This window comes from Acanthopagrus latus, chromosome 23, assembly GCF_904848185.1.
Source record: "Acanthopagrus latus isolate v.2019 chromosome 23, fAcaLat1.1, whole genome shotgun sequence".
NCBI classification, from domain to species: domain Eukaryota; kingdom Metazoa; phylum Chordata; class Actinopteri; order Spariformes; family Sparidae; genus Acanthopagrus; species Acanthopagrus latus.
The window spans coordinates 5,298,342-5,364,607 of NC_051061.1; the positions used below are offsets into that span (position 1 = coordinate 5,298,342).

General features: G+C 42.8%; 6 protein-coding genes, 1 long non-coding RNA gene and 1 other non-coding gene across 23 annotated transcripts; 6 read left to right on the forward strand and 2 right to left on the reverse strand.

Moving 5' to 3' along the window:
- Nucleotides 1–2,318: 2,318 nt before the first annotated feature.
- smarca4a (SWI/SNF related, matrix associated, actin dependent regulator of chromatin, subfamily a, member 4a) lies at nt 2,319–17,469 on the forward strand. Of its 8 annotated transcripts, XM_037088567.1 has the most exons (34): nt 2,319–2,472; nt 5,052–5,315; nt 5,613–5,745; nt 6,465–6,923; nt 7,115–7,213; nt 7,311–7,566; nt 8,338–8,464; nt 8,620–8,793; nt 8,978–9,151; nt 9,257–9,424; nt 9,514–9,564; nt 9,662–9,792; nt 9,900–9,978; nt 10,059–10,165; nt 10,347–10,494; nt 10,648–10,811; nt 10,963–11,029; nt 11,154–11,264; nt 11,355–11,597; nt 11,727–11,840; nt 12,083–12,190; nt 12,315–12,401; nt 12,547–12,593; nt 12,719–12,885; nt 13,082–13,245; nt 13,422–13,688; nt 14,471–14,548; nt 14,647–14,865; nt 14,975–15,237; nt 15,440–15,548; nt 15,675–15,776; nt 15,893–16,025; nt 16,124–16,263; nt 16,776–17,469. In XM_037088567.1, exons 2-34 carry the CDS (start codon nt 5,094–5,096, stop codon nt 16,806–16,808), a joined length of 4,944 nt encoding a protein of 1,647 aa, XP_036944462.1. In that variant the 5' UTR covers nt 2,319–2,472; nt 5,052–5,093; the 3' UTR covers nt 16,809–17,469. The 8 variants fall into 8 exon arrangements, with proteins under 8 accessions (XP_036944462.1, XP_036944463.1, XP_036944465.1 ...); XM_037088568.1 differs by lacking the exon at nt 2,319–2,472 and having other exon boundaries at nt 5,094–5,315; nt 15,443–15,548; XM_037088570.1 differs by lacking the exon at nt 2,319–2,472 and having other exon boundaries at nt 5,094–5,315; nt 13,422–13,649.
- A 6,255-nt stretch (nt 17,470–23,724) lies between these two features.
- On the forward strand, nt 23,725–36,041 carry ldlra (low density lipoprotein receptor a). The gene is made up of 18 exons (XM_037089884.1): nt 23,725–23,955; nt 27,623–27,748; nt 27,873–27,995; nt 28,168–28,548; nt 28,648–28,770; nt 28,875–28,997; nt 29,141–29,260; nt 29,509–29,634; nt 30,355–30,526; nt 30,612–30,839; nt 30,973–31,091; nt 31,191–31,330; nt 31,496–31,637; nt 31,868–32,005; nt 32,119–32,412; nt 32,779–32,856; nt 33,001–33,164; nt 33,328–36,041. Exons 1-18 carry the CDS (start codon nt 23,904–23,906, stop codon nt 33,382–33,384), a joined length of 2,706 nt encoding a protein of 901 aa, XP_036945779.1. The 5' UTR covers nt 23,725–23,903; the 3' UTR covers nt 33,385–36,041.
- A 3,900-nt stretch (nt 36,042–39,941) lies between these two features.
- kri1 (KRI1 homolog) lies at nt 39,942–46,616 on the forward strand. Its single transcript, XM_037089490.1, has 18 exons — nt 39,942–40,147; nt 40,281–40,357; nt 40,462–40,561; nt 40,657–40,759; nt 41,852–41,906; nt 41,991–42,040; nt 42,112–42,226; nt 42,322–42,399; nt 42,500–42,609; nt 42,709–42,937; nt 43,047–43,217; nt 43,774–43,849; nt 44,054–44,175; nt 44,292–44,454; nt 44,537–44,667; nt 45,428–45,492; nt 45,575–45,670; nt 45,767–46,616. The coding sequence occupies exons 1-18, from the start codon at nt 40,063–40,065 to the stop codon at nt 46,269–46,271; spliced, it is 2,331 nt and encodes a 776-aa protein (XP_036945385.1). The 5' UTR covers nt 39,942–40,062; the 3' UTR covers nt 46,272–46,616.
- LOC119014383 lies at nt 41,945–43,775 on the reverse strand. Its single transcript, XR_005072955.1, has 5 exons — nt 43,432–43,775; nt 43,045–43,234; nt 42,718–42,879; nt 42,506–42,583; nt 41,945–42,197 (listed from the first exon to the last, which is right to left on the reverse strand). It is a non-coding gene; the product is annotated as an uncharacterized LOC119014383 (long non-coding RNA).
- LOC119014846 lies at nt 45,193–45,293 on the forward strand. Its single transcript, XR_005073085.1, has one exon. It is a non-coding gene; the product is annotated as a Z30 small nucleolar RNA (small nucleolar RNA).
- A 1,500-nt stretch (nt 46,617–48,116) lies between the features above and the next one.
- Nucleotides 48,117–52,453, forward strand: LOC119014382 (homeodomain-interacting protein kinase 1-like). Of its 9 annotated transcripts, none has more exons than XR_005072949.1 (11): nt 48,117–48,264; nt 48,881–49,063; nt 49,309–49,500; nt 49,590–49,771; nt 49,928–50,051; nt 50,338–50,445; nt 50,597–50,674; nt 50,769–50,917; nt 51,039–51,843; nt 51,956–51,978; nt 52,064–52,453. XR_005072949.1 is itself a non-coding variant. In XM_037089493.1 (9 exons), exons 2-9 carry the CDS (start codon nt 48,887–48,889, stop codon nt 51,049–51,051), a joined length of 1,023 nt encoding a protein of 340 aa, XP_036945388.1. In that variant the 5' UTR covers nt 48,147–48,264; nt 48,885–48,886; the 3' UTR covers nt 51,052–51,356. The 9 variants fall into 9 exon arrangements, 2 of the variants coding, with proteins under 2 accessions (XP_036945388.1, XP_036945387.1); XR_005072950.1 differs by having other exon boundaries at nt 52,067–52,453; XR_005072948.1 differs by lacking the exon at nt 51,956–51,978.
- Nucleotides 52,454–54,373: 1,920 nt separating this feature from the next.
- On the forward strand, nt 54,374–58,811 carry spc24 (SPC24 component of NDC80 kinetochore complex). Its single transcript, XM_037087592.1, has 6 exons — nt 54,374–54,526; nt 55,400–55,582; nt 55,848–55,992; nt 56,131–56,235; nt 58,419–58,495; nt 58,579–58,811. The coding sequence occupies exons 2-6, from the start codon at nt 55,417–55,419 to the stop codon at nt 58,683–58,685; spliced, it is 600 nt and encodes a 199-aa protein (XP_036943487.1). The 5' UTR covers nt 54,374–54,526; nt 55,400–55,416; the 3' UTR covers nt 58,686–58,811.
- Nucleotides 58,812–61,412: 2,601 nt separating this feature from the next.
- s1pr5a (sphingosine-1-phosphate receptor 5a) lies at nt 61,413–65,053 on the reverse strand. The gene is made up of 2 exons (XM_037089902.1): nt 64,838–65,053; nt 61,413–64,119 (listed from the first exon to the last, which is right to left on the reverse strand). The coding sequence occupies exon 2, from the start codon at nt 63,842–63,844 to the stop codon at nt 62,639–62,641; it is 1,206 nt and encodes a 401-aa protein (XP_036945797.1). The 5' UTR covers nt 63,845–64,119; nt 64,838–65,053; the 3' UTR covers nt 61,413–62,638.
- Nucleotides 65,054–66,266: the final 1,213 nt, after the last annotated feature.

Genomic DNA, 66,266 nt, shown 5'->3' on the forward strand with positions numbered 1-66,266 from the left:
GCAAACTGTGCTGCAAATACAGGAATGCCACAACATTTCAGATTTTTGGCCTATTCAACATAACAATTGTGCAGTATGGATTGCTCAGTGTTGGTATCCCTAAACAGTCACATAAAGGGGGATACAGAATAACTACAGACTGAGGCAAACAGCAGGAAGTAACCTCTCGTTCCTCACCTTGAATGCTGCAACAAATGTCTCAGTGCAAGCACAAGCAGAAAGGTAACACCCAGGTGTCCTCACTCTCTCTCAGCATACACCGACCTGACCAAACTTTGCCCTCTGGTGGTTTGATTTCTACCACCGCACTGAGCAGAGCTCCTCAGCGGCGACTCTGTGCACAGATTAAAGACACTGACGCTGCCCTGACCTCACCTGCCCTTAAACTGAGCAGTCACATGTCTATCCGACAGGCAGGATATAATAACTGGCAAAAAGACAAAAATGCATAAGGAATTTAAAGGTGCACTACGTAGTTTTGGGGGGAGGAATTCTAACCAGAAGGGAAAGATCTGATTGAGAAATTTTTTAAATGCCTAAAATGAATAAACTCTCTTGGTTTCATGACAGAACAAACTGACCTTAAAGGACAACACAGTTCTATATCGTGTTACTTTGTTTGTATCTGGCGGACCCTGCCACCTTTCTAGATTCAAACAGTGTTCTGGGGACCTTTTTTCCTCTGAGAAAAGCTTGTTCATTCAGTTTTGGAATAAATGAATATTTCTGAGCCTTACTGACACTCAAAATTGAAAAGATTCTGAGTTTACATTTCTTCTCCAAAACTACATAGTGCCCCTTTAAAACTGGGCCTCATGATATATCTGATGTGTATGACTGAGGAGAATTCTGAGGAGCTATTATTTATAAATATTGAATAGTATACATTTATCTGTTACTATTTAAATTTTCTGGACTAACTGTGTATAACCCACTCAAGTTCACCAGAAGCAAAATAAAAGGATGTCTCTTTGCTTTATAATAAGGTTTATTCAGAGTAAAACAGGCATTTTGAATAAGTCATCCTGGGTTTTGGAAACATTATGGGCAATTTCCACTAAATATTTGCCTTCCTCAGATAAACAGACAATGCATTGCAGAGACGCAGTAAAGGAGCGATGGATTTGTATGATGAGGAGAAGGGGTCTACTGACATCTGTAATGATGCGTGATGAATCCTCAGAAGGTAAAAGACGGGTTTAGAGTGATGATTTGAACACAGCGATAACAGCTGGAGAATGGGAGGAAGGTTGCATTAAAGCTCAGGTTCAGATCAAAACGAGATTTAAATTATCACTGTACAAGTGGATTATACGCACCTGTGTTACCCCGTATCTACTCAACCCCAATGTCCCAGACTACTGTGTGAAATGTAGCGTGGAGAAAGGCACACTGTTCCGCTCTCTGCTGGAGCGCCTGAGAAACATCTCCTGGAAAGATGTGCTTGATATACAATCACAAATCTTATCTGAGAAGCTACCAGTATGTCCACAGATGTGCATATCAGAGAGATTGGAAATGAATAAAACCAAGAAGAAAACAGATAACATACTGTCTTCACCAAGCTAAACACACACTTGCTCTCTCTCTGTTTTTTTTTTAACCCTAACCCTCACTGAATATTAGTCAGCGTTCAGAGACCAATCTGATCGCCTTTCAAAGAAAAATGTGAGATATTTCTAGAAATATTGGGAACATTCCTTATATATTATGGAAAATTATCATCTGGGTCATGTGTTGAGTAATTTAACAAATCTTTAGCTATTACACATTATTGGATCATAATACTGTATGTACTGTATAATGTCAATGTTTGTTTGTGTCTTTTGATTGTCCTTTTAGTCACGATCTCTGTTGCATAAACCAAAATTCCAATACATATATGTGTCAACAAACAAACAAACTAAGTAAGTAATTAACTAGCAGTGTCATCATCTACAGAGTGGACCAGATCACTCAATAATGGAAACAACTGTCAGCTGCAGCTGTGGTATTTAATAATTGGTGTCTTTCAAGCACAGGCACAGGCCGGCATAATTAAACAGCCCACCTAAATCTGCCCTATAGTCTCCTCCTCTCTCTGCTAACACGGCAGGGGCTGGGTGAGTCCGGATTCTTGAACATGTCGGAGTGTCTGAGCGTTTTCACTTTGGAATAAAAGCGCAGTTCCGTCATATTTCCTCGCTTTCTCCTCCACAATACTCGCTCTCCTCCCATCCCCCACGCCGGCTTCTCGCTCTTTCATCCCCCACTGTAGCTCGGCCTTCCACTGGGCATGCGGGGTAGTGCGTGAGGCGGCGGTTGGGGGGCGCTGCTGAGCCGCACAGGCCGGTCCCTGCGATACAATCTGCCGAGAGAGGGGGGTGAGGGAAAAAAACCAACTGGGCAGGTCGGTCTTTGTTTCTGGTAAGGAGGAAAACCAAGAGACGCTGCAACCGGTGGGGACTAAAAACATCACCTTTCGCCACTTGTGTAAGTCCACTATAATTTTGCTATGGGGTCGAGGGGTTTTTGCGTGTGTTTTTCGCCGCCGTGAGCGGATGCGTGTGTTTTAACGAGGTGTTTTTTGCTGGGGAAAAAGACGAGACCGACATTACAGTGGCGCTGCTGTGGCGCGACAGTGTGCAATGAATGAAAATTGTTTTTGGAAATGTGCTTAGAGCGGAGCACCGAGCCAAGGGTACGGGAGGCGCGTTGGATCAATCAGCCCCGGCGATGAGGGATGCTCGGACCGCTCACATGTCGCCGCATCTGGACGAACAGCTCGAAAAAACAACACATTTTTCGTAGCTAATTGGCCTGGGGAGAGCGTGGCCGGCTAGGCTAACCCGCTAGCATGCTAGGCATCGTCAGCAGCCAGCTTATGTTGTTGTACTTTTACTTAGCGGGCTAGTGTTCTTTGTGGCTTTACCTTCAGTTTTGGTATCATTTCACGGCCCACCCGGTGGACAAAGTAAACTCGTGGTACATTGTGTAAAACAGGCGGTTATTAAGGCGTTTTACATTTTTCTCACCGACGTAACGTTAAATCCGGCTAGGCCCGGCTAGCGTTAGCACAGCTTCTAATGTTAGCCGAACGGTTATTTTCCGGTAAATGTAAACATTATATCAACTTCACTGATACAAAGTTGTTTGTTACTTTAAACATTCGTCCTCTCGGTCACTTTGAGTAGACATCCGTGTGTCTTGGGCGGGCTCGGATCTTATTAAACAGAGCCTTGTTCAGTCTAAATGTTTTTTAATCATAGTTCTGAAGTTTAAATGACCTCTTAGCGACCCACTGTGAGTGTGTATAAAAAATACTTCAGATCTAGTTTCATGTCTCAGTTGTCGCTCACGGGTCAGACGTGTTGTACCAGTGTTGTGATGTATCTTGCCACATTCACCAGCTGACCATCTGTCAAGGGTTCGTGATCGGACCTCTGTGAAAGGACCCCTCGTCCAACAACATCAACAACATCAGAACTTAATTTCCTGTGTTCTGTTGTGGTTTCGATGTTGTGGTTGTTGTGTTTCACACAACAGGCTAGAAGCTGTTGTGTGTGGTTTACACGTCGCAGTGCATCAGACATATCACAGAACACAATAGCAGCATCGCTTTAGCCAACAAAAAGAGATCTAACATGCCCAGTGATCCACAGAGGTTAATAATAGCTGCTTTCTGACTACACCAGCTGTCTTAACTGTTGACTACCGGCTTTGTGTGTGATTGTGATTGACGCTGTAACTTCAGGTTTTATCCATTATTTTCATTCCACTCATTTCCCAAACCAGTTGCACAGAAACAACTTATTAGATTTTGGTAACCCAAAGTATTTATACACATCCCATAACCAAAAAAAGGTTTAGGACAAAGGAACAAAACAAATCATTCTTTACAATAACAGAACATAAATGGAGATGGGCAACATTTTTTATCTCCTATTTTACTTGCAGAGATCACATATGAATACAACAAAACACATGCATGCTACACAAAAAGTTCATATTATCGAATTATTTATTCTCTGTTGATTTGTCCAGAGAATTCAACAGTTTTATCGCATATGCGTAAATACACATCCACTCAAATGTAGTATCTACATTCTTCCACATACATGCTTTTTAAAATGACGTTTCCTTCTATGATCCTCGTCATTTGACCTTAAACTACCACTCTCAGGTAATTGTCTATTTCTGTCTTCATACATGGCTAAATCAACTAAACATTTAATTTTCTCGACATGTAACTTGAATAACAGTCTGTGTCTGTGATCTCCCAAATCCAGACATTTTTCTGTTTCCTTTATGCACACAAAGGTTTCGTGTTGGTCATGTAGACGTTGGCCCATATCTCTTTGCAATAACCAAAATATGTAAGAATAAGTGAACAGTACAGAATATTAAGTGAAACACAATCCAAAATGTCCCTTTGCTTTTTTTTCCCAAGTTGCAATACTTAACCTTTTCAAGCCACTGTACTTTGATCATCCTTGAACCATGAATTCAGCTTTATTCCAACTGAAAGATGATTTTCACTAAGCCACTTCCTCCTTAAATTTGACATTTACACAGATTCTTCCATTTGTAATTATCTTTAAGTCATGCCCAAAAAGTATTTGTATTACCACTAAACTGCACAATTGTAGTCTGTTATTTAAATAACTTCTTAAGCAATTGTAAACAACTCCCCTAATCCCACAAGCCTGTAATCTGAACAGTAACTAACTGTGGTTTATAGGGTCAAATGTAATTCTTCCATCGTTAAATAATCCTATTGTGCGTTACTTTTTGTCCATGGCTGCTGTGATTTCCTCTTTTATTTCAATTAATGCAAAAATGTTTATGCATTTGTTTTAAATCCTTTATTGTCACTTGTGTTTTAAAAAGGCATAGCACAGATGTTTTATGTGTTATAATACTGTGCATTGGGCATGCTGTTCTTCTGTGGTTTGCTGATTCTTCAGACCTCAGAAGATCACAACAACATTTTGCTTGAGGAAATTAAACACTACAGTATACTTGCCTGGTCACACATGAATTCTAATACCTGTTGTCATTTCTTTCTGCAGGGGTACTTGCTGCTGCCACACATTCCCAGTTTCCCCTGAGAGATGTCCACCCCTGACCCCCCAATGGGAGGGACTCCTCGGCCCGGACCCTCCCCGGGCCCAGGGCCTTCTCCAGGAGGCATGATGGGTCCGAGCCCGGGTCCCTCTCCTGGCTCAGCCCACAGCATGATGGGGCCCAGCCCAGGACCTCCTGGATCTGGACACCCTCACCCTCCACAGGGACCCTCAGGATATCCTCAGGACAACATGCACCAGATGCACAAAGTATGAAATCGTTTTGTATTTATGTGTTTACCCTGCTTTCATTAATATTTTTTTTTTGTTCGGTTCAAAATACACAAGGAAAATTCAATAATTTTTCTGTTGATCTGGCATTTTATGATTCTGCAGCTTTGCCTTGTGTTATGACAATTTTAATCTAAATATGACTTTTCATAAGTCTAAGTATAGTTGTTAAACCAAGCTGTATAAAGTATTTAGCTATGGGGCTATTTTAAAATAAAAATTCAACCTCACATCAAAATTTGTCACATAAATGACATTTAACTGTCCTCTAACCAGCCCATGGAAGCCATGCACGAGAAGGGAATGCCAGATGATCCCCGCTATAGCCAGATGAAGGGCATGGGCATGAGACCAGGGGGGCATGCTGGGATGGGACCCCCTCCAAGCCCAATGGACCAACATTCCCAAGGTAACACATCACACTGCAATATGTTTTATGTAGCCTAAGTGGTGAGTTCTAGAGAGTGAATACATTTTGATGTTAATATCCTCTTGATGTGCTTGCGGACTGAAGGTTGCCAACTTGAATCTTCAGCTAATTTTACTTCTGTGTGATGTCGGCACGCAGTGGGTGAAGAAATGTTAGAAACTGAGGATGTTGTTTTTATCCCTGAACATCTCCACAAAGGAAGAACAGATAGCCCAGTTACACAGAGATAAAGTACAGCGTGTGTGAACCCATCCAGCCGGTTTCTCTTCTTGTGTTGCTGCTGGTTAGGCAGCCTGAGCTGACAGCAGTAGGCGGTGAGGGGCGGAGTATAGGGGCTTCCCCTTTCAGACAGCAACAAAAGCAGCTGCAGCAAAACCACACAGTCAGTATGCAGCAGCGGGTAGGAAGAGTGAGACACAGACAGGAGCACTAAAATGACACGACAGCGGTGTGTTTGATATGGTGAGGGTTCCTTGTTAAAGTGAAGTAAAGGGTGTTTTGTGGAGTTGTCATTTTTCAGGACAGTGTAGCCTTAAATAAAGACAATAAAAAACATACATACATTTTGAACTTGTCTTATAACCAGTATATTTATTGTTGTTATGGCCAACTATGCCTCTCTTGTTAAAATTTTTTGAAGCATCCAACTTGACTCAGGATCAGTATGTCCTCTCATGCTTCTGATCCGTGTTCTCCAGGTTACCCCTCTCCATTGGGAGGCTCAGAGCACGCTCCTAGCCCCGTCCCAGCTAATGGCCCTCCCTCTGGCCCTATGATGCCCGGAGGTCCCTCTGGCCCTGTGGCTGGCCCGATGGAGGGCAGTGGGGACCCTAACCAGGCAATGGGTCAACCTAACCGTGGTGGCCCCCAGGGTCCAGGTGGGCCCCCGGGTGCGGCAGGTGGACCAGGTGGTGCAGGCGGACCAACTCCTTTCAACCAGAACCAGCTACACCAACTCAGGGCTCAGATTATGGCCTACAAGATGCTGGCCCGCAGTCAGCCTCTACCAGAGCACCTGCAGATGGCTGTGCAGGGGAAGAGACCCATGCCAGGCATGCAGCCACAGCCCATGCCCAACATGCCACCTACTACAGGACCTGGAGGAGGGCCTGGGGCTGTTCCAGGACCAGCTCAGGCCAACTACAACAGACCACATGGTGAGGATGCCTATGAAGTGTGCTTTTTGTGAGTTTACCTCTTAAGAAAAGGATTTTCAAACCTGAAGGTAACATAAGCTTTAAACAAAGAAACATTTAACGCTCAGCAGAGACACCTGGTGGCTGAACATGAATGTTAGCTTAAGCTGTCTCAAAGCTTTCTAATTATTTGAAAAATGTGATTGTTTCAGGTATGGTAGGTCCCAATATGGCACCCCCTGGACCTGCAGGAGTTCCCCCTGGTATGCAAGGCCAGCCCACCAACGGACCCCCTAAATCATGGCCTGAAGGTGAACTTCTTAAGGCTCTTCTCAGACAGCTCTGTGTTTCTTTCTGTGCACTGTGTGTGTGTGTGTATACTGACCTCTTGTCATTCCTCTCCACTAGGACCAATGGTGAATGCTGCTGCCCCATCCAACCCTCCTCAGAAGCTCATTCCACCTCAACCCACTGGCAGACCCTCTCCTGCTCCTCCCTCTGTGCCCCCCGCTGCCTCCCCAGTAATGCCCCCTCAGACACAGTCCCCAGGACAGCCGGCCTTGCCCCCTTCCATGATGCTTCACCAGAAGCAGAACCGCATAACCCCTATCCAAAAACCTCGCGGGCTGGACCCAGTGGAGATCCTCCAGGAGAGAGAGTACAGGTGAGACGGGATGGGGAGAGACATGCTGGAGTACTGTTGAAATATTTTTCTGTTTGGAAAACTATGAAGCACCGCGCTCTGTTCTCTTATTTGGATGTATCTAAGACTGCTCCCCCGGATATTGTTAATAATATGTTAGTATTTATATTTTGTAATTGAACAATCACACATACTACAGTCTTCATGGCCTTTTAAGAGAGTGAGTTCAAATGATCTATTTTGTACCTCTAACATTATGGAAGGGCACAAACATTTTTTCAATGAATTGTACAGGGGCTATTAAAATGAACTAATTTGGGAAACCCCTGTATGAAAAGCATACTGTTTTCGGATTGTTAAAAATAGGTAAAGCTAATACTTGATTTTTACTATGTAGTACATTTTTCAAGCACTTGCTTCAAAGAAATGTATTGGAGACTGCAGGTGCCATAATAAATGGATGGAACCTGATTAGGTACTTCAACAAGATAAATACACTAACGCAGTATATGAATTGAAGAGAAGTGGACCAAAGACAGAACCAGATATAATTTCTGTTTAACGGTCCAAGAAAAATCTGTCCAATTCTTATCAATGGCATATATTTGCTAAATAAAACTTGAGCCAGTGTGGTGTTCGGTCAGAGAAATCAAATTTAGTTTATAAATAAGAATGCTATGAATCAGTTTGATGACTAAGTTATTTTACCACCTTTACCACTATTTTAAATTTTAGATTATCAGCCTTGAAGCGGAATCACTAATGATGCTTTTTTAAATGTGTATTTTTCAGGCTACAAGCTCGTATTGCTCATCGTATCCAGGAGCTGGAGAATCTTCCTGGTTCTCTGGCTGGTGACCTGCGCACCAAAGCCACCATTGAGCTCAAGGCCCTGAGGCTGCTGAACTTCCAGAGACAGGTAACAATGAAGTTCTCTACAATTATCTGCAAAGATAACTATGGCATATGATGAACTTCTCTATATTTATTCAGTCTCCAACGCTACTGGCCTGTCATTGTTACCCCCAACAAATAGATACAGTATTAAATATGTCTTCTTTTTGGGTCCTACAGCTGCGTCAGGAGGTGGTGGTTTGCATGCGTCGTGACACTGCTTTGGAAACTGCCCTCAACGCTAAGGCCTACAAACGAAGCAAACGTCAGTCACTGCGTGAGGCCCGCATCACTGAGAAGCTTGAGAAACAACAGAAGATCGAACAGGAGCGTAAACGTCGTCAGAAACACCAGGTACACCGTGTGAAAAGACTTCTGTGGGTGGATGGGAAAAAAGTCAAGAAAGCATGAAAAAAGTAGTTATATTTCTAATAACTGAAGGTTAAAGAGAAGTCGGTAACAAAAGATGTTGATTTCTATTCATATCATCTCTAGAATTTAATAACAGTGGTGGCTTTATGTATCCTTCTCTTGACAGGAATACCTCAACAGCATCCTGCAGCACGCCAAGGACTTTAAGGAGTACCACCGCTCCATCACAGCGAAGATCCAGAAGGCCACCAAAGCCGTCGCCACGTATCATGCCAACACCGAGCGCGAGCAGAAGAAAGAGAATGAGCGCATTGAAAAGGAGAGAATGCGGAGGCTGATGGTGAGACTCAAATCCAGTCTGTCTATAAGTCTGTATTTGCCATTATGTAGACAGCTTCAGAAAGTCCAACACAAGCATCTAACATCTCTGTGAACGTCTTCCCAGGCTGAAGATGAAGAAGGATATCGTAAACTCATTGACCAAAAGAAAGACAAGCGCCTGGCCTACCTGCTGCAGCAGACAGATGAGTACGTGGCCAACCTCACCGAGCTGGTGCGAGCCCACAAAGCTGTACAAGCTCTCAAAGAGAAGAAAAAGAAGAAGAAAAAGAAGGTAAATGTTTAGAAAAGGCACTTCTGATAGGCGTCTTTGTTTTAAATTTAGTTTTGACGTGTACTTTTATATTGCCTGTGTATTTTCAGAAGCCTGAGACTGTGGAGGGTGGTTCTGCTGCTCTGGGACCTGATGGAGAGGTGAGTTTAAAAGAGGATCACACCTACTTGACTTGATGTCGTCATGTGTAGTTTTCTTTGAAGTATTAATGTTTTTCTCATTTCTTCAAATCTGCAGCCTTTAGATGAGACCAGTCAAATGAGTGACCTGCCGGTGAAGGTCATTCATACAGACAGTGGAAAGATCCTGACTGGGATGGAGGCACCTAAAGCTGGACAGCTGGAGGCATGGCTGGAAATGAACCCAGGGTCAGTGTCACGTTTTTCTTACAACTAAAGCAAAGGAGGTATTAACGCTGATAAATTTGAGCCGATGTTCTAGAATACCTTGTCTAAAACATAATGGTCCATTGCAGATATGAAGTAGCGCCACGTTCAGACAGTGAAGACAGTGGCTCAGACGAGGAGGAGGAGGAAGAGGAGGTACAGATCACAGTGAGCACTTCATCACACCAGAATGGTCCGTTGGAAATTCTTGCAAATGGTTTTCTTACCTCTCTTTTTTTGTTTGTCAGGAGGAGGAAGAGGAGCAGCCTCAGCCCTCATCAGCTCCGACTGAGAAGAAGATCCCTGACCCTGACAGTGAAGAAGTATCTGAAGTGGACGTCCGGCACATCATCGAGTAAGATTTTGTTGGCAATAAATTGGCTTCTGATAACTCTTAAAATGACAGCTCAGGTCATGATGAAGTAACACAAAAATACCTACGTCAGATAATTTATATTGTCCCCTGTATTTTTGCATTGAAGTTGTTTTCTTTTGCTTTTTAAAAAAAAAAAAGTTGTCCTCCCTTCTTCCACCAGACACGCCAAGCAGGATGTTGACGATGAGTACGGTAACGCAAGTTTCAACAGAGGCCTGCAGTCATACTATGCCGTGGCTCACGCCGTCACTGAGAAAGTTGACAAACAATCCACACTGCTGGTGAATGGGCAGCTCAAGCAATACCAGGTACACAACCCAAAGCATGCTAGAAAGAGTAGCTAGTAGATAACATAATTGCTGAGGGAGACATTTCAAACATGTGCTTTGATCTGTAGTGGAATCTAACCAGATGATTTAATGAGTTGAGTAAGCTGAAACTAACCGTCTGTTTCTGCTCAGATCAAAGGTTTGGAGTGGCTGGTGTCGCTTTACAACAACAACTTGAATGGCATCCTGGCTGACGAGATGGGTCTGGGGAAAACGATTCAGACCATCGCCCTCATCACTTACCTCATGGAGTACAAGCGCCTCAACGGGCCCTTCCTCATCATTGTACCACTCTCGTAAGCCCCAACACATCTTTCTTAGCTTGTTATGGGTTTGCCTGTATAAATGCAAACCTTAGGAAAATAAGTGCTTTAATAGAAAACTGTACAAGTTGTGTTTTTGTGTTCATATGTTGAGAAACCTTTCTGTTGTGGCTTCTCTTAACAGAACTCTATCAAACTGGGTCTATGAGTTTGATAAGTGGGCGCCATCTGTTGTGAAAGTCTCCTACAAGGTCAGTGGCATCTCCTTGGTCATTCTCTTTTTGTCATGAAGAAAAATGAATAACGAAATGAAATGGATTTGGCCAATCTCTGCACTTGAGTTAAAACATTCAAAGCATTTCTGTTCTCTCTCAGGGGTCTCCAGCTGCTCGCCGTGCATTTGTTCCCATCTTGCGCAGCGGCAAGTTCAACGTGCTGCTCACCACATACGAGTACATCATTAAAGATAAGCAAGTGCTGGCAAAGGTAAGGACGCATCCCCAGCAGTTTTAAGTTGCATACACAATTCCTTCACGCACCAGTTTGTCTTACTTACTTCTGTATTTCCTCGCCAAGCTTCGTTGGAAGTACATGATTGTGGACGAGGGCCATCGAATGAAGAACCACCACTGTAAGCTGACCCAAGTCTTGAACACGCACTACTTGGCTCCAAGGCGTGTGCTGCTTACAGGCACTCCGCTGCAGAACAAGCTGCCGGAGCTCTGGGCCCTCCTCAACTTCCTGCTGCCCACCATCTTCAAGAGCTGCAGCACATTTGAACAGTGGTTTAATGCCCCTTTCGCCATGACTGGGGAGAAGGTGGGTTATGCGTTATGAATTAGAAATAAACACAGCAGAACATATTTTCACATAGACATGAGTTGTATATGAAATGTTTTAAACTCTAACAAAATCCGTCTCATCCTTCCTACTCTCTTTTCCCTCAAGGTTGACCTGAATGAAGAAGAGACCATTCTGATCATTCGCCGTTTACACAAAGTGCTCAGGCCTTTCTTGCTGCGCCGACTCAAGAAAGAAGTCGAGGCCCAGCTGCCTGAGAAGGTCAGCATTGTCATTTTTATTCTATTTTATGTCCCTTCCCATTTTTCTTTTAGCCACTGATTTAACTGATTATTTGTACTATGAGCCGACTTTTTCAGCCTCTGCTGTCTTAGTTTTCAAGCATTCTAAATTTCTACACGTGGCGACAACTGACTCCTTAACACAAATATGTGAATATTGATTTCCTTAAAATAATACTTTTAATATAATTAGGTGGATTTTCCCTTATTGTTGCATTTTAGGTGGAGTACGTGATCAAGTGCGACATGTCAGCCCTACAGAGGGTTTTGTACAGACACATGCAGGCGAAGGGAGTCTTGCTCACAGATGGGTCAGAAAAAGACAAGAAGGTATGAAGATGGAAGATAATCTTTTAAATCTGATCAATTTTGTTGCCTTTTCATTATAGTGCAATCAATTTTATTTCAAAGCTCCAAAGTATTGGGAGCTAACAGTTGTATTGTCCCATTCTAGGGTAAAGGCGGCACGAAGACCCTGATGAACACTATTATGCAACTGAGAAAGATTTGCAACCACCCCTACATGTTCCAACACATTGAGGTAACAAACAGAAGCGCTATCCAATCATGATGTCACTAAATAATTTTCTCCTTGTAGAACACATTACAGAGTAATAAATGTTTACTAATGGAGATGGATGTCATAGTCAAATGAACGGGACATTTTTTCTTTGTTTGTTTTACAGGAGTCTTTCTCTGAGCATCTTGGTTATTCTGGTGGAATCGTGAGCGGGTACGTGAAGCTTGAAGTTGTGTGTGCTTGTACTGCACATATGTGTCTTGCGTATGTGTGTGTGGATATATGATGCACCCTGACTCACTCTTTCTCATATTGCTCCTTCTGCCCTGCCTGTCTAGTCCTGACCTGTACCGCTCCTCTGGGAAGTTTGAGCTGCTGGATCGTATCCTGCCCAAGCTGAGGGCCACCAACCACAAAGTGCTGCTCTTCTGTCAAATGACAACACTCATGACCATCATGGAGGACTACTTTGCCTACCGGAGCTTCAAGTACCTGCGTCTGGATGGTGAGACACCTCTGACCAAGACCAAGGCAGATTTCAAGCCAACTTTATGAGAATGATCCCATAGCTACCTTGCAAATGAATGCATGAAACAGCCATACTCAGAAATACCTTAATGATCTTAATAGGTTTTTTTTTAATGTCATATGGAACATTTAAGATTGACTTTGTAACACTCTAATCATCCCCTTCCACATAGGCACTACCAAGGCAGAGGACCGTGGCATGCTGCTGAAGACATTCAATGACCCGGCCTCTGAGTACTTTGTGTTCCTGCTCAGCACCAGGGCAGGAGGCCTGGGTCTCAACCTGCAGTCTGCTGACACTGTCATCATCTTTGACAGTGACTGGAACCCACATCAGGTACTCAAAATATGTTGGCATCCACACAGGTCTCAACTAATGTCACTTTTTTTCATAGATTTCATGTCGTAAGACACCAGAACCATATCAATATTGTGTAAAAGTAATAAAGCAACCATAGTTTCAATATTCACAATCACGCCAGCTAAACCAATCAACCAATCATTCGTTCTCAGGATCTGCAGGCTCAGGACAGAGCCCATCGTATCGGTCAGCAGAACGAGGTGCGCGTGCTCCGCCTCTGCACTGTCAACAGTGTGGAGGAGAAGATCCTGGCAGCAGCCAAGTACAAACTGAACGTGGACCAGAAGGTCATCCAGGCTGGCATGTTCGACCAGAAGTCTTCAGGCTGTGAGCGTCGAGCCTTCTTGCAGGCCATTCTGGAGCACGAGGAACAGGACGAGGTCGGGGCTCGAGGAGGCTGCCGCACTAGGGGGGCGTGGGTGGGTGTGATGCGAAACTGTTACTACATTGCCCACCCACCCACATCCACCTGTGTGATGCCTTACCTCTTCATTATCTGCTGTATTTTTCTCCTCTTCTCTCTTTTCCATACTCACCTTTTTCTTAGGATCTGTGAGCTTTCAGTTATCCAGAACCTTCTTTTCTCATTTATGTATTTCTACTTCTGTACAGACTACTGATGGTTAATATGATGCTTATAGACTTATATAGATATTTCGTTTTTATTCCTTTTCTTCTATTTTGTAAAACAGTTGAACTTTTTAAATTTTCAGTGGTTAAATGCATTTTCATTTGTATATGCTAAGCTTGAGTCATGAACTGCAGGCCAAACAGTGATGTTACCAGTGCCTACATGGTTTGAATTGTAATATGCATTGAATCAGGGTTCCCACAGATCCTTGAAATCCCTGAAAATGGGATTTGCAGGGGAAAACATCAAAATATATGAAAGAATGATAATAATAATAATAATGAGACAGATGGACATCTTCATTGAAAGCTGTTGAACTTGTTTGTTTTCTATAAATATTAAATTGTTGACTGTAAAATTGAAAACCATGATCCGTCTCAAACTGCTTTTAATTTTCTTTGAATAGGACCTTGACTGTGACGTTTAAAAAGGTGTGGGAACCCTGTTGAGATGTGTTTCGCCTGTTTCACCCTATACTGTAATGACAGTCATTAGTTCAGAGGCTTGGCTCTGAGGTGCCACATGAATCTGTCATTAGTTGTCACTGACACTAATCTCATCTGTCTTCAGGAGGAGGATGAGGTGCCCGATGACGAGACTGTCAATCAAATGATTGCCAGAAGTGAAGAAGAGTTTGAACAGTTCATGGTTAGTCCCAGTCCCATATCAACACTAGATGTTCTGTTAATTTGTAATGTGATTCCTTTAACCCCTTTCTGTTTTCTTTGTTGTTTTGTTTACTCCAGCGCATGGATTTAGACAGACGCCGCGAGGAGGCCCGCAACCCCAAGAGGAAACCTCGTCTGATGGAGGAGGATGATATGCCAAGCTGGATTCTGAAAGACGACGCTGAGGTTGAGAGGCTAACTTGTGAAGAGGAGGAGGAGAAGATGTTTGGCAGAGGATCCCGCCAACGCAAGGAAGTGGACTACAGTGACTCCCTCACTGAGAAACAATGGCTGAAGGTGAGGCATTTAGATGTCAGAAAATGAGGCATTAGGAGGCGAAAGGTAATCAGTATGTACTTCAGTCTTTGACTTGAGTTCACTAAAACATCATTTCTCCTCACCACAGGCCATAGAAGAGGGAAATCTAGAGGACATTGAAGAGGAAGTGCGTCACAAGAAGACCACCAGGAAGCGCAAGAGAGATCGCGACCACGATGGCGGCCCGGCTACACCCAGCTCCAGCAGCGGCCGAGGGCGGGAGAAGGACGAGGAGGTGAAGAAGGCGAAGAAACGCGGTCGCCCACCTGCTGAGAAGCTCTCTCCCAACCCTATGTCCCTCACCAAGAAGATGAAGAAGATCGTTGATGCCGTCATCAAATATAAGGACGGGTGAGAACTTGTTACATAAAACCTTTAAATGAGTGCATTTTTCTTCCACGTGGGATGAAAGAACACAGATTTACTTTCTGTCTTAGAGATTATACTATTAATAATTCACAGTTCCATGATAACTAGACAGGCTGTAAATATTAGAATGACTCCTCCTCTGCATTTGTATTCAAATTCGACACTTTATGTTTCCTCGTCTTAGCAGTAATGGCCGACAGCTCAGTGAAGTCTTCATTCAGCTTCCTTCTCGCAAGGAGCTGCCCGAGTACTATGAGCTCATTCGCAAACCAGTGGACTTCAGAAAGATCAAGGTAAGGATACAAAATAACACCTCCCTGCTCTTCATGTTGAGATAACAGGAAAAATAAAGTTATGTGTGTCTGATTTAGCCTTTGTCTGACAGCTGCCTTCTTTTATTCTCTCCTTCCTTCCATCAGGAGAGGATCCGCAGCCATAAGTACCGCAGCCTGAACGACCTGGAGAAGGATGTGATGCTGCTGTGTCAAAACGCCCAGACTTTCAACCTGGAGGGCTCTCTGGTGAGTTCAGCCAGAGGCACACGGGTTCTTAATCGAATGAGTTAATAGTGGAATGAACTTCACATTCCTTGTATTTATATGAAGTCACAAAGTATAACTGGTCACTTACTTTTTAGATCTATGAGGACTCCATAGTGCTGCAGTCCGTCTTCACCAGTGTGAGACAGAAGATCGAGAAGGAGGACGAGAGTGAAGGGGAGGAAAGCGAGGAAGAGGAGGAGGAGCCAGATGAAGGCTCAGAGTCTGAATGTGAGTGTAAGAAACATCAGCATTTTACTCTGAACACTAAAGATATTACATAATCTGATGACAGAGGTGTTATAAACACTGTCTTTGATTCCTCTCAGCTCGTTCGGTGAAGGTGAAGATCAAGCTGAGCCGGAAAGAAAAGGGCGACCGAGGAGGGAAAGGACAGCGACGAAGGGGCCGCGGAGCCCGGGCTAAACCTGTGGTTAGTGACGATGACAGCGAGGAGGAACAGGAAGAGGTGAGACAACAACAGACATCCCTCTGACGATTAAGATGTTGAGTTGGTCCACAACTGATGACATGTTTAAGACAAAACCAAACCCAGAGGAGTGTAATAAAGTCGACTCTTTAAAATGTATTCTGGTTGAGTTGTATGTGTCTGCTTGTTGAGCTGCTCTGCTGTAGGAATACTTAATATTCTCCAGAAGTCAACATGCATCAAAGATATTTAAAGTTGGTTTGTGGCCACAGAGAAGAAGTAGAGTGACATCTAGAGTGACTGCTGCACCTGCGTAGTCACGTAGTATCAAAAGCCGAACAACTAGTCTGGATGGGTTTTCTTTTATAATTTCATAGGAAGACAACACTATTGCAATGTCCAATAAATGTTCCGCAAGAGTTTTGATAGGAGGGGAAAAGTCACACAGGGGAAAAGTCACACAACAACTTTCTGTTGTGAAATGATGGGTTTATCTGTATTTCTGTACTGTTCTTCTGTTAGTAAATCTTTGTTTCCTTGGTTTGTTCCAGGAGCGCTCGGCCAGTGGCAGCGAGGAGGACTGAAGTGAACCACTTGTGATTGGACCAACAGCCCACTGAGCCCCTCGACTGGACTTTATATATTTTACTTAGATACAGCAGGGAGACTGTCAGTGGACAAGGCCTAGTTTTACCTAGATGAGCTGATTTTTAGTGAGACAATTGTACTCTCATTAAAGTATACCATTAATTAAAAACCAATTAAAAAAAAAAACTAAAATATGAAAGATATGAACCTTCCACTTCCATATTTAAACCATCTTTCCGAGTATGAATAGTAGTGTGTCTCTTTGCCTTTTTTGTTCTCTCCTGTAAATGGAAAATCGACAGAGCCTGAATTATAGACTGATCGTGGGCCATAAAGACAGCTAACTGTTTTTTTAAGTGGTATTAATTTTGTCGTCTTTTACTTTGAGACAAAGCGCACGGGAACCAGGCATCAACTGTGTTCCCTGAAGTCCCTTTTTGAATGCATGTCGTGCGTGTCTGTGGAAATGCACCTGGATGTGTCTTCACTATTATCTCTGTGTTTAATTTAAGACTACAAGCGGGATCACGGTACATCCCACCCTGCAGCCCCTCCCTCTCAGGTTGTGTATGTAAAGGGGGAGGGAGGGATAGGACCATTTTCTCGTGTCGGTGTCACTGGATTCCAAAAACTACAATAAAGGCATCTCATAATTAATCTGCAGCCTCCACTCCTCTTTGTCCCAACAAGGTGATTAACTGCACTACTCCCATCTGTACACTAGATGGCCTACTGAGAACAGCTGACTGCATGCTCCAGACTTGTTTATATCTGCCACCCTTCTCCCACTAGTCATGGTGATCTTTAATCTACAACACAGTTTAGCATCAAGTCTGAGTCATTTTTCACTTTATTCTTGGGCTCCCCTGTATTTCTTTTTGCACAGAACATTTTATAGTGCTTCCAGCCTTTCTTTTTACATCCACTTACCAGCTAGATGAACTTAGCAGCCCTTCACCAACACAACAAGTCATCATCCAGATGTGTTTGCTTGGATGTATTATAAACCGGATGTGAATCTGCTCCGGTTTAATTTGAATGAAGGTGGTGATTGTTGGCTTTTTCATTCACTTGAGCTGTAAATGTTTTGGGAAAATGAGGACTGTCTTTGAACTGCCTGTCACAAAAGCTAATTGTCTCAGCCATTTATCCACCTCTGCTTTGAAACAGTCATTACTTTTAGCTATCTATGTCAACCCTATATATAATTTATTGCTCTCTATTTTGACTATTTTCCCATTACTTTTAGCTAGTGCTGGCTACATATTTCAACCATGTGAATATTTATCAAATGCTTTCAGCTATTTCACATTTCTAACAATTTCAAAGTCAATGGACTACAGGATGGTGTAGAGATGATGTATTTTGGTACACTAACCCAGAAGTTGGCATCGCTGTCGCTCCCTCAACAAAAAAACAATGGGATTTTTTTTTTTTTAATTCGACTTTGAAATGTTGCTGAAAATAAGTTCAGACACAAGTTTATGATGCATACAAGTTATGAAGCGTAAAATTAAATCACTAGAAGTAAAAAGCTAATGTTATGTCATAAACAGGCTACAGTGCGGTTGTGTGACTTGAACGTCACCACCACAATGCCTCTACACAGTTACTATACACAGTTTCTGTAAACTGATACATCCATCCATCCATCCATCATCTGTACTATCTATGTACGCCGCTTAATCCTCTGCAGGGTCGCGGGGACTGATACATCTACAAGTTGAAAAGAGTCAGAATGAGCAGACGTGTCTCCGTGTCTGTCATGATGACCTTCAATGTCTGTGACAATTTCTGTAGTCTCATTTAGCCACTTCTTAGCAACCGCTGTTTCTATGTCATAGAACAAAACATAGTTACTATCTGAAGCTTGCGGTAACCACAGACCTTATTTCAGGCATTCAAAAGACTCATAGACCTTGAGACGAGGGAACCGGAAGTGCAAATATAAGCGGATTAAAATCAAAAATCTATTTGTCCAAATTCACTGGGCTGCTTTATAGTCTCTCTGTGTATTCTTTGGCAACAAGAGCATCCCTTCTTCTTCACCTCTAATCCTCTCATCTCAGTTTTTCCAGCGCTTCCCTCAGCCCTCCGGTGTAACTCCTTGACCCTGCACCACGTACACATCCTCTTTAACCAACACGTGATTTTTGCTAGTATCTCCGGGCACATGCCCCGACACCTGAACAAACATGCAGGAGTTATGTGGGCTGCGAATCTCCTGTGTGGACGATTTCTCATGACTTGGCTGCGTTTTAGGGGAACAGACACCCCAGCGTGATCCTCCCAGCGGACTCGTTTTCCCCTGCAAACGTGTGTTTGTACAGTTGTGTGTCATTATTCGACGATTCTTTTGCTGTTTGCCCTAATAATATTTGTATTACTTACCTAAAAGACTAAACAGGAGCATTGAGTACTCTAGCTGAATCTGAATAAATCCGACTTTTCCTTCTCCATGCGATTGAAACTAACAAGGGCACGAGGCCTATCTGCAACTAACACCTCCACTGTCTTTTATTAGTTCATCCCCTTTTAACACAGTGTCAGTCTTATCTTCCTTTCCGGGGGCCGAGTCTAACTTTTTCCAAGAAATAGGTCATTTGCAGAGCAGCCACTCCTCTTGTATGAGCCACAGTGACAGCAGGGCAATCCAGAGATGCATCCCGAGTGCTGGCTGGAGGCGTTGGCAAGCGATTGACGGATGGATGCAGATGTGCAAAACTGAGTCTGGAGTATTTGATGCAGATTTCCAACCAGCCACCCTCTACAAACAGAGCTCACCCGAGCTCACTCCCGACCGGCCGCTCTGGAGCAGAGGCCAGAAAACATGTTAGACGGCATCTGGAGGAACCTGATTTGAACTTTAAGGGGCGGCGGAGAGACTGAAAATCCGTTGCAGCCGACACAATGTTTGTTTTGTCAGGAGAGGCAGCGAAAATGAAAATGAAAAGGGCTGCCGGGGAGGGGAGAGGATACTGGAAGAACCAGAAAGTGTTTACAGAGAATGATGGAGGAGGTGGAGCATAGTGAGAAAAAGGGAGAGAGAGAGTGAGTGAGTGAGTAGAAGGGTGTGTGAGAGAAACTTTAACATTATCTGCACTCTTCTTTTTATTAATGCTCTCTCTGTCAAGTTAAACACCAGGAATGTCTACCTCCCCTGCAGTGCGATCTACTGTATCTCTTCAATCAGCGACTCACAAAGGGGGTGAAAGGCCTGTGTGTGTGTGTGTGTGTGTGTGTGTGTGTGTGTGTGTGTGTGTGTGTGTGTGTGTGTGTGTGTGTGTGTGTGTGTGTGTGTGTGTGTGTGTGTGTGTGTGTGTGTGTGTGTGTGTGTTCTGGGATAGGGGCTTACAGAATTGAGGTGAACACATCTCGCTGGGAAATCAGAGGTTGAACCGCGGCACAGTTTAGAAAAAACTTTTCATGTCTCCCAGTCGGTCACCCAAAGGACCCAGTTCTAGCAGAGGCCTGAAAATTCCATGTCACTTCTTATTAAATGCACCCCGATTGTGCAGCGGAGTGGGGTTCAGAGGTGGGAGGGTTCACGCTCTGGAAAAACGCTGACGCTGGACAGAAAGTGTGTCGTGTACTGTGCAAGGCTCCAGCACTGCAGAGTTTTCTCAAATCTTTTTGTTTTTTTAAGGGACATGTACTGTACTTGCATATTTCCCACTTAACAACGTTTGGAGGGAAATAGCAGTGGTAGAACACTTGCTCATGCAGAAGTAAAAGCAGCAATAACACACCATAAAATTGAATCGAAACATTTACTGAAGTAAAACTCCAGAGGTACTGGCAAAAACTCAAAAAGGTTGAGTGCCAAAAGTAAAAGTACTCATCGTGTAGAACGGTCCCTGTTCTGGAATTATTGGATTGTTTTTGTTGACAGTAAGCAGGAGCTCCCCAGTGACTAACTGAGGATGTTTGAGGGTCAGGGGCGGTAAAATAAAAAGGGGCACCAGTGCGCAGGAAGCGGAGCTACATTTATACCCTCTGAAAATGTACAGCAGCGTAAAATGAATAAATGTGCAGTACTCAGTTGCTCTTCACCACTGAAAAAGTCATGACCTCACACAACAGAGTCCTCTTGTCACATTCAGATGTGGAAGAGTTGTTGGCACTTTCCACTGACATTTAGTTAATTAAGCACACGCTTTAATCCAATGCGACCTTGCCCGAGGACGCTTGGACATGCAGACCAGGGGAATAGAACCAGCGACGTTCCGATAACAAGACACTGAACTCCTCACGTGGATTCATTTACTAATTATTCAAGTGGAAATTTTGAGCAACATTTGTGTAGCAGAACGCTGTTTCTCTTCTTTCCTTTGAGGAAAATTTCCAAATTTAGATTTTTAAAATAAAAACACCTTCTCTCCTCTCTCATCAGTCACCTCAGGACCCCTCAGTTTTATCTTGAGGCCCTTTGGAAGGACCTGAAGCCTACATTTGAGACCACTGGCCTGAACTAAAGTACTAAGGGGAAAAAAAAAAAGAAATTCTCAGCAGCCTCGAGCTGCTACAACAGTAAAATATATTAACAGTCTGATAATCTAAGGTAACTGTCAGCCAGGAGCCATTTTCCTGCAGTAGGAGTTATTATACATTTGATAAGTGTTTTACTTTAAAAGGATTATGACTTTTGCTTGTAACGATGTTCTTCTACATGTATACATCATCATTTGTACTGGATCTCTACACTATATCTGTATCACACACACACACACACACACACACACACACACACCATCTTGCTGCTCTCTCGTGGACACCACCCTCACTGTATATATTCTAACGCTGGCAGCCGTGTGACAGTCTTGGCCTTGAGCCTTGAATTCCATATGCTGTCTCTGTGAAGTTCATTTTTTTTATCTCTGGGGTGAACAGAGAGGTAACCAGACTCTGTACTTACCGCCTGGGTGACATGTCATTTTCACTCTCACGTGCTCTCACAGTCTCATTATATGACCGCGTTTCTTCCGCGTCTCTGACATTTCAGTTGCTTTTGTGTACATTTATCAGCGTTGGAGTCACACCGAAGGTCGCGCACGATAACCGGTCAATAAAGACGATACAGCGGGGTTTGTGTTATCGTAAAACCCTACGTAACGTATACTCTCTCCGCTGTAAAGGGGTCAATGTATTCACATAACACTGTGACCAGCTCGACGCGCTTCTTGTTTTTAAACCAGTTTCAATGTTTCCAGCACGTCTTCCATGAAGTAAGTTTAAGGGAAACATCTGGATCATCTGACTGTTTTCAGCTGCAGATGTGCTATGAACTATATGCTGCTCCCTCTGTTTGGTTCAAGGCTGTTTACGAGTGTTTTATCTCCTCAGATGTGCTTTATCTCTGCGCCTCCTCTGATCTAAATCTCATTGTAAACTATATCATGGACCAGGCAACGTTTGAGACTTTGAACCTGAAATAACCTGCTGTTGTTTTTTTGTGTTTTTACGAGAGGCGACCAACCTCAATTCAGGAAGTAGTGATTTTAAAATAAAAGCTGTGCTAATGATTTTATGGATTCTTTTTAGTACAGTCTGTCAGCCTGTTCATCTGTGAGGTACTCTGGTCAGTTAACTTTAGTTTTGGTTGATTAAAGAAATCAGATGAAAAGTCAAAGTTTGATGTATCTGTGTGGAAGGTGACACACGTGCAGAGAATAAGTCAGTCGCCTCCTGACCCAGCAGAAACACTGCTGTTGTTCTAACAGCAGCACCATATGAAGCGGACCACTGCTTGTTTTGTTGCATTTAAATATTGAACGTCTGCTAAAGCTGGCCAACTGCCCATCCTACAGACCATCACAGGCCACGTCAGTGGACACATCCTGGACTTCAAACAGGTTGACCAAGGACATCTTACCTTGGGGGGGGCTGGTTTTATAAGAGTTAGTAGTAATTATAGGAACCTTGGTATGTTATGGGGGGAAAGGATCTGAGTACTTTGAAAAAAAAAAAAGTCACATGATTTCTACAAAAAACTTTGAGGGAAAATTTGACCACATTTACTGATCATTGTCAGAAAAAGTCATGATAGTTTGACAGAAAAGTGGTACAATATCTGGAAAAATGTTGCAATATTTCAAAGTTGAAATGTTTTGAGAAAAAAGTCTCTAGTTCCAGGGGTAACAGTTGGAAAGTTTTTGTTGTAATAAAATGCAAATAGTCACAAAAAAAATTCTACAAACAAGTCACACAATACCTAGGAAAAAACTGTTTTCATGAAAAAGTTAAAATACGGAAAGTCAGAATGCTTTGTGTAAAAACAGCTGGAATGTTTTGGAAGGAAAAGTTGAATATTTCTTCTGAAACTTGGTACAGTTTCTAGAAAAAAGTCATAAAGTCTATTGAGACAGGTTGTGATATTTTGAAAAATATATTAATTGGATTTCTAGGGAGAAGTCATAATATTACTCTGTTTTATGAGGAAGAGTTCACTTATTTGCAAAAGACTTCTTGAATTTGTTTCTTATGACAGGTGTGCAGCTCGACCAAACCCTAAAATATCCTTTATATTTTTGTCTTCATACCCAAACTTTCAGATTGGCCCCTGGCCCTCACCCCCAGCTGGGCCCTCAGGTGGCTCGGGCTCCTGGCTCCGCCCCTGGCACGCATGCATTGCAGTGTGGCTGGAATTAACCTGCGGGGACTGAGACCTCACCAGCGCATTTCTCGGGAGTGGGCGTCCCTCCTCCTCCTCCTCCTCCCTCTCGCTGAAAGGGTTAACTCGTAGTAAAAATCCATCTCTGCGAAGCTCCGCCTCCCAATTGTTGAGGCTGTTTGCCTCAGAAATCACACCACTCCAGGTCCCGCCTCTCCACCCCCCCACCCCCACCCCTCCTGAGGGGCCCCTCTCGGTCCCACCCACCTCCCTGGACCACATTGAAATGGGTCTGATGTTGTTGTCAAACATTACAGTGTGCAGAGCATCCCTCCCCGCATCATCCAGCCAGAACACGTCTCGACCGGAGCCTCTGGAAGCCTCCCTCACACTTGTTTAATAATAAGAAGAGGAAGAAGAAGAAGAAGAGGAAGAAGAAGAAGAAGTGACACAGGCTCCTGGTGCGTCCTGCTGAGACACCATGGGACCGTCGCGTTACGCGCTGTTTCTCCTCTGCTACCTCGCTCAGACCAGTAAGTTCCTTCATTTTTACCTCCCGTCAGTGATGTTTTAATTAGCTCTACCTGGCACCTGCGTCAGTCAGATGTATATATTTATATGTAAAAACAACAACAACAACAAAACAAATGCTGTGCTTCATCTTGCTGCTGTGTGATAGAAATCCATACTTTAATAACATCGTGAATCATAGTTTGGATGTGTGGGGTTTTAAATTGCCCACTCCTCTCTCTGACAGCACCGGATGCAAGGTGATGGAGGGAGGGGGGGAGGGCGCAATTATTCCCAGAATGTAGGTCAGACCTCTCTCTCCCCCAACCTCCCCACAGCGAGAGCGTTCCCCCCTCCACTCAGCCCCACACTGACCCCTGTGATTAAACGTTTTTTTTTTTTTTAAGCTCCTCCGTCCATCAGTAGGCATGTGTGCGCCGTTTCACCTTTGTTTCCCCCGTCGCCGGTGTTTGAATGAAGCCGCATGTTTAGTGAGTTTTCACTCACTGGCAGTGAGTTCACACTGCTGGCAGCTGATTGGCTGCACCGAGCGCTTGGCGCAGCCAATCAGCTGCCAGCAGTGTGAATACAGTCTGTGCAGAGATGTCAAGCGGGGTTTTCTGAAAAGCCGGTTTGCCATTCATAATGTCGGGATTGGCGCCACTCGCATTTAAAAAAAAAAAGAAAGAAAGAAAGAAAGAAAGAAGAATCACAGTAGGAGAAATGTATCTCTCTGGATTCATCATCACTGTAGTCCTCTCACATGATGCAATATCCAACAGTCTTTCTCCCCCCCTCACCTGAAACGCCCTTTATTGTGAAAATGAGTGGGCGCCCTCCAACACAAACACACTCATTGTGTTGCATTCCTTCAGTTTTGGTCGCCTGATGTGAAAGTCACCGTCAGACCTGTTCCCAGTGCGTTTGGTTCTGGGAAAGAGGTGTGTGTGTGTGTGTGTGTGTGTGTGTGTGTGTGTGTGTGTGTGTGTGTGTGTGTGTGTGTGTGCCGAAACGTGTTGGAACTGGTCGTCGCCTGTCCACAGTTCACCAACGCTCGAAGATGTATCGAAACATCCCAGTCGCCCCATGGTGTGAAATAGTCGCCTGTCACCCTGGGGTGTTGCAATAAGTGCCAGTGATTCACCCTGAGGCTGAGTTCCCACAGCCATAAATCAGAGAAAGGGGTGCAATATGTTAAGAAATTCATATCCGATACATACAGGAGGCAGAATGCAACCACTACATGCTGCTAACTGCAACTGCTGCTAGCTAGTTAGCTCAGTTGGCTGTGCAGCTAGGGACGTGTTGGCCTTTGCCTTTGCTAAAATATATATACAAAACACGCAATGAACAAAGTTAAAGATGAATTTGATTGTCAGCATTATATTCAGACTTTCTGCAGATACCAGGAAAATGTTCTTATCACAAATTCTTTAGGTTGTGATAATTGCGTAGTAAAACGCTGATATCGTGACAGCCCTGCTCTTGGCCCATGTTTGGGTGGACAAACTTTACTAGCGCCAACTTTAGAAGACATTCACGTTGTCAGAGTGAATTATTTGATTGGTGTTTTTATTTAAAACAAGGGACACCTGATAGACGTTGTTCTGAACTATATAAAAGACCAGCAAGCAGCGTCCTCCTGTCACTCCCCCTCTGCTCACCTCATGGCCAATCAATTAAACACACCAGACATCACAGAATGGGCAGAAAACATCAGCACTTTTTTGTTATTTCCCCAGTGCTGATTTGCACACGGTCAATAACGCTGCCATTCGGTCCAGTTTGTCTGTCAAGGTCTGAACTTTAAGCCCATTAAGTCAATATATGGACGAGGTGAGCTTGGTTTTTGGGTAACGTGTCAGAGGTTTCGGGGAATGAAAACTCCCACTTTGTTGTTATCACTGTTTGCTTGAGGCTGCGTCCCTCCTGCTCTCCCACACAATAGTGGACATGTTTGAAATCCACTGTACTGCACTGAGGAGGACATGAAACAGATGACCGTCTTTATGGCCGAGGCAATAATCCACCTTTTACTTGGAGTCATAAGGAAATAGTTAGCTTAACTGTCAGTAGTAGATTTACCTCACAGCCGTAACACTGGAGCTGAAGTCGTTTGGAGTCATATCAAACACCAGGACAGTGGCAAGAAAACATTTCCTTGACCTGCTGAAGCTTGAAGTAATAAAACCTCTCCTTGTTCAACCGCTGCCAAAACATCAAGTGTGACCGACGGCACCAGATGTTTGACTTTACCAAGAAACTGTTATGATTTACGACATGCATAATTTACGGTTTGTATTTCTCCCAGCTGCTCTGTCCTCTTGGACACAAACTTATAAAAAAGGGTTTCAGATAAATATTTAATTAGTTTTTTTTTTGGTGAAAAGCTAATCTTGCATTTGTTATATGCAAAGTGCTGAGCTGCCGGTGGTCTGTGCTGCTAGTGGTAAATACCTCCCTCTGCCCCCCTTTCAGAAACAGGTGGCCATCCAGGGTTTTGGAGCCCCCGGGGCCAGAGGGAGGAATGGCCTCTAGTACCTTTTAATGAAGTGCCGTCTCTCTGTTGTACAGTCTAATTGGTGCTTCCAGTTCAGTGGCTTCATTGGGTCCATTAAAGATGGGGGCTGGGAGGGTGAATGTTTCTTCAGCAATTTATTATCTGCCACTGGGAATCATAAACACAGGAAATGAGATTGCTATTATGGTTATGAACCTGGTATATCAGCAGCTTCCTGATAAAAGCAGCCTGGGTTGCTTACATACGTACAAACGTATCCCTGTTTGACTCGTGGTCTAACCATCTATCTAACCTGTTCAAACAAGTGCCAACAGGCACGTGTGTGTTTGTTCATGTGTGTGTCTTGCCAGAGTCATTTCCTCCCACCCTCTTTCTCCTCTTGCAGCAGATTTATCACTATCTTTACTATCGCTGAAGACATAGCCCCTCCCATACTGTAATAAAACCCAACCAGGGAGGCACATGTGAACTAAAACTGTCTCTTAGTTATCTGTGATTTCTGTAATGAGGCAATAATATTTCAGCTCTGAAACAGAGGTATTTCAGGTCATGACTAAAATATCTAAACAACTTTTAGATGACTGCAGTTAAACCGTGTACAGACACTCATGGTCCCCAGATGATGATCTTCTTGAATTTGGTGATTCCCTGACTTTTCCCATTTGTGCATCCTACATACTCTGGTGATCTTTAGTGCCAATGTTAAGGTTCTGTTTGTGCGTTTGAGTAGGAAGTGATAATAACTAATCAGATGGATTTCCATTAAATGTAATACAGGTATTCATGCTGCTAACAGGATGAACTGTTGTAACTTAAGTGAGCACAGAACTTCTGTTGACTTCATCATCAGGTCCAAAACTAAATTTGTCCAATACTTGACTAAATATCCTTCATCATAGTGAACATTATAACTGCTGAACACAAGCATGTTAGCATCTTCACTGTTAGCGTGTGGTCATGCACTGCTATGCTCATATTTCCACTAGCATGGCTGTAGACTCCTGTTTGTTTTAGCATTCTGCAGATTATTATACTCTGTGAGTCCACTGATTTTCATTAGTATCCATGTCTATGTTTATGGGGAACCTTCCTGTATTGGCTCTTGATAGATGATAACTAAAACAATAAACCCTTGAGCTGAACTGTGTGTTTATATCCGTCTGTCACAGATGCATTGACAACATGTGGGACCAAGCAGTTCCAGTGTGGAAATGGGAAATGCATCACAACCAGATGGGTATGTGATGGCACGGATGACTGTGGAGATGGCACAGACGAACTTCCTGGAACCTGCAGTGAGTATTGCGTCACTTAACGAGACAGTTGACTTGTTACTGCTCTGAATACATGCCAATCCCACAATCCCCTCCGTCTGATGATGGTCTCATTTACTGTTTTTTTTGTGTGTTTTACTTGCAGTGGCCAAAACGTGTAAACCGACAGAGTTCAGCTGTGCAGACCGCCTTAACCAATGTGTACCGAGCACTTGGCGCTGCGATGGAAAAGCTGACTGTGAGAATGGAGCTGATGAAGAGACCTGTGGTAAGCCGAATTAACTACAGGCTGCATGAAGCCCACACTTTAGTCTTTGCCACTCAATCATTTGTGATTTATTTCACTTTTCTCTCAGAACCACACAGCTTTCATCCCTTCATCCCTGCTCCAATGTTTTCCTGGTCTTTCATCACTCTGATCACCTTCTCCTCTCTTTTAGCACCAAAGCAGTGCACGAGCAATGAGTTCCGCTGCAGCAGTGGCCAATGTGTGTCGTCCTCCTTCGTGTGCGACGATGAGGCGGACTGTGACGACGGCAGCGACGAGGCCTCCTGTCCACCCCTCACCTGCAGCTCCGCGTCCTTCCAGTGCAACAACACCGTTTGCGTCCCACGCCTGTGGGCTTGCGACGGTGATGCCGACTGCTCCGATGGCTCGGACGAGTGGCCCCAGAACTGTGGTACACAGAAACCTGATGCCCCTGTGGCTCATCACTGCTCAGCCCTGGAGTTCCGCTGTGGCAGTGGAGAGTGCATCCATGGAAGCTGGAAGTGTGATGGAGGAGCTGACTGCCTTGATCGATCCGACGAAGCGGGCTGTGGTAAGAAGGGGTGGACAATGCTTCTTTTTCTGTTGATCACATGCTGTCACTGGTTTCAAGTCCTCATCTCTTGCGCTTTTGTAAATGTCTACTTGTTAGCTCACCCTACCTGCCGTCCTGATGAGTTTGAATGCGGTGATGGCACTTGCATCCATGGAAGCCGCCAGTGCAACCACCAATATGACTGCAGGGACATGAGTGATGAGACTGGCTGCGTCAATGGTACAAATCACCCCTACCCTTCCTATCCTGATCGCCTATCCATACAGCAGAATTCATTGTCTCAGTCTATAACTGATTATTTTATTTCCATGTCTCGTGCACAGCAACCCACTGTGAAGGCCCGACCAGGTTCAAATGCCGGAGTGGGGAATGTATCAGCATGGAGAAGGTGTGTGATAAGCAGCGTGATTGCAGGGATTGGTCAGATGAGCCTCTCAGGGAATGTGGTGAGTGCAGGGGCCTCTCGTTCCTAACTGTCTTGTTAATTACTACCTCCATGTATCTAATGATGGTGTCTGCAGCCAGAGAATGCAAACTTCTGTCACCCTCAAAAAAATAGATGGTAACCCTTTTCTTCTTCCCGCCGCAGGCTCCAATGAGTGTCTGTACAACAATGGCGGCTGCTCTCACATTTGCAACGACCTGAAGATTGGCTACGAGTGCCTGTGTCCTGCTGGGTATCGGCTGGTTGATACAAAACGCTGTGAAGGTAACAGCCTCCCACTCTGTCCTTCTAGTGTTCGCTCTCAGAATTCATGCCAAAGTGAACTTTAGCCAGATTAACAAATGATGCCAAGCAATCTGTGTACTCTGGCACAAACTTTTCCATGTCACAGACAGTACTATTAGATAAAGACAGATCTCCTAATTCTTATGGACACAATGACTCAGCACCTGGCATTTTATTGAACTGTCATGTGTGTTTCATTTAATTTTTGTTCTTCTTCTTTGTATCAGATATTGATGAGTGTGCCAACCCGGACACCTGCAGCCAGACCTGCATCAACATGATAGGCAGCTACAAGTGCCAGTGTGAGGAGGGTTACCAAGTCGACCCGGCAACCAAAGCCTGCAAGGCCATCGGTAAACACCAGCTCTCTGGGATCTTTCCAGAGTTCTCGTTGCATTATTATGTAACAGTTTGATAACTGATGTGTTCCAAGTGTGGATTCGTCAGGTCAAGGCTGGATAACTGCAGCTATAGTGCGTCATTATTCAACTTTCAGTGGAGATATTTGTGGAAACAGTATCTAAGCTTCTGGTCCTTTTGCAACACACAGCATTTGAGTGGACCTATCATCAACAGCTCTTTTGATACAAGAATACAAGATTGTGTTTCACTCGGAGTACTTGAAGCGAGTTAGCATAGCTAGCTACATTTGCACCAATTCCAACACAAAGTTACTTTTAGATCATATTTTAACACCTGCTGAGTCGTAAGCATTTCCCACACTGTCCATGTTGTTTGTCCTATAATGTACCAAGAAGTCTAGCTAGCATTAGCCTTCTCTCTTTCATGGGTCCTGTTGCTATCAGTAATCACAAGTAAATCACAGAGGGGCTACCTGTAGATAAAAATGAACAAGCTAATTACGCCTTGTAGTTAGCTAACAACAAGCTTACATTGACACATACACACACCCTGGAGAATGCTAACGTTGGGGGAGCTATCAGAGCAGATAATCAAATAAAATTAACATTTCATGACTTAGTCCAAGTATGTACACAAATCTGGAGGGGATCTTGAATGAAACATTTACATGAACTAATTAACAAAAGATGATTTGTCTCTGATTTTGTTAGGTACAATAGCCTACCTTTTCTTCACCAACCGTCATGAAGTCAGGAAGATGACTTTGGATAAAAGTGAGTACACCAGAGTGATCCCCCGTCTGAAGAACGCCGTGGCTCTCGACATGAACATGGCCACCAAAGAGATCTACTGGTCAGACATCTCCCAGAAGAAGATCTACAGGTGAGCAGGATTGAAATCAGAATGAAAGCAGTGTTTTTGGTCTTTAAACTCCTGCTTGATCTCAGCTTGTTCATTTTCACTCCAGAGCTCAGATGGACTCGGCTGATGACTCCACTCGTCACAGTACGATCATGAGCAGCGACATCGATGCTCCTGAAGGCATCGCTTTTGACTGGATCCATGGTAACCTGTACTGGACTGACAGCATTCGCAGCACCATCTCTGTGGTAACTGCAGATGGGAGCCGTCGCAAAACGCTCTTCCACCAAGACTTATCTAAACCCCGCGCCATTGTGGTCGACCCCCACAGCAAGTAAGTCTAATAGCACTGTTAAAAGCCAAAATCTCTCTTAGATTTATTCTTGATCATGAACATTACATAGGACTATGCTGATTACAGTGCTGTACTTTATTTTATTTTTGTTTATGTGTCTCTATCTTTCCAGCTTCATTTACTGGACAGACTGGGGGAATCCTGCCAAAATTGAAAAGGCAGGTCTGAACGGAGGAGACCGCACTGCTCTGGTCACCGACAACATTGTTTGGCCTAACGGGATCACACTTGGTAAACTCAAGCACTCATGTCTGGTTTCGGTTTGTCCATGTGAAAGTCAGTGGTCACTCTGGTCTGACCTGTTGACCCTCCCTTCTGCTTCCTTCCCAGACCTGTTGAACCAGCGGCTCTACTGGGTGGACTCTAAGCTACACACCCTCTCCAGTATCGACGTGCAGGGCGGTGGTCGTCGCACCCTCATCATTGACGAGCACAGGCTGGCTCACCCTCTGGGGCTCACTGTGTTTGAGGTAGATGTTTACCACCTGATAAGCTCCGTTACACATAAACCCAGAACCTGTCAAATACAACATGCCATATACCTCCTCACAACAACACGTGTAAGCACAAGTATTTCGACACGTTACTGCTACTGTCTCTAATTTCGTACGCTTGGTTGTTTTATGTGCTGCTAGGAAAAAGTGTTCTGGACGGATGTCAGCAACAACGCCATCCTGAGTGCTAACAGGCTGACGGGTGGTGACATCACACCAGTGGCGGAGCACCTATCCTCACCAGAAGACATTATTCTTTACCATAACCTCAAACAACCTGCCGGTAAGAGACGGCACTGTCTTAAACTGCAAAAAAGAATTCTGAGCTTCGTGCATCAGAGGTACTGATAGGTGTCACCGTCAGACAGAGCCATGCTAGCTAAGTGTATTAGCTTTCATTTAGCATACGGCCTACAGACATGAGATTGACCTATATCTGCATATCGAACTCCTTTGCAGTTGCATTTAAAGCAGTCAAACTAAATTGAGATATCATCCTCTTTTCCACTGCAGGTAGAGACTGGTGCCAGGTATCCGGATGTCAGTTTATGTGCCTGGCAGCTCCTCAAGTTGGAAGATATCCCCCCAAATATACCTGCGTCTGTCCAGATAACATGATGCTAGCCAGGAATATGAGGACGTGTGTACCTGGTATGTAATCCACCAAAGAGCAAATGTACTGCCGCACAATATCGAAGAGAATATTTTCATTGGCTCATATTTCTTACTCTCACTCATCCTCTTCTGTGTTTGTACTTCACCAGGTGTGCCAACAACTGCAGCTCCCGTGCAGCCGCAGGTTCCGGCCACCACCCCACCTCCTCAGCCACCAGCGCCCGCCAGCACCACACCTAAGCCCCAGATCCGCACCACACCTAAACCACAGGCCCGCACCACCAAAGTGCCCGTCGTAATCACCAGCACCGTGGCCAGGCCGGCGCCACGCACCACCAGGCCTCCTGTTAGGACCACCACACCTGAACCAAGGATCCCGTCACCCCAGACTGTGAAGCCTGAAATTCCCCAAACTACCACAGAGGCTCAAGTCACCACTCCAGGCAAGTTGAAGCACCGAAACAATGGTTTTGCATTATAAATATAAATGAGGTCAAGAGTTGACCTGTGACCATAGATAGAAGTGTGCAACTGCATTATCATATGACAGCTATTTTAATATTTAAGACTTTTTAAAAGTCTACTTAAGTTTACTATCCCACTAACAAACCTGTCATATATCGTCAGTCAAAAGTGTGTATGGTAAGCTTAATATGTTTGCGAAAAACACGCTTCAGTAATGCTTGCAGAGTATGTTCTATAAGGTCAGCAGAGTTAAAGTCCCTGGAGTGCATTGCTCCCAGCTCTGGCAGCGTGCAGAGTGCAGGTCAGCTTCATGTGTCATTATCTCGTGTGTATCTCTCTTTCAGATTTCCGACACCCATTCGCAGCTATCCCCTCGACTGCCTCCACCACCCCGATAGCTCTGTACATTGTCGTACCTCTGGGTGAGTTGATTTATTTGTCAGCCGCTTAGGGGGTGGCATCAGTACACAGAAAACACAAATTGTGTTAAACAATAGCAGCGTCAATCTGTTAAAATCATGCCTGACCTCTGTTTGCATCTCTTTCTCTATGTCTTCTCCATGCAGCAATCGTTTGTCTGGTGGCTGTTGGTGGCATGCTGCTATGGAGGAACTACAGGAGAAAGAACACCAACACTATTCACTTTGACAACCCCGTCTATCAGAAAACCACCGAGGACCAGGTGCACATTTGGAGGAGCCATAGTCCTGATGGTTACTCCTACCCAAAAGTGAGTCAAAGAGTCTATTCAGCTTACTTAACTGAGATCAACCAATGTGTGTCTGTGCAATTCTGATAGGGTTTTCCTTCAACAGCTTCATACATTTTGTTTTAATTCAGCACATACAGGCTACAGTACATGTCTGACATCTTTTTATTCGCCGTCCTATCAGAGACAAGTTGTCAGCTTGGATGAAGAGGCGGACAATCCAGCCTTCACGGAAAACTGATGTCTGCAGGGCAGAGTGGAAAGAAGAGCCTCGATGATAAGCTACCTTGGACGTCCTTTTGTATTTATACCTCACACAGCACAAAGATATGGAAGTCAGAGCCAGTATGGGACAAGCTTGAACCACTATATCCTCACAGACAAACAAGCGCTCTGCAGTGAAAAGACCAGGGTGAAACACTTTTCAGGTTGCATGTTTTTTAACAAATGACAGTTCCTCTGCTCCTCACCAGATCAAACCAAATCATCGGACGATGGATTCCTCATTCCTCATATTTTTTTCTTCGGTTATCTTAACTGTGATGCTGATGATGCAATTGGAGGGCTGTGTCATTGTTAAAGCCACATAATGTCTCATAATGTCATCATGATTTTCAATTCAAGTGAGCTCATTTATTACAACTTATAAGAGCGCTGCAGGGATGAGGCATTTTTTTTTGTTTTGTTGCCAACACGATAGATAGCATCGCCCCGGTTCCCTCCACAAAAAGCAGATGGGATTTTCCGTTGGATTTTGGATTACTGCAGAATATTAACTCCAGATTTATGATACACATTTTGTAGAGCAAGATAATGGTCACAAATGAACACCATCATTCTGAATTTTGAAGCTTAATTACAATCTGCGGAAGTAAAAAGCTAATGTTAAACTATTAACAAACTACACAACAGTAGCAGGACTTCAACATCACAACCTCTAACATTCCTTCTACCCTGTATTATACAGAATTTGTTTTAAGTTGATTGATTTACAAGTTTACAAAAGTTTGAGATAAAACAGATTGCAAGTAAAGTGTGTGAGTAGATGTAGTAGATGTAGATGAGTCTCTGCGTTAGGTGTGATGATGTCTGATGTCCCCAACAACCTCCCTTGTTCATTTAGCTGCTTGTAAGAAAAACAAGTTAAACCTTCAAAATTAATGAGCAGAGCATTACCTGACATATCTTATGTCATAGAACAAAATGACTGTTTCAAACATCTAACCATAAAACCATTCTCAAAGATTGTTGGCTTTGAGACGAGGGAACAGGAAGTGCAACAATTCTAGTTTTGGGACTCATTCCTGTAGAGCTCTGTTGCTGATTTCCTCTAACTTGTTTAAGGTAGAATTCACAAATAAGTGTTGTAAATATCATTGTTTATTTTTATTTTTTTTTATTTTTGTTCATGGGAGAAAATCAAATGTTATTTGCTGTTTTGGCCACTCGTATATCTGAAGAAAAAGCCTACATTTAGCAGCAGGTTAGCTGAGCTTAGCTTAGCTAATCATGCAACTCAAGCCCGAGGCAAATGAGTATATTTCTGTGTGTTCGTTGGCAACAAGAAAATCTGAACCTGGCGTTCATTTTAAGACAAAAGCTAGAACTGACTTAAATGTGAGCCCACAGTAGGTGAATGTGATGCTAATGAGAATTCTGCATGTGCCAGTTTAACAAGTGTGACCTCAGTAAGTCTCATGATGATGTGTGTGAGTGTAGCTTGTAGTTTTACACCAGCGACTGCCTCAGTGGTGCAGCAGAAAAGATATCATCCAAAGGGACCTAAAGACACTGCTGTAAACCTCAATGGATACACAGTCCACACTGTGTTCGTGCCTTGCTTTGTTCTGGTATTCTGTGAAGCCTCAGATTTAACATGTATCACCACATGGTCACAACACAGCAGCTCTCCAGCAGCTGTCTGTTGTTTTCGGAGCTCCTCCTTACCTGATTTGTGATCGGCTGTCAGTGCATCGGCGAGCCATCTTTAAATTTTCCCTCCCGGGCCCCCCGAGAGGGGCACAGGAATTCCTCAAAGGACCAAAAAGCTTTGATGCAAACACGTGCAACCAGTGGGGCCGTGTCTAATACCCTGTACCGTGACACGTGTGTATTTACATCCTCCCCAAGGACCTGAACTTGAACTTGCCTTATACCAGCATTCTTGACAAAAGAAATTCACGTGCCCGATCGTGTTTTTTAGAGCACACTGGCAGTTTGAGCTCATGTATTTGTATTGCTTACAAATGTGTGCCTTTTTTAACGACTTATTTGTCCACATTTTCACGTTGGTGCTAATGAACGCAGTGTGTCTGCCTGTTTACAGTGAATTGTATGAGGGATGTGGCAGTGTTACATGCAGGTGAGGTTACACCTAACAAAGACGTTATTGCAGTGTGGGTTAATCTCCACTGAGAGGCCTTTACGTAGAGGAAGAGCTAGTGAAACTTTACATAAGTAATTTTACATTTACCGACTAACAGTGCAGATCAAGTGTGTAAATATAATGTTCATAAATGTAAATATTTGTTCTTTACTGTTTTTTTTGGTAATAATGTCAGCGTTTTAGTTTTTGTTGTACACTCGATTTTGCTGTACATAAATAAATGGTTCTATTTATTTTAGAATTGCTGCTCTCTGGTTTCATTCTTTCGAAGACTCGTGTCTGGATTTACTTTGATGCCGTTTGTTAACATTCATATCATACCTGACTGTGTCTTTAATTTTAAACCAGATGCCTTCCTGTTTTCATTTAATTTCCACAAACTGTAAAGAAGACAAAGGGAAAACTAAACAAAGGATAGAGAAAACAACATGGCGGCTTACAGATTGCTGGACAAGATGTTGACTTGAAATGTAGCCCATGCACGAAAGTTTGAGAGCAAAATATGAGCAGAAATAAAGGGGAGAAGTATGTAAAATACATATGAGTATATGTCCAATTATTTCAACTATGCTTTACCAGCAGTTATTTTTTTGTCCTTTTTAGGTTAATGACCCTCCAACCATATTTAATGAGTGCAAACCCCTTCAACAGAACCACTCATCAAGTTCCAAATATATTCTGAACTTTTCCATTATTAATCATACGAAAACACACATATATAGTAAGAGCTATTATTCCAACCGTGTTAGCTACACTACTAATTTAGCTAGCTGGTGTTTATCCACTCCTGTTAGCAGGTTTAACTGTTTATCCACTGCTAACCATTGTAACCGTGTATCTACTAGCCTACTTTAAGCTAACTATTTCAGCTATTTGCTGTCATCCATAAACTTAACTCCCTCGTCTATTTCAGCTGTTAATGTTGCTCCTTTCAGTTAGCTCATTTTTTTATGTGTATAAAAATCAACTTAGCTCAAATATCTTACAAATGTTTTAACTGTTTTCTACTACTTTTAGCTAACTATTTATCATTTAACTTAGCTAACTTAATTTAACTGTTTATCCTTTTAACTCCTATTCTTATTTCAGCTAACAATGTCAATCTGTAATCTCATTTGGCTGTCATCCTGCGTAACACAAGCCTGTGTACAGTTTATATAAATGGCATCCGAATTTGTATTTTTAGTTGAGCTGGTTGAGTTTAACTGAGTTTTATAAGTGGAGCTACAATCTGTTCATATAGCTGAAATGGTAGCCTAGGCTTCCAGTATATCCCTGGTTGGGAGTGACTGTCTTTAACAGGCTGAAACGCTGGTTGGGTATGTGGCAGAGGTTTTGGAAAATGAGCAGCAGCGTATTCCCCTGCTTTCATCCGACAGCTGTGGTATGCAGACATGGCAGAAAACGTGAGGGGAGGGGTTTTTTTCTCTGTGTTTTGGGGGTGGAGCAGGGGGGTAGCTGTGCTGCTGTAGCTCTTCTAAAGAAAAAAGAAAAAAACCTTTTTCCTAGAAAGTCATGCCGTCACAGTCAGAACCCCACAGTTTCTTAGAATTTATTCAGCACTTTGGGATCAGAGTAAAAGAGACAGCACGGAGCGCAATCAACTTTAGTAACATTGTTGTCAGGTCAAGTGCTTTTTTATGAGCCAATTGTATTGTTTATTGAGCTGCTTTGTTTCTTACAGGCAGACGATAGAGAGCCTACCATGAATCAGACACAGCTAGAATTTTGATTCCTACTTTGAAAAGTCTAACAAGCTTCAAGTTATTGTCTCTTTAGATCAGAGCAAACTGAATAACACTGACAGTCATGTGGCCATAGCCTGAATAAACAATGTTTTCACTGTCATCACTGAAGTCCATGTTCTGTGGTGGTTGTAAGAGTTAGCCACAACAACATCAGTGGACAGAAGGGTTAGCAGATCTGTGGTCAAACCCCTCGGCATGTCATGTGCAAAGTTCAAGGTTGAAGAAGAGCGGAAGTATTGAGCCGATGACAATAACAAAAGTCATAGACATGTGAGTACGCAATTTGTTTTTGATTGCACAGACTGGAGAAAACATCTGTGTTTCAAAGAAAAGTTTCATATAATTCCCTCAACATCATTAATCATTAATGTCACCCCGAAGTTCAAGTTCAGGCCGGATCATTCCAGTTACAGCCACAGGGGAATGGAATAAATGCTGCTTAAGTCATGGAGCGTTGTCTCCTTTCTTCATGTTTTCAGTTGGGAAGAAAGCTTTATGGTCCATCTTACTGACCGCCTCACATAAATTCAGTACTCATTCACAACATTATACATTCTGAGGAAACTTCTGAGCACATTCCAATAAATCCTGTCCGATGTTTAAGGGCACGTTAACTCCTAGAATGTGAGGATGCAACACTACAGCTCACCTGATCCTGCATAAACAAAACCAGCCAGTTGGATGTCCAGTCCCTGGACCTTAACAGACCTTTCCCCCGACTGTGATAGGGACCAGACTCTGTTGGGAGGGACACAGTAATCAGCTCACAATGGTTTGACCATTGTGGCATTTGATCAAAGTTGTTCTCAGGGGATACAAGTTTATAGTGTCAGAATGCATTATTCTTACAAGAAAAATAGTTTTCACTATCATTCTTGGGCACATTCAACCTTTTATTAGATATCAAATGAATGAAGAGAGGTGGAGTTTGGACATATTTCTGAAAAATATGATTTTCATCCAGTATGGCATAAAGATATTTAACTTCACTGACTTTATCCGTGTTTCACACTCAACAAGAATGTCAACAGCATTGTGCATTGTGTGCTATTTTATTTAGAAATATATACTTTTACTTTTCGCCATTACTAAAACTGAGATAAGCCACTATCTAAAAGCATAGCACTTGTTAGCTTTACAGATATAAGCTTAGCTGCTTTTGCATGTTTTCAGGCAACAGGGTTAGCATACATTTGCCATCCCTGTTGTGGATTATCATTTATTTGAAGAATAACTACAAATGGGCCAAACACTGATCTTTGAGGTGCGATGGTTTACCTCATGTCATCCTATTAGATTGTCTCTGTTGTTTCATCATATGCCACACACCAGATCTGTGCATGATCAATATTCAGTGCCTGAATCAGGTCAAAGCTTTGTCTTTATCTGCTGACATGATAATGTATGAGCCATACTTTTCTGTTTCAGGGGACATCTGATCTCGATGGCCTAAATTGATGTTGTCGTGGGACATATCACATGGGTCACGCTAGTCAAATCAGGTTTATTCTGGAGGCTTTTCCAAAAACATCCCGTTCACCCAAACCAGCTCTGATGGGACATGACGTCAAACTGTTTGGTCTCATTCGTCACACTGCCTCGCGTCCTCTGCTCTTCTGATATCCAGTAAACATCATCTCTAGTAACCTAATGTGAGAAGGGCAAAGCATCCAGTCTGACTCAGTTTAGTCATTAGTAACATTATCTACCCTTTGTGGGATATGTTATCTACAGTTTGTGGAATATGTTATTGACAGTTTGTGGGTTTTGATGTTTACACACTCCCTGTAAGTGACTGACTGACAAACACTGCGTCAGTATTAGACTAGATGCAGGCAGATTTATTTAGACAAATGGAGAAAGAATAATTAACCCTGTGCAAAATAACAACCTGATGTCAATAGGAGGATTAGCTCATTCATTTCATATTGGCATGTGTGTCTTATTTCATCGTCACTGTCTGCATGTTTTTATATGGCCTCTTCTATCATACCAACAATGACTACACCTTATATCTCATAGATTATTGTGAGAAGATAAAATGAAATGTTGTAATGTATCAAATAAAACAATAAAACAAAATGAAAGCCAAACACATGATGAATAAAACAACAAAGGTTTTGTTTACAATTGTAGATCCTTTAATTGGTCAACAAAACACATCTGTCATACATGTAATTATGAACATGTAATGTTCTTGTTTATGATGCCAAATGTCATCATAAATCAACATGAAATCATTTTCAGCCACTGAATGAAATGTTACCCAACTATTTATTTATATATATATAAAAAAAACAATGCAGGGTGTCCCTTAACAAATGACCAAACCTATATAGCTCAATTTTAAAATGAAAACAAATAAATAAAAACATAGTAAATAATAACAAAAGGTTTTTACTGAGATGAATAAAGAATAAAACTCATTTCATTTCAAATGTACTTCTAGCAAACAATTTTTTTTTTTTTTTTTTACTATTTCTAAGAGGAGGAGAATTAAAAAGTAACCGAATGATTTTCACAAAATCAATCTTCTGTCTGGCACAGTAAAAGTATCTTCCGGGCTAAATGAGTGAAAACTGAAAATAAGATGAGCTGTTACTCGGTGATAATTAGCAGTAGTGCGCCCCCTGCAGGACGCTTTGTGTAACCTCAGGTTCTGGCACATTCACCGGAAACCACGTGGTTCAGCTCCTCACAACGCGCATGCAGCTGCTGGGATGACTTCCCTTTACTAGCGTGTAGTTTTTTAATGGTAGCATAAAGCTAACTCCTCATTACAACCATGTCGGGCAAGTCTGAACTGAAAATTAACCCCCGGTTCGCGGAGAAATATGAGAAGTATCGACAGAAAGAGGAGCTACAGAGACGTGAGTGTGTTACTGTCAGCTAACGGCGGCTAAACTAGCAGGCTAACAACACAGCGTGGGGCAGTGTCGCTGTGTTAGGCGACCCCCAGGTGTTCGTGTGTCTGATATGTGTGTTCCCTGTGTTGTTGTGCAGTGAAGGACCGATATGGAGACCGAGCTGATGAGAGCGGCTCCGAGTCGTCCGAGTCCAGCTCTGATGACAGTGAAGTGGTTAGCACCGCCGCCTCTTCTCTCTCCACACTCCCATCAGTACATTACATTGTCCCATTTAAAGTTGTTACAACAGGTTGTCCAACTTTCCTCTGCCCTCTCAGGAACTGGACCCTGAAACCGAGAGAGACTTTTACAGAACTTTGTCACTGCTGAAGAAGAAAGACCCAAAGATCTATGAGACAGATGCCAGGTTCTACTCAGGTGATTAAAGTGCAGTTATTTGTGTAACTGGTGTTGCCTTCAATGTCTGTGGGGTAATTTGTTTTGAATAAGGGATCTACATCACTTGCTTTCAGAGGCATCCACCCGTGATGATGATGAACCTTCAACCTCGAAGAAAGCAGTAAAGCCCATGTACCTCAAGGACTACGAGCGTAAGGTCATCCTGGAGAAGGAAGGGTGAGTGTGCCATCATTCACAATATTTGACTGCACCATAGTTATTATCACAGCCTTTCATCAGGTGTCCCAGATCAGTCCTGGTCACTTTTTAGGGTCCCTCCATCAGGACTAGGGGCGTCATCTTAAGACGGCAGAGGTGTCGTTGTTAGAAAATGCAAGTGTTTGACGTTCAGTCAGCGCTTGATAAAAACCTCCAGTAGACAGGCAATGAACATATGATTTTGATGACTGATCTCTACAGGAAAGCACATTCTGTCTCCATTTAAGTGTCCCATCAACCACACACACAGCTGCAGGGAACTGCAGCTTTGGAACTGTGATTCTTTTACTTTTTGAGTCTCTTACAACTATTTTCTACCACATTAGGGAGGCAAAATTTCTGATAGAGACACATTTCTTTTTTCTTTTCTTTTCTTTTTCACTTGGAGGTTAAATGATTATGAATAATCACATCTTTTGTATGTTATAATCTCCAAAACGAGTTTTTATAACAGACAACATTTGTGCCGATATTGTTATATCTGTCATAGACCTATGTACAATTATAAAATAAATGTGCAATTGCATGTACATTTATTCTTTAGTCCATGTAAGTCTTGCTGGTGTTGAACAACAAGCTGGAGATCAGCTTTTTATTTTCTTTGGCAGCATATTTATTGCATATACAACCTAGAGTGATGTGTCATTCACATTGTTTACTTATACACATAAAGGCCGCTATTGTCTTATTGTCTAACACTCCTACACCATATACAAAGATGACATAGTACCAGAATGTTGAACTTCTACACAGTATTAGTATTAAAATACAAATATCTACTCAGTGCTTTTTTCAATACCATTGCAAAAAGAAAAAAAACTTTAGGCACACAAAACAAGACACATTCTTTCATTTGCTTTTATTAACAACCTGCACAAAGCTGCTGGTACAAAGAGAAGGTTACTAAACATATACCAACACAGCTGTTATAATGTCAGTATCTGATTGTAGATCTGTTTTACAACTTTGGTGCTGTAGTACTGTAGTTAATGGAGACTGTAGTGACTGAAGTGAAGAAGTATCAATGCTGTCATTGTTTTTATCTCACAGTAAATATGTGGATGATGACGACAGTGATGAAGAGGCGGAGGCCAGGAGAATGGAGGTAGATCGTTTAGTTCTGTCTTCAAGATGGAGTCACTTTCCAATAACAGATCTCTTTATTGATCATTATTGTTTTCTTCCAAAGAGAGCTGCCTCTCCGAGCTACATTCAGGAGCAGAGGGCGCTGAAGGAAAGGTAAGAATCAAACAATCTGAAGATATCTGGCAGCATAACTCGCAGACTATTTATGGAAACTCTCTCCTCAGCTTCCGTAAGTTCATCCAGGACAGCGATGATGACGACGACGACGGCGACAAGGGCGGCGAAGGAAGTGGAGAATCCCAGCTGCTGACTAGGAGGATCAAGACACAAGAAGAGAAGGTCAGAAACTGTTACCAGTTACCTCCCAGCATGAGCAGATGACCAGAAGTGTTGCAGATCTGGGTGAGCTTCCCCGCTTTTGTATGTGTGTGTAGGATAAAGAAGAGGCAGACTTTGTGGAGTGGCTGAAGGGCCAGGCTGAGCTCGAGGGTCCAGAGGAGGTGAAGGACATGGTGAGTGTGAGACAGCAAGTCATTTTGGTTAAAAAAGACACTTTGTTTAACTTAACTGAATAAAGTTCCTACTAAGCAGGAATGATCTGTGTTGTGACAGAAATACCTGCGAGACTACTGGAATGACCCACAGCTGGATGAGAAGGAGCGTTTCCTGAGAGACTATTTCCTCAACAAGGGCTACCTAGAAGAGGACGATGACGATGAGCGGTCTGTTGTTCTCGTGTAGATGTTGGTTTTGTGTGTGAGCTCTAAAGTGGGGGAAATGTAAAGCCTAATTTCAACAATAAACACTCTTGATGCATGAAGGATCCCAACCTACGACGAGGTGGTCCAGGATGACGTGGAGGACTCGGAGGAGGAAGGGGAGACTTTCTTGGAGCGGCAGGACGACTTTGAGAGACGCTACAACTTCCGCTTTGAGGAGCCTGACGCCCAGGAGATCAAAACGTACCCCCGCAACATCGCCACGTCTGTGCGCTCCAAAGACGACCGCAGGAAACGCAAAAGGGAAGAAGTGAAAGAAAGGAAGACAAAGGTGCGCTTAGACAAATCTATCCAAGCCCTTGACTAAATGTCATACTGAATCCAAAAATGCCTGAGTTACTTTGGTAATGCAAACCAACTCTTTCCAACAACTCTTACAGGAGAAAGAGCAGAAGCAGGAGCAGCTGAAGCAGCTGAAGAACCTGAAGCGCACTGAGATCATGGAGAAGCTGAAGAAGCTTCAGGAGCTGACCGGTAATGAGCAGCTAGCCTTCAGTCACGCCGACCTGGAGGGAGACTTTGATCCACAGCAGCACGAGCAGCTCATGCAGGTGGGTACAAACACACCCTAATACAGAAACATGGACATGTATGTAAGTTGCTCAGTGCCAGATTAGAGATCTGTCAAACCCTCATATGATAACAGCAAAACTCTTCCTTTTACACTTTCTAATTTAAAGGCTCTCCTTTAATTTAAACACTACATTTATCCTTCACTTAGTTTTTGTGCAGTTCTTGCATGATTGAGGACAATTTACAACTCACACAGGTGTACTGGGTTTTGCTAATTAGACGTATTTGCGCTCTTGTGCAGACCAGTTTATCTGGGAGACATGTTGGGTCAGAGGTGCTGACAGTGAAATAACCCCGGACTGAACCAACTTTTGTGTTGGTTAACAAATACACTTTCAATGGATCAGTTCTAATTGATGCTGATTTAAAACAGCTGTCAGCTCACACCACAAAACTCACACAGGTGCACTGTGTTGGGCTGATTAGACTTTTCCCTCAGTGAAGTCTGTGTGGAGCTGTTGTCTCCATTTTTTTCTTTCTAAGTTGCATTAAAACTCCTCAGCAATATACATTTTTTTTTCTTCCTCTGTGCAGAAAGTCTTTGGTGATGAATACTACGGAGAGGAAGAAGGGGAGAAGCCTCAGTTTGATGATGACGATGAACTTGAGGGTGAGCCTGTGTTACCTGATGAAGCAGTGTTCAGTCCTGATGTTTGCACAGATGAACTGAAGGAATAATAATTTGTTAGTAACTGTATCATACCGTGTGTTCCATATCTTTGCGTCAGATTGCAGAGTACTAATGGGATTTTAATTGTAGTGATGTATCATGCAGTTTGAAGATATAAGCCATGGATTTTTGTGTTTTCAACAGAGCGCTGGAACTGGGACACATGGACTGGAGAGGAACAAGAGGGCTATGGTGAAGAGGAAGAACAGTACGATGGAGAGGAGTATGATGCCTCGGCTCCCCACTGTGATGATGAAGGCTTTATTGTGAGTCAACTTATTTTTGTCCTGAGCTGGTCAAAGACCGATATAACTATGTTTTCTACTTGGTTTTGTTCTGGTGAACAGAAACTCACTCACCGAATGTGTTCCTTTTTAAACAGATGGATGCAGACTATGACCCCAACCAGCAAACTGCCTCCAAGAAGAAGAAGAAAAAGGAGAGGAAGAAGATGCAGAAAGCAGACCTGCCACAGATGGGCAAAAAGAGAAAGAAGTCTCACTTTGCGGAGGTCATCACCAAAAACAAACCCGTGTTTGATCCACGTAAGTGCTAGTAAACCTTCTGCTATTGAGAACAGTCCCGAGTCCAACAGACAGATGTGTCATGGTTGTTTTGTGTTTTCAGAGGAGAAAAGCTTTGAGCAGTACTTGGACGAGTACTATAAGCTCGACTATGAGGACATCATAGACGACCTCCCCTGCAGGTTCCGCTACAGGCAGGTCCTGCCCAACGACTTCGGCCTGACCACTGATGAGGTGAGAACGGAAGTGCTGGCCAACAACTCCAAATAATGACTGTTTGCTAAGCCCCAGTTATCCTCGAAGTTAGTTTTAGTCTTTGATGCAGTCCTTTTTTCTAATGATAATTTTGTAAAAGGGTTCTTTCACATTCCAGTGGCCAAATACACATTCTGCATGTCCCAGGCAATAGCTCGTCATCAATAATGATCCACATAGAGGACATTTAACCACAGAAGAAACCTTACACGTTAAACAGAATGGGGATTCAAACTCCCCTGTCCCAAATTTCACCCATTCTCATCAGGTCACCCTAGTAGTAATCTAGTTGGCTAATAATGCTAGGATTTGTAGCTAATGTTAGGCGCATAAACACTCTTAGGTCATCGGTTTCACAGACCTGTCATGCCTAGTCTAGATTGCTAAGCTCTGATTGGGCCCTCTATAGTGGGGGAGGGGCTTAGCCAACAGTCAATTGCATTGTGTTAAACAAAATGAGAACAATAGCTGTAATGCAGGCTGACTGGATGTTGGTTGATAATGCTGCAGTGATGAGCCTTTGAGGTGGCTGATCTGGTATTGCTTTTCCTCCGGGGAGAGCTCTGACCAGGGAATGATCTCATCTTAATCTTCTCTCTGAGCAGACCACATACCACGAAGCAAGTGTGAGATATTTCATGCTGGCTCTTAAAATCTACAACATGGTCCAACTGTGTTGCAGAAAGACGAGAAGTGTGTGTTGTGGACTTGAACTAAAAGTGTCTGGTTCTACCCTCAGATTTTAAAGGCTGATGATAAGGAGCTCAACCATTGGTGCTCTCTGAAGAAGACCTGCATGTTCAGGTACTGGCTCTGTCCTCACATCTGTTACAACTGTTCTGTTGTCTCACTTCACTTATTTATATTGTTTTCTTTGTTTTCTCAGGACTGACAAAGAGGAGACGAGTGATTTGATGAACTATAAAATCAAAGCCCAGAATATAAGGAAGAAGAAAGAAGTCCTGAGCTCTGTATATTCTGAGTGAGTATTTCACAAACTAACCTGCTGGACACCTGTTAATAAATCCACTGTTACTGTGGCAGTATATATTGACATTTATATGAACTTGATCTACAGGCAAGATCAAGAGGTGACGGAGGCTAAGACCAAGCTGGGGAAGAAGAGAAGAGATCGTCTGAAGAACGCTGAGAATGAAGGCGGAGAGGAGGCCGGTGTGGCCGCCTCTGGTGTGGACCCAACAGAAGCAACACTCGTCCAAGCTCTGAGAGAGGCAGGAGACGAGGCAGCAGAGGACCGGGAGGAAGAAGAGATTCTGATCCCAAAGAAAAAGATGAGACAAGAAAAGGGACCCCAGACAGAGGTTACTGCTGCAGAGGATGTGGCAGATAAAACTGTTGAGGTGAAAAACAGGACTGAGAGGCCAAAGTGGTCCAAGAAGAAGCACAGGCCTTCAGGTGGACGCCTCGTGTCGGGAAGCGCAGGGGTGAAAATAGGCGGTCGGGAGTTCAGCAGGCAGCGACTGAAGGCTTACGGTCTGAACCCCAAGAGACTGTTCTTCAGACAGCTCGGCAGGCAGAAACGAAAAGCACAGGAGAAGATGGAGAAGCAGAAAAAGGAGTGATCCACAGTCTGAGAGATACCAGTCGACAGAACAATCCAATTTTTATTACAATGAAAATTAAATACATTATAGAGAACATAACTCATTTTGATTGGCTCACATTGACTTTTTTTGAAATGCTAAAACAATGAAATGTTAATGTTGGCAACACTTTTTACCTGTAATTAATATTTATACTTGGTATGAAATTTAGATTATGGGATAGATGGGGGTTGGACCTATTCACTGATAATTTGTCTTTAGATTTCATCAACTGTAATAAACATGCAGTTAAAATTTGACCCCTGTGCATTTTAAGACTTGTTGTTCCAGGCCAAGCTTGAGTAAAAAGATGCTTCCTGTTCATTAAGCTGTCCATCCATTTTCTTTAGAGCCTTTCCAAACTCAAGCCTCGTCTGTAAGCATACTGGTTATCATGTCTCTTTCCACAGGTGATTGAAGACCCACAGCTGACTTTGTTGTACTTTTTCATGGTGTGGACCAGTTGGAAGATTTTTTTTTTATTTTTATTTATTTATTTTTTTTCAGGAATTGAGACACAGTGCTGTCTATTCTAAGACAATCCTGATAAAATTAACTCCTCCATAGACAGAAAGACATTGGACAACAGTTTCCTTTGGTGAAAGTAGACTCATCACACACATTCCTTCACAGCCCAGAACCACACCTGTGTCCTCTCTTTTGATGTTAGTGTGATCCTGTATAGTTAAAAAGCAATCAACCAATCTGTCGTCAGAAGTATAGCTGTCTTAAAGTCAAGAGTAAACATTTGCCCCCTGGCAGTGGACATGTGAAAGCACATGACAAGTAACTTTATAATTTGAGAAAGTCAATCTCACAAAGAGTTACATTTATAAAGAACTATTATCTTAATAAGTCTGCAGGATGTCAATGCCTTCCACATGTACTTGACAGTTATTTCAATAAGATGAGGGGTTTTTTTTCATGTTGCTGTAGTGTGTATAAGTATGACTGTATGCATAGATGAAGTCGAGGTTACTGGGAGCCATTCTCTACTTGTTAAAAGACGTTCCACCATGGTTGTTAATATACATGTAGAGATTTTGTTAAAATTTGAGGTATATAACCGTAAGTAAAAAGTGAATCACCAGGGACATCAGCAGAATCGTCAGTACATTTTACATTGTGTGCTGATGTTTTTGATGAGAAGCAAGCTGGGCTCCTTTGCAGCCCATTGTGATGTTTTGTGGAGTGAAAAAAGAGAGTGTGTTGATTTTATAATGGAGAAAGAGGGCTGAAAAATCCTGGTAGGGGAGAGAGCGGGCTGACAGGAAGCAAAGGATGGATGGAAATGCAGTCACTGGTACAAAGTACAATACCTACCTGTATAAAGGCTGAGGCTGTATAAAGAAATGAAAGTAGTGTGTGTAAAGCACTTTTCATTTCTTTGGTGAGAGGCTTTTTGAAATAAGAACCAGTATGGGGGTCAGATTCACAGCACTGGTCCATGAAAAAATATAACTCCCACACTGTGCATTACATATTATTTCAATGAAACTGGTTGAAATGCATGTAATAGTATTCCACAGAGAATATGTTTCGAGGCGCTTCCTCCACATGCAATGATGACAGGGATAAAAATACAAACTGACAGAGCCAGTTATAGTCCAGCCTTCACTGACATCTGTGTAGAAGAGAAGACTTGTTGTGAGGTTTTATATTCTATCCTCTATCAAACAACAATAAAACTATTAATGAATCAATCATTTCATTCATAACAATGTCGTGAATATTAATTTGATAATAAGTTGTGCATGTGCGTGCGTGTCCACGCGTGTGCGCGAAGAGTGGCGTTCGAATGCGTGTGTTGGGGAGGATGATAGCAACGGGGCGGAGCTTGGAGCGGGAATCAAAGTAACAGGTGTGACGTGGTACAGTTCTTAATGACTGACTACCTAACTGCCATCAAGCTTACAGATATACCCCAGAAGTGATCCAGAGAAGTTAACAGCCTTCAGTCATCGTGATACAGGTGAGTTACTCCTTCTGTTCTGTTTCAGGCAGTGATGTGTATAAGAGGGGGAGGCTGTTGCGCCACCTCGTGGCCCAATTGTTGAAAAACGCTGCCAAACGGTCCTTGGTTGGTAAAACACACTCACCCGCCCGCTTGGCTTGTTAAAACATGATAAACTGCCCTCTTGGGATCCAAAATACACGCAAAAGTGCCCTTCTTTTCACTCCTGCCCTTCCAAAAGTCTGTGCACACCACTGGTTTCAGGAGGCAGAAAGTAGAGATGAACTGACAATATTAAAAATGGTTTAGTTACATGCAGGCAACCAGAGCTCAGAGAGAGTTTGTATGCTTATTTAAAGTAAACTTATCTTAATAACTTTGTACTGAACATTAACATTCAGTAATTTCATTCAGACCTCAGACAATCAGATGATCACTGAAACGTGGAATATGAAGTAAATACATGACTGTCTATGTGAAGACCTAAAGCAGTGGTTTAACACGTTTTATCTAATCTAATTGGTGAAAGGGTAGAAACCACTGGATGGTAGCAATATCTGAGACATGGCTATGGTCCTTCAAAGGGATTGAAAGGAACATCTCTGTTTTCTTGTTTTCACCTGTTTTGTCTAAGAGAGAAATGGCACCGACTAAAGCCGCTGCTGCTTGCCCCTACGAACTCCCCAGCAAGTATAAGTTCCTGAAAGTCCTTGGAGAGGGCGTCTTTGGAACGGTCCTGAAATGTTTGGACAAGGAGACCAGTGAGACGGTGGCTATAAAGTTTCCTAACTGCCAGGGCCAACAAACCTGGAACGAGGTGCGAAACTTTGTTGATTTTAATGTTCACATTTGCTAAAGATATCATATCATACAGTAACTGAGTGGTGCAAAAAAGCAGTTCATTTTATTTAGTGTAATTAAATGTCCTTGATGTAAAGATATAGTGATTATTGGTACACTGTGTTTGGAGCGCCACAACACGACAGTTTTCCCTGACTTCACGTGTTAGCACATCAACTGACTGCAAACTGCTAATCATGTCAAACTTGCCTGTGTCTCCAGATTGCCATGCTGAAAAAGATCAAGGGCCTCAAGCTTGACAAACACAACATTGTCAAGTTTATCGATTGTTTTCCGACCACCCTTGGAAAGGCGATTGTGTTTGAGCTATTGGACATCAGCCTTTATGACTACATGGAGAAGAGAAATGATGCCCCGATGCTCCTGAGTGACATCAGAACCATCATCCAACAGGTATGAACACAGCACCGTCACATGGAGAGCAAAGCACTGAACACTCAGTTTTAGGCTTTGGTAGATTCTTACCAACCTCGTACTTTCAGATGGCCACAGCGTTCAAAGCACTGAAGGAGAACCAGGTGATCCACACTGACGTCAAGCTGGACAACATAATGATGGTGAATCACCGACGACGCCCATTTGAAGTCAAGCTGATAGACTTTGGTCTGGCCATTGCCAGATTAGAGGCCAGGACGGGCAGAACTCTGCAACCAGTAGCTTTTAGGTAAGGCAGACTATTTGTATTATTATACTGGAGTGAGTTAGTAGTTTACTGTTTTCACCATGAAGAAGCAGCTGTGTGCTTCCTCCCTGTCACCCCTTCTGTCACCATGCTCACTTTACAAATAAACATCCTGTAATGTTTCTCTTCCACATTCAGGTCCCCAGAAATTATCTTGGGCTGTCGATATTCTCAGGCCATTGATATGTGGACCCTGGGCTGTGCCATGTTCCAGATGATCTGCGGCCGCCTGCCGTTCTCAGGAGAAACTGAATGTGAAATAGTAAGTCGTCTGCTATAGTCAGACAGTTTGGCAGATACTTGCACTTGTGTGTCTTCAGTTTGTACCTTCGCTACGATCGGAAGTCTTAGCATTAACATGTTGTCACAAAGAGATCAGATGCTTCCCAGGATGAACTGCCCTGCTCGGCCTCTGATTGGCTTGCCCTTATATTCCTACCCAACTGAACGGGCCATTAAGATACGGGCGGGTCATTACTTTGCCCTCCTGAGAAAAATATTTTGCTTCCTCTTGCATATATTGATATCATTCTCTTTTTCATCTCCAGATGTTGGGCATTGTTGAACTCCTTGGTCAGCCAGCAGACGACGTTCTAGAAAATGGTCGACAGACAAAGACTTTCTTCAACTTAAATGACCAAGTGTGGAGGATCAAGGTACCACAATAAACCTTCTCTGAACCTTTGCAGAACTTATTTGATCACTTGTTAGTATATTTTCTTGATGACATCACACGGTCGTGTTTCACATTAACATTCAGGCTGATTTAGAGGAACACTAATACAAACACTTTCATCCTTCTTTTAGACTTACGCTGAGTGTTTTCCAGACCAGACAAGAACCAAAAAGAGCCACGAGTTCCAGTCTCTGGATGATCTGAAAGCAGTAAGTGTGAAGTTCATTGTCCCAATGATCGATGATCTTTTTCGATCATGAGGATGATTTGACTGATGAATTTGAACGATGTTTCCTCAACTAGATGCGTCTGGAGGAAAAAAACAAGACTGAGGCCGTGGAGCGAGAGCAGTGTGTCGAGCTCCTGAAGGCCATGCTGAGGGTGGATGCAAAGAAGAGGATCACTCCCAAGAAAGTCCTCACTCATCCATTCATCACAAAAGACCACCCGAAGTAAGTGTGTGTGTGCTGGATGTGGGTTCTGTGGGTGGTGCTCTGTTAATTAGTGATGATTTATCATTGGATCATTGCGTTTCGGGGACAGCAATTTAACAGTGAGTGTGTCTTTTGGTAGCAATGATGCTTAGGCATCAACATCAGGTCCAGTTCAGAAGCCCAAGACCAACCAACATAAGGAGATGAGACCAAAGGCCGCGTGTTAATTACAAGACTGCCACCACCAAGTCTTACTTTGGCTCATCCTGCAGCAGCCAAAACACACAGCAGTGGAAGTTCTGGAGCGTACAGTTAGTGAGCTGAAGGGTAGGTGAGATGTCTTCCTCTGGTCATGACACACACTTATCAGATGAGACATAGTTCAGCTCGCCAGAATTAATTGCAGATCTGAGAGGAAGTTGACATTATTCTTTAAGACGTCATAACAATAACATGATGATTCTGTGTGCGTGTGTTATTTCATGTTTTATGTCCGTACTGATGAGGTCAAGACATCAAGGAGTTAAGGCTTCACCTCTTCGAGTCAGGACAGTGAATGATAGCCTACTTCTGCGCTCTGGAGGATGAAGACAGCAGGACCATCCAACCAGACGACTGCCCTCCATCTCCAGAAAAGACTTTCAGCTGCCGTGTTTCCAGCGTCGATGAGGATTAGAGATGTGTAAATTAATGTTCTGTGTACGGGTTCTTTGCATGGCTTTCTGGGCTTCTGATTTGTTTGCTCATTCTTTCCGTGTTTGTCTGGTTTTCTCCGGTTGCTCCGTTTTTCCCACAAACATAAAATATGTTTTGAAAAAAAATATGCAGCTCATTTAGGGACAGATCTGATTGCAGACAATCACACATGTCAATATTTGCTTGGAAAAGCCCCCATATTGCCTGCATGCCCTATCACAGAAATATGGCACATTCCCTCCCTTCAGGTGAGATTATTGCCTTTAGTTATGAAATTCATCCTTGAGTTAGAAGGGAGACATTTCATTGAAGATGTCGAGACAAAAATAGGAAAGTTACCCTGTTTGTATGTGTGTTTAGTTTGCAGATGAACTTCAGTTACAGTAAGTGACAGTCACCTCAACTTGTGTCTCAATTGATGTTCATTTTGAAGAACGGCTGAGGTATTTAATGTCCTTTGATTTTCAGAAGACTCCGAGACATAGATGAGGAGGAGGAAGAAGAAAAAAGAATTGCTTCAGACACATTCTCTCTTGGTTGAGGGAGACTTCAGGCTGCTGTGTTTCCTGCGCTGATGAGGATTTGGGATGTGTGAAGTGAAGTTCTGTGTTGGGTTTCTTTAGCATGGTTTTATGGGCTTCTCGGGAGTTGTGCGATCAAAACCCTCATAGAGCTTCCGAGGGCAGCATGGTGGCTCAGTGGTCAATTTTGGCAAAGCAGAAGGTACTGGCTTTTTCCAGCCCCCTTTCTGACTGTGTAAAGCTTGCTCATTGGCCCCGTGTCTGCGTGGGTTTCCCCCGGGTTCTCCGGTTTCCTCCCACACTCAATCAGTCAATAAACAATTACATTGGATTTTAAGAAACTGTCTGATGACTTTCATTAGGCTAAGTACTACCAGTAGTATTTGGTATTTACTCAGTATTGATTTCAGGTTTAGTATGTGACACTGAGCCACTTGGTACCTTTATATTGGTGATGGATCAAATCATGTGAAATGTGTCCTTTGTAGAGACAAGCCGACAGTGTTGTTATAGATGCCTTAAACATTTACTCACTCACACTCACTATTAATAAGAATAAGTGTGAAATAAAGACTTGAATAGATGCATAAAGGTAAAAAAAGAAAGTGGTAAAACATCTGGGAAAAGCAAAAGCAAATATATATATGTATATATATATATATATATATCTCTATATATATATATATATATATATATATATATATATATATATATATATATACACATAATTCCTATGATAAGCTGAAAACGTATGGTATTTGTATTAATGGGTGCACTGATGGGTTTTCAAGAAAAGATGAACTAGTTGAAAGCAGCTCTAACACGCAGTGACACTGCCTGTCAGGGAACTGTTCTTTCACCATTTTTGTTCACATCTCCGACTTCTGCTACAACTCCCGGACAGACCACACTGAGGCCCTCTACAGGAAGGGAAAGAGCAGGCTGTTCTTTCTGAGGAGGCTCAGGTCTTTCAATGTGTGCACTAGGCTGCTACAAATGTTCTACCAGTCTGTGGTAGCCAGTGTCATATTCTTTGCAGCGGTGTGATGGGGAGGTGGCATCGGGAGCGGTGGTGCCATCAAGCTGAACAAACTGGTGAGGAAAGCCAGCTCGGTGGTGGGGATGAAACTGGACAGTGTGGAGGCGGTGACAGTGAGGAGGATGAGAGGAAAGCTGCAGGCTATAATGGACAATCTGAGGCAACTCCTTCATACCATCAGTGATCAGACTACACAACAGCACCACCAACACCTCCTAATCCCACTGATTAAGGACTCAAACATAGACTTCACTGTTATTTTAAGACTGATTGTTTTTTGTTCTGCTGTTATTTATTATCTCAGGAACCACGCAGATTTTTGCACATTGTTGTTATTTGAGATCTCAGAGTGCTGCACATTTGACATTTGCACAGTCACATCCATTTTCACATCTATTATATATTGCACACATCACGTTCACACATGGACAGTTACTGTATACCATATGCATATTTTTAATCTAATAGTTTCATCATATTTTTATTCAATTGTTGTTTTACTTTTTGCTGCTTATTTTCCCCACCTGCTGCTCTGTTACCTGTGAATTTCTCCCAAGGGGGATCAAAAAAGTAGCATCCTATTTTATCTTTATCTTAACTGTTTGTCTCTTAGTAAATTATATGTTTGTGTGTGTATGAGATTGTGTCCCATATTTCCGACATACATGCCACTCCCCTGATGAGACTAAAATGCCAAACAACCATGTGTAGCATCACGCAGATATGTGTTATTAGTGTCTTGCAGCACATGTATTACATACTTTAAAGTGTCATGCTGTAAGTAGTAAACAATGACATAGCTTGACTTTTACACTGCTGTATTACAAAGTTGTCTGTTTCTCACATCCCCCCTTTTAGGAAATGGCTGTGTTGAGCAGAGTGTGTGCCCTCAAAACAATCCCTACTGAACTGGTCGAGCATTTCAAACCAGACTTCCCAACTTGTCTGCCACAAAGAGGCACTGTAAAAACTGGATGACTGTGGTGGGTCAATGCGATGAAATTACTTAAAACAGGCTAGATGCATTCATCCATGTCTTTTTTGTGATGCAGAAGCCCTTAATTACATAATTATTTGAAGTCTCTGGTACAGTACTGAAATACATTTCATCACTTTCACTGCCAAATGCCAATTTTTTACTTACGACGTAACGCAGAAAAGGCCCAACCCGCTCAGTGAGGTGTCTACGTGTGTCTGTCTATGAGCAGGAGGGTCAAGGAAGCAAAAGGTGGTGCCTGCGCACTCCTGTACTGTAGGGGGCGGTACGCACGCGAGAAGCTGCTCCGATTCCGCCAATCACCACAGAAGAAGAATATGAGGTAGTGGCGCGCGCTCACAGTCTGAATTTGAATCTCGGAACAGAGCTGACTGGTATGATGTTTTCTTCTTCACTTTTAACAAAACATGAGCTTATTTCTCACACAAACATTGCTCCGACTAGTCAACTGTAGAGTTGAAAGTGTTCCTCGTATCTTGTATTGAGTGTCTGTTTCATTTAATCACAGTTAAGCTAGCCACGGAGCTAACGTTCACACTGCACGCACCGTCGTTGTAACGTAAACAAAACACAGCGAGGGTTTGTCACATTCAGCCAAGTGTGCTATAGATCTGTGTCTGGTCTGTTGCCTTGACTGTCAAAGTTAGCGTTGGCTTCTGTGTTTGAAATCAATATACATCCGCTGAAAAAAAAGTTTCCCGAGTGCATTTTTCTGGGAACTGTTGTGTGAGTGAGAGAGATTTTCCAACACTGCTCCTGTTCCTCCTCACGTAAGAACAGAAAAACGTCTGAGGGCGAAAGATGTTGGTTAAAAACTTGATGATATGAAACTAAAACATTACCATACATTATTTTAATTTAAACATCCAAGCACTGTATAAGCATTTTAAGGATTAATAGCTCAGCAAAGTCGACATTTAGGAAGCAGGAACCAGCAAATTTTTGCTCTAAAAATGACTAAAAGGAATAATCGTAAATCAAATTAATGGCATGGTTTAAGTTTATTTTGATCGACTAATTGATTAATAGTTACAACTTTAAAACACTGTAGACACTTTTGTAGGCGCAGCTAATCTACATATTTCTTCCTTCGTTTGACTGAGAGACTTTGTTGTTTAGACTATGTTGTTTGATTGTTTATTGTTGTTGATGATGCGAAGCCTCACAATTGCTGATGACCTCTGCACCCTACAGAGAAATAAACCTCCACACCTTGAGTTAAATCTCTTCTTTAATGTGTGCTCTAGCTGCCTGTTAGACCACGATGGCTCAGGGACGTAAATTTCAAGACTTGGAGGAGACGGGCGAGGCGCTGGTGGCCTTCATCAACAGCAGCCAGCCTGTGATACTGAGACGAGTGAAAGATGAACATCAGTCCCTTTTCGACCAACACGTGGAGACAAAGAAGATAGTGACGCAGATTTTAAAAGGTAAGCAGTCAGATATGTAGTGAGCTATTGCTGTCAGTTTACTTTTAGGTGCATTATCACTGTTACGCAAAGATAAATTGGATATGTACAGTATGTGAGGTTTTGTGCTGAAACAAGTGTATAGTGTCTCTGAATGTCAACACCAGTTTGTCCAGAGTGCATCCTCAGTGCAACCATTTGACTTTCTCAATGACAGCAGCAGCGAACACTCTGATCTTCATCTTTAGTCCTCTTTTATCTCTTATTTTTATCTCTTTGCCTCCAGATATGGCTCAGACTGAGGAGAGCGCCGGCCAGAGGCTGCTGGACATGGAGGAGGAGAAGAAGCAACGGGAGAACGAGCTGGCGAACCTGGGGGAGCAGCTGAGGCAGTGCACAGCCAAGAGCCAGATCACCGACTCCGAATTACAGTATCCTTTTTAAATGCACCTGGCCTGCTCTGGACTGTGCAACAAATCAATGAATCCACAACTTTTCCAGTGTCTTTTATGAACCCTGTCTTGCTTCACTCGCCTATTTTCTTGTTGGCATCCTGAACCCCACTCCAGATTTCTGCAGAGAGAGTTGGAGAGTCTGCGAAACACCGAACATGAGCTTCAGAGTCTTCAGAACGAGGTGGATGAAGACACTACCGAGGTCATCCCTTCAGCAGTGTGAGTCTCATTTATCAGTTAATGAAAGGATGCTCTCAAGGAACTATCTCATTGACCTCCAGTCACCACATTTAGATCATTTAGAATGAAAATGACCATTTTCTTTGACATTAATTACTTTCGTTGTAGTATGGGTTGGACATGAAAAAACCATGGCCCATGCTACTGGATCTAACATGAATACTGTATAGTAACAGAGCAGTGTAGTCTAATGCCTTGTAATAGACATGCTGTATTTCTGAGGGCGATGTCAAGACGTCTTGATTGAACATAGTCTGCATTGTTTTTGCGTCGACCTTCTTTAAACGACAACGCTGGATAGAAATGACAAACACTTGTGAAATTTCACTAGTTAAGGGATCTCAAGAACTTTTAGCCACCATCAGCTTATTCTACCTGTGACTGGATGGAACAGATTTAGCATTGTTGCAGAGACTGGAAACAACACAAACAAACAAAAAGAAATGAAATGCAATGATGTGATTTTTCAGTAACTGGGAGGTTTTTGCAATATGTGCCATTTGAAAGTAGTTTTATGCCATAGCAGCAGCTAAGAGCTGAAACGATAGGTCGATTTATTGATTATGCGATGTTGAATGCGTTCACAATCCACTTTACAGGTGAATAATAGAGACCAGGATATTTAATGTCCTCATTCTTTTGTTTCCAAATGTCACATAACCTCAATGACTGGTAGATCCGTGCTGAGTTCATGTAGTTCTTCCTTGGTGTGAAGTTTTATGAATAACAAATGAATTATACCTTAGCTAGCAGCATGGCGTACACCATAAAATAAATGTCTTTAATCTAACATTGTGTTTTGATGATTGAATGGAGAAATTAGCTCGCAAAATCTGACAACTTATAGACAAAAATATGAATAGATGTATCAATATGATAGGAAATAATTGTATATACAAGACTAGGGCTGCCCCCAAATAGTCAACCAAGCACTGGTCGACCAAAAACTCATTAGCCGACCAAAATGTCATTGGTCGATAGGTCGCAGGAAAAAAAAAACAACATTTTGGGCCATGTCTTGTCAAAATTAAGTCAAAATCTGTGTGACTGGCGGCTGGCCTGTGTATAAAAGGCTGGAGGGCTTTTAATTTCAAGGGCCAGATACTGGCAGTCACTGTCAGTGTTTGTTTTTTGTTGTTTTTTTTACCACGGCAGGTCCCTTTGACATTGCGGTTAGACAGTTAACAATTAATAGCCAACCATGTTGGGAAAGACGTCTAAAATATGGGATCATTTTGAAATGAAGAAGGATGACCCCAAGAAGGTGACATGCAAACTTTGCAAGAAAAACTTTGCCTATCACTCCTCCACGATGAACATGATGTACCACCTTAAACATGTAAGTAGCCTAGCTACCTGCCCATGGCGGCCCGAACGTTTGAAAGCAGAGATAACTACACCGACGATGGACGGACGCTCATCACCGTCAGCCGGGGGGCGGGGGGAACGCTTTTTTTGCGAGAAGACCGCGGCAGCCTACAAACAACCACTATAAAGCAGCTAACATTGAAAATGAGTTTAGTGCCACTGAGCTAGCAGTATGGCGGCGCAGCGCCGTTGTTCCACCGTCTGGGGAGAACCCTGTATATGCGTCAATTAGTCGACTAATCGCTCTAAATGACCACCACTGGTCAACCAAGAAAATCCTTGGTCAGGGGCAGCCCTATACAAGACAGACAACAGGAGGGGCAATAGAAAGGGGCAGTCCAAATAAGGAAAGCACACAACATCATAATAAATAATTAGTGTAACAATCTACAGATTAATCAAGAATAAAATCAAGAGCATCTAAGTTTGTTTACTTCAGGAGTAGGTGGGCTATGACAGCACAACAGTGATGGATGTGACAGAACTCACTGCTAGAGAGGAGAGTGAAAAAACAGCAAGGAATGAATATCCAAACAGTTTCAAATATTGAGAATGGATATGTATGGAGATTTTGATACATTTGACAACACTGCTTTGAGTTAGATCTAAAAACAAACAGCACAGAACAATGTACTCCTGTAGACATGATGTACCCCTCTTCCACAGACAGAAGCTGACCCAGAAAATTAGCAGTCAAAGAAAAAAACACAGCATTCCTCTTTTCCTCTGTGTTGCTTTCATGTGATGACAGCTACATTTGTTTTTGAGAAGTTTGTCTTGTTTTCCCTCACCAGATATGTGGCTCAGGTGTACTACCTCATCACCAAGATCAAGTGGGAGTATAACACGCCAGCCAACATCTTAAAAGGAGGTACAGTCCTCTGTTGTTACCTTGTGTGTTGTGTCAGCTTGTGTTTCTGTAATATGGCCTCATGTTGTTTTCTCCTCTTGCAGTGCACTACGGAGCAGACCTGGCCACGCCCATCAACATCGACACGTCCATGCGACCTCGCAGTGACATCAGTGACCAGCTGTGGGACTTTGTCAGCACTGAGTGGTAGCTGCAGGACGGCCGTGCTCATCAGAAATGTTGTGCACACTATCTTTGTTTGTCTGTAAATGTGTTTGTTTCCTCCTGTTGTATACAACATTTATATAGTTTTAAAAATAAATATCTTCGACGTTTGCTTTGCTGTTCCTTGACTGTATTTCTGAGAAATGGATTGAGTAGGGCGCTTTGTGGCATTAAGGCTGAGGGGGGTTGGCCACTAGATGTCGCTCCAGCTGTTTTTTTGTTTGTTTGTTTTTAATGTTTTGTTAAAAGTCTACATGGTTTTCTTGGAGTCACACAAACTCAGATGAGACATTGCTGAGAGATGAACTCCTTTGTGCAGGTTTTCAACTAGAGTTTTTGTTTTGGTTAATGAGATGACAACGGAGCCTTTGACATGGCATCCAGTCAAAGAAATTGAGATGCTGAAGAAAGCTTTAGAAGAGGTTTGTAGGGTTGGTCAGACTAGTTTGCTGTGTTTTTGTCTGCCTTTGTTGGTCTGATGAGCTCTACACCACCAGTCATGTTCCAGATACTTGGCTTACAGTTTCAGCCATTTAACTTCACAGTCTGAAATCTATTTATTCTCTTTGTTCATTACTTTTAACAATTTAATTTCAATAATTCATCCTTTTTTATAGCTATGTTTCAACTGTTTGTGCATTACTCTCTGCAAACATTTTCAACTTTCTCGACACTCTTTTGTTTAGTATTAATATCTGAATCAGGGGTGCACACACTTTTTCTCTCCGAGGCCTGAGGTGACACTTGCAAAAAGCAAACCCCTAGTGTAAAAAAAAGATTTCCTTCAAAAGGTCTATCTGCCCTCCTAGCTTGGATTATTTGTACAAAGTATTAATTCAGAATATTTGAAAAGCATTTTTAAATCACAAAACAGAATAAACAACAATATTTTATATGTTTTTGAATAATTAGATTAATTCTTTAATTTTCCCCCTTAAAAACACCTGGCTGGCCGACAGCCCTGCTCTAGGTACTCAAGTATTTCTAAATCGACCCGTGGCAATAGAATGCCACAGGCATCTGTAACTGTAGCTGTACATTACAGAACAATATAATTGCTATGATGGGGCTGATTAGAGCTAAAATGATTAATCATTTAGTTGCCAACAATGAAATTGATCACTAAATACTTTGATTTTCGGTTTTAATTTTTTTCTCTGATTCCAGCTTCTTCAAATTGAATATTTTCTTGACTCTTCTATGACAGTAAACTGAATACCTTTGGGTTGTGTAAGGAACATCACATTCGAGCAGGTCATCCAGATCGGCTTTTTTTTTTTTTTTTTTTTTGGTTTCCAGCTCTTGCATTTTGTGACGTCCTAGTCCTGAGTTAGCAAAAATAAAGTGATGTAATAAGAAACCAGTAACAAGAACAGCATTCTGTAATCTACATTTCCACCCAGGCCTCGCAGGGATGCTGCCCACGCAGGGTTTCAGCACTGCCAGGCAGATGTGCCGTGTTATTATTTACCCATCTGCTCTGCTGAGAACTGAAACTCCCCTCTTCTTTGAAAATGACTTGACACCACAAAAGTCGTACCACTGCAAAATAGCACGTGGTTAGGAGGAGACAGGCTGACATACAGCTCAAACTCACACTTATAATAAAATTGGAGGAACCGCGCACTAATATGTGGTTTTCCTTACGGTAAACAGAGCAACTCACAGCTTACACTATCGCTGGTGTTTCTGCAGCTTCTTGTGTACCACAGGCACATCTCATATCAAGTGGTTCACAGGTGGTTTGCATGGAGGTGGGGTGCTGCAGTGCAAGTCTGAGCCCCCATCTGTCCTCATTTTCCCTTTCATCGCTACCCTGTTGGAGTCTCTTTAATACTATACAAACAGAATACGTAATGTTTTTGACTCAATACCATGTTAATTGATGATTTTCGTAGTTGATCTAGTTGGATCACCCTTAACTGCAGCCTCAGAGGTCACCGTGATGTTGAGTTAAGACCTCTGAGGTTCTTTCGAAGCACCACCGGGACACAAGGTATTGCATGTGTTTCTTATTGAGGTAGTGAATTTATATAAATAAGCCAACATTTTGGAGAAAAGAGAAAAAACAATTCTAAAAGATTATAATATTATAAATATTATAATCATCATGATATTGCACAAGACAATATTCATAAAGCTTTTGATTTCATGTCAGCAAACAACTATTCAGACTTAATGAGATTATATTAGTGTGGAATAAAAATGTCAGCTAATGTGTGCGTAGTTTAAAAATGTATAAATATTTGAAGGTGTGTTGTGTATTTTTGGGGATCAGTGGAGAAAAGTTGTAATTTTTTTGTAAGGTTTTCATTGCTAAAGAAAACAAACTGTCTTTAAATAACAACAAAAATGTTACTTTGATCATATGTGGCGGACCCTGCCACCTTTCTAGCTTCAAACAGCGTTCTGGGTTAGGGTTGAAAGAAAAAAAAAATATATTTCTGAGTTTGTATTACCTCCTCATTAATATTATCAGCATGACATTTCAGAGTTTGAATTTCTTCAAAACTACATGGTTCCCCTTTAAATGTAATTGACATTATTTAGATTGTGGTTTGTTTGTTACATAGTGTTCCTTACATATACTGAAGTTGTGTGTGTAATCACAATGATGAGTGCTGTGTGTGTGTCTGTTCGGCAGTAAGAAACAGGAAGGATGTCGATGAAAGAGACATGAAGCTGACAGAAAACTTAGAGGGTGACTCTGGAGTAAACGTCATTCACATATGTTTTTATTCAGTGCATATATAAAACTGGCATTATAACTTAAGTGAGTTTTTTTTACAATACAAAATGCAGCTCAGAAAAGGCTATAGATATTTACATTTTAGTATACTAAAAAAAAAAAACAATCAGTAAATATATATCATTTTTCTCTTTACATTTATGTACAGTACTATAATTGGCAAAGGGTGTTTTTCACATCACTTTGAACACAATGAATTTCCCCGACACTGTGAAGCCCACACACTTTTGCCTGAGCCTCTTCAGATTTCTGCGACGTGGGTGAAGATCTTACCTACGCCCTTTCACATGAAAAATTGATCGATGTCATGTTACGATGGATTTTCCCCAACAAAGGAAAAAACGGTTTCTGTTTTATCCACGGGTGTACATCGCATCACTGTGCTGACATCGTAGTTTCTTAGAACCAAAGAGGCGTCGACAAACCTCCTCTGTCAGCTTTATAGCTTCTACTCATTCATCATGTGTCGCTACATATGTCGGAGGGACCTCCAGAGCTGCAAACCGCTCGGCACAAGCCTCCATATGACGTTTTCAGTGCGTCTCCAGGCTGCCGAGCCTCTGATCTCAGCAGAGGGGACCTCTACCCGCCATCGCTGCTGACCAAACCTCACATGGCAGAAATTACATGGTTTTGGCAGCAGGGTTTGGGTGTGGATGCTCTGTGTTTGTAACAACATGTCATTATGTGCTACACAGGGCGAGGAGATAAGGAGAAATCTCATGCTCAGATGTGCGGCATAATTGGCCGTATTTACACAGTCTTTGATTTCTCTGTCACTTCTAAAAAAAACAAAAAAACAAAATGAATGAATGAAATTGCTTCCATATGGAGCATCCTCCAACAAATACTGGCCGTGGTTTCAGTGTCTAAAAGACAAATACAATGCATTTTTTTATTCACAGGGAACTGCAAGACACTATTAATGCTTTGACGTGTCCTGTTTCTCATGATCACACTTATAGAAAATATGCGCAGAAAGCTGAAAAAGTTCACGTCTTTCTCCCAATTTGGACATCCATCACATATACCAGGCTTAATCGTCTGAGTCCGAATCTGTGGCAGAGTGCAACGCAGAGCTTCATCTCCTAAGGCTCAAATCTGTTCGACAGACTTGGGCACAAACGCAGCGTGGATTAGAGAGAGGTGTCAGTCTGAATGTTCGCTCTCAGTGTAAAGAAGCTGCTGTGTCATGTTTTAGACAGCCTGGGGTAAATGGCTTTGATAGTGGAGGGGGTTAAGTTACTGGAGGACACTGTGTTCTCCAGTCCCTCCAGTCTGTGAGAGGCTGCATCAGTCTTACTGGTGCTGCACTCCAGGAAGGGCATCCCAATCTTCTTCACCTGTCCGTCCTTTGTCAGGAGGCAGTGTCGGCAGAGCAGCCGCAGGATGGCCCTCCTCATGTCCTTGCTGGTCAGGGTGTAGATGATGGGGTTGAGAAGGGAGTTGAACATGGCGATGCCCAGGAAGTAGTCTGCCTTGAGGAGTATGTCGCAGGTTTTGGCTTTGCAGAAGAAGTCCAACAGGAGGAGGATGAAGAGGGGCAGCCAACAGGCGATGAAGACCCCCAGGACTATGGTGACGGTCTTCAGCAGGGCCATGTACTTCTGGGACTTGCGGTAGAGGCCTTTGCGCTGGGGAACCGAAGCGAGGCGCTGGGTGTTAGCCTTGACGATGCGGAAGATTCGGACATAGAGCACCACGATGGACATGAGGATGGCGCTGAAGACGGTGATGCAGAAGAGGATGTAGCTCTTGGCGTAGAGCGGCAGGACCGTGGAGCAGTGATCCAGCTGTCCCATGCAGTTCCAGCCCAGGACAGGAAGGATGCCCAGCAGCACCGACAGCACCCAGCTCGCTCCGATCAGAGCGAACATCCGGCCCTGTTTGTCCCCTTGATACGGCTTCATCCTCACCATGGTGACATGGCGCTCGATGGCGATGGCCAGAAGACTGACGACCGAGGCGGCCAGCATGATGAACACACCCCCCTCCCTGAGGAACCACAGCACCGGGGTCATGTTCAGCGTGTTGGCACCAGACATGATGATGTTCACCATGTAGGTGAAGCCTGCGAGCAGGTCAGACAGAGTCAGGTTGCCTAGCAGATAGTACATGGGCAGATGGAACTTCTTGTTCTTCCATATGGCCAGGAGCACCACAGCGTTCTCTACCACGATGAGCAGGCAGACCAGCAGGAATGCTATGGCCTCTGGTTTAAGTCCATCCTTGTACTTGTTCTCCTTCAGCTTGCCAGTGAAGTTGTAGTGCTCGATGATGACCGCGTTGCTCTGGTACTCACGAAACATCCGAAGCAGGTTTCCTGTGGGGGCGGCCATGGGCATGGTAGACGGGGCAGCAGCGGCGTAGGCAGCGTGGTGGGTCCCTGTGTCCATTTCTTTTTTAGCCCTTCCAGAAGTAGAAAGATACTTTTTTTCTTTCCTTTTCAGATTTTAAATTAAATCCTCAGACAAGGTGTCAGAAAGTCCTCTGGTTGGGCATTTCTTTCTCTGGTTTTGAAGAGTCAGTCAGCTGGCGTACGGAGAGGGGGAAAAAATGTTCCTTCTGATGGTATCAAAAAGGATTTCCTGTGGTTTGAGAATTTTTTCCTCCAAAAAACCAGTTTCTCTCAATGCCCAGTCTGATCACTAGGAGGCGACGAGAGCAAGCCCTGCAACAAGAGGGACAGAGAGTCAGGATTGAGCAGGGAAAACAAACACGATAATTAACGGCAGGAAATGCAATATCAAATGAATTTAAAAACTCGTTCACAGTATCCAGAGTGCCTAGTGATGAAACACATAACAGCGACCATATCTGCATGATTAACGAGAGGGGAAGCCTCCAGTTCTCATCATGGAGTAATAACTTATTAAACATTAAAGCGGCTCAGACTTCAGTGGGATTAAAACTCTTTACAAGTTCACATTGCACTTTTAATTGAACATTTCTCTCCATCAGTTGACCTCGCTGGGAGGATTTTCCTGCCACAAAAGATTTAAACCCACTTTTGGGGGAAAAAAAATTGGAACACAACAAATCCATTAGAAAATTAACCCACAGTTTACATTTGTTTACGCGTAATTTGTGCGTAAATACGCACGCACTTCCAAAACATCTCGTTCCACTCGCACAGAATTTTATCACGAATAATTTGTTTTACGTAGATTTCCAGTTTTCATTAGCAGGCGTGCAATATTAAAACAACAACAAAACATTATAGCGCCTCTCTTCTATTCTCTTTTTATAGCTCCTGCAAGTGAAAAAGCCACTTTAAATGTGTCACCGAGCAGCGCAGAAGCATTTCACACCCCAGTTGAGCACCTTGACGGACAAATAAGCCAAAACAAAACAAAAAAAAGACACATTTTTAAAAAGTTTCCACGCACCTGTAAAAACGTGTAAATCTCCTTGGAGAAGGTAGAAGCGATCCCACGGCCGGAGGAGAGGAGGAGGAGGCGGAGGAGGAGGAGGAGGAGGACGCGCACTCAGCCTCTCTCTGCACCACGGCGACATGTGAGTGTGATGTGGGAATCGAGCAGGGCAGGACTCGACACGCAGTGGGTTGGTCTATAATGTTTTTGCCCTTCAACGATTTTCTTCCCTCCCTTGTCTGACCCCTCGAGTTTTTTTTTCTCCTTTCTTTCTTTCTTTTTTTTTTTTTCTGATGTAGCCTCAGGAGGGATCAGAGCTGCGTGACAGATTACGCGTTTTGTATGTGTGCCACTGCAACAGGCTACCAAGGAAGAAAGTGAGATCTCCACCTTATCAGATTGCCCTCAGGTGCAACTCCTGTGAAAATGTTTGCCAGTATGTTAGTAATGAGCTTTTGAAGTCTAATTATGGCTGTAGGTCCTTACAGGCTCATTGTTGCTCTTCTGGTTTGTCAGATTGTGTTGAAATCTCATCCTCCCCCTCTTTTACTCTCTCTCTCTCTCTCTCTCTCTCTCTCCCACAGTTAATAAAAGGCAAAACATCACACTCTGAAGTCAAACGCAAAACTGAAAAAAAAAGACCACAAGTTAATTTGTCAGTGGAAAAACAGTAATTTGTGAGAGCGGTGCAGCTGGGCCCGTGTTTGCAGCCCAGAAAACCCCAAATCTCAGAAAATAACCAACTCAGATAGATTTCATCTGTAATTATCTTTCAGCTCACACATCAAAAAAATAAAGAAATAAAAAAATAAAAAAGCCCTTTTTTTCTGGCTGACATGCCATTTGGAGGTCTTCTTCCCCCCTTAAAGTTCCCATTGAGACAAGCTGTAAGATAGTTCAGTTGCATCATCCAATATTGTTGAAATGACATTTAATCCTCCTCCTTCACTGGAAAATCCAGAACCTACGAAGAGAAAAAGTTTTTTCATCTCAAAAGTTTGACAGCTGGACACAAGATGTCTGACTTGACTGTAAACATCGCTGGAGGTCTCACGTTCTCACACCGAGACCTAGTTTCATGTCAAACCACAACTTCACAGAGAACATTTAGATGTAGTAATGAAAAGAATGGACTTTCATCTACTCTCACTAGTTAAGGCTGGGGATTGCAGTTCATGCGTGTCTTCCCTCTAAAGTTCTTTGTGTCTGTGTGGTGAAAGAGTGCTAAGGAAATTAAGTTTACTAATGTTTTTAGTCATTAAATTCAATTAGTTGAATCACCCTCTGTATGTCTTCACACTCACAATAGGAAACACAGCTGGAGAGATCAGCAGAACGTCTTATCACTGACTCCATTATTTCTTCACCAGCCAGCTTTAGATAACTGCTTTTCAGCTCAGGATGTCTGTGGGGCAAAATTAAAGGGCACTAGTAGGAAACTATC

Bases quoted from the DNA above. Each gene is read 5' to 3' on its own strand.
- smarca4a (XM_037088567.1), top strand. From the start codon at position 5,094: ATGTCCACCCCTGACCCCCCAATGGGAGGGACTCCTCGGCCCGGACCC. The intron at 9,152-9,256 runs GTGAGACTCAAA...ACGTCTTCCCAG, and splicing joins AGAGAATGCGGAGGCTGATG to GCTGAAGATGAAGAAGGATA. The intron at 16,264-16,775 runs GTGAGACAACAA...GGTTTGTTCCAG, and splicing joins GCGAGGAGGAACAGGAAGAG to GAGCGCTCGGCCAGTGGCAG.
- spc24 (XM_037087592.1), top strand. From the start codon at position 55,417: ATGGCTCAGGGACGTAAATTTCAAGACTTGGAGGAGACGGGCGAGGCG. The intron at 55,583-55,847 runs GTAAGCAGTCAG...CTTTGCCTCCAG, and splicing joins AGTGACGCAGATTTTAAAAG to ATATGGCTCAGACTGAGGAG. The intron at 55,993-56,130 runs GTATCCTTTTTA...ACCCCACTCCAG, and splicing joins ATCACCGACTCCGAATTACA to ATTTCTGCAGAGAGAGTTGG.
- ldlra (XM_037089884.1), top strand. From the start codon at position 23,904: ATGGGACCGTCGCGTTACGCGCTGTTTCTCCTCTGCTACCTCGCTCAG. The intron at 27,996-28,167 runs GTAAGCCGAATT...CCTCTCTTTTAG, and splicing joins AGCTGATGAAGAGACCTGTG to CACCAAAGCAGTGCACGAGC. The intron at 31,638-31,867 runs GTAAGAGACGGC...TTTCCACTGCAG, and splicing joins TAACCTCAAACAACCTGCCG to GTAGAGACTGGTGCCAGGTA.
- LOC119014382 (XM_037089493.1), top strand. From the start codon at position 48,887: ATGGCACCGACTAAAGCCGCTGCTGCTTGCCCCTACGAACTCCCCAGC. The intron at 49,501-49,589 runs GTATGAACACAG...TCGTACTTTCAG, and splicing joins TCAGAACCATCATCCAACAG to ATGGCCACAGCGTTCAAAGC. The intron at 50,446-50,596 runs GTACCACAATAA...TCCTTCTTTTAG, and splicing joins ACCAAGTGTGGAGGATCAAG to ACTTACGCTGAGTGTTTTCC.
- s1pr5a (XM_037089902.1), bottom strand. From the start codon at position 63,844: ATGGACACAGGGACCCACCACGCTGCCTACGCCGCTGCTGCCCCGTCT.
- kri1 (XM_037089490.1), top strand. From the start codon at position 40,063: ATGTCGGGCAAGTCTGAACTGAAAATTAACCCCCGGTTCGCGGAGAAA. The intron at 42,610-42,708 runs GTCTGTTGTTCT...TGATGCATGAAG, and splicing joins GAGGACGATGACGATGAGCG to GATCCCAACCTACGACGAGG. The intron at 45,671-45,766 runs GTGAGTATTTCA...CTTGATCTACAG, and splicing joins CTGAGCTCTGTATATTCTGA to GCAAGATCAAGAGGTGACGG.